The 60261-nt window shown below is 52.1% G+C and overlaps 3 protein-coding genes across 3 annotated transcripts; all 3 read right to left on the bottom strand.

Moving 5' to 3' along the window:
• Positions 1–11213: 11213 nt before the first annotated feature.
• Positions 11214–16377, bottom strand: LOC308350970 (interstitial collagenase-like; the record flags this gene model as incomplete). The annotated part of the gene is made up of 8 exons (XM_080816404.1): positions 11214–11449; positions 12002–12135; positions 13606–13723; positions 13885–14040; positions 14807–14932; positions 15365–15513; positions 15605–15849; positions 16270–16377. 8 exons carry the CDS (start codon positions 16375–16377, stop codon positions 11283–11285), a joined length of 1203 nt encoding a protein of 400 aa, XP_080672530.1. The 3' UTR covers positions 11214–11282.
• Positions 16378–27075: 10698 nt separating this feature from the next.
• LOC308350414 (stromelysin-2-like) lies at positions 27076–38256 on the bottom strand (the record flags this gene model as incomplete). The annotated part of the gene is made up of 10 exons (XM_080815646.1): positions 27076–27442; positions 28472–28572; positions 29205–29364; positions 32017–32150; positions 33549–33693; positions 33895–34059; positions 36800–36925; positions 37057–37205; positions 37297–37538; positions 38152–38256. The coding sequence occupies 10 exons, from the start codon at positions 38254–38256 to the stop codon at positions 27342–27344; spliced, it is 1428 nt and encodes a 475-aa protein (XP_080671772.1). The 3' UTR covers positions 27076–27341.
• Positions 38257–39357: 1101 nt separating this feature from the next.
• Positions 39358–51953, bottom strand: LOC308350969 (interstitial collagenase-like; the record flags this gene model as incomplete). The annotated part of the gene is made up of 14 exons (XM_080816403.1): positions 51787–51953; positions 51547–51695; positions 51183–51308; positions 50301–50456; positions 50070–50187; positions 48238–48371; positions 46671–46833; positions 46042–46145; positions 45784–45860; positions 44303–44399; positions 43419–43538; positions 40683–40775; positions 39764–40064; positions 39358–39481 (listed from the first exon to the last, which is right to left on the bottom strand). Exons 1-14 carry the CDS (start codon positions 51936–51938, stop codon positions 39358–39360), a joined length of 1914 nt encoding a protein of 637 aa, XP_080672529.1. The 5' UTR covers positions 51939–51953.
• Between the last annotated feature and the right edge of the window lie 8308 nt (positions 51954–60261).

Genomic DNA, 60261 nt, shown 5'->3' with positions numbered 1-60261 from the left:
TGAGGCCTGCGACCCAGCCGGGGAAGTGGGGTGCGCCAAGCCCGGGAGCATCCCCAGGGATGACCCCCAGCAGCGAAGGAAAAACGTCCCATGCGTCGTGCATGCTTGAACTCAGCCCATCAGGACGGGGGCTCCCCTGTGATCGAGTCGACAGGATCATTACTGGGGTCGGTTGTGCGGAAGGGTTAAGAATACTGCACTTGAAATCATACTACCTGGGCTCAAGTCTTTACTCTGCCACTTCTACTCGTGCAACTTTCAGCGACTCACCTCGGCCCTTCCGAGTCTCCCGTGCCACCCCTGCCGACCCCTGCACGTTGGCGCCTCCCTCGCGGGCATCGGGCCAGGGCTGGTGTGAACCCACCGGTGCGCCGTCCTCTTGGTGGGATGGAGGCGGGGAGGCCGTGTGTCCATTCTGCGGGCCGAGTTAGCACTGCTGAAAGCTCTTCTCTCCCAGAAAGAGAAGTGTTCGTGGGCAGTCCGCACGGCTCCCACCCACTACAGGGACCCAGTGGGAGCTGCTGTGTCATGGGTGGCAGGTGGGGGCGGGTCCGACAGGCAGATGAAGACGATGAGCAGGTGTGGTGTCCCCCGCGCTGGCGGGGATGGGAGGGGGCCCTGCCCTGAGCGGTGACCAGCCTCTCCTGACCTCGTTCATTAGCTTCTGAGTTCCCGTGTCTTCCCCTCCAAGCTGGAGGGGGCTGACGATGGCCCGTCCGCGACTGTCCACCAGCCAGCCTGACCGAGACACCTGAGGACCGAGCGGGAATGACAGTCATCTCCACGCCAAGCTGCTCGGGCTTCTGGAGACAGGAAGCCCCCGTGACTTTGCAGAGTTCCGTCCCGTCCCCAGTCCGTCCCTCCAGCCTGCGCCGCGAGTCTCACTGTTCATGGTTCCTGAGCCGCGAGTTTTCTAAATCTGCCCCGTCTCCACAGTCAAGCCTCAGGCCCGCGGCACGGGGGGACGTCCCCTCTTCCCTTAGGGGACAGTGTGCTGTGGCGTCCGTCCTCCCGGAGCCCCCGTGAGCGCCCTGTGGTGGGTCCAGGCACCTCTTGGTATTTCGACGCCGGAGCCCACCCCGTGCACCGCACCCGGTGCTCACGACGCTGCCCTGCCCGCCCCGAGACGTCCTCCGAGGGGTTCGTGCCGCTGCCCCGCACGGTCCCGCCCGGCCCTGCTCTCTTTCGCCTCGCCAGCGCTTCCCAACCGGCTTCTCTTTTTAACCTGAAATACCACAAAAACAGGCCGCGCACCCTGTGGCCGGCCAGCCCAGGGCCCGAGCCTCCCGTGGCTGCCGGGAGGAGGCGGTGCGGCTCTCGGTTCCGCAGGCGGACGTCTGGTATGGGTCTCCCCGGGCGGAAGTCGAGGTACCAGCCGGCTGGGCGCCCGCGCCAGGCTCCGGGGGAGAGCCCAGCTTCCAGGGGGCCGGCGTGCCTGGGCGGCGGCCCCCTCCTCTAGCTGCAAAGCCAGCGAGGGTGTCTCCCTGCGGGTCTCCCGCCGTCTCCCCGCCTCCCGCCCTGCGTTGAGTGCCGTCAGCGGGCGGCCTGCGCGTGCCAGGACTCGTGCGATTGCATTGGGCGCACCTGCTTCATCCCTTCTGCTCTCAGCGTCCGTCACCTCCATCGCACTCGTCAAGGCTCCTTTGCCCCATGAAGTAACTATGCACAGGCCGCGGGGAGTAGGACAAGGTCTCTCGGGGTCCTTACTCTGCCTACGACGGGCAGAGACGGGTCATTCTCAGTGGGAAGGGGGGGGTGGTCCAGACATGTGCGGAGGGTCTGCGGTCTGCCTGTCCCAGAATCCCTGGGCGACCTGCACGTGCTGTGGTCCCCATTCTGACTTTCAGCACCAGGAAGGTATCGCTCTACTATTTACTCAACACCCGGTGTAAGTCCGGTGGGGTCCCAAGTGCCTTTGTGAAGTCCCTTTCAGGAAGTCTCCCGAGTCTGAAGCAGGAACAGGATCCGAGAGGTCAAGTGAATGATCCAAGGTCACACAGCCAACAGGTGTGTCCTGTACGGGGATAGGGGGACCCATAGCGTAACTCCAACCCGAAGCTGTCTCCGTTAAAGCTCAACAAGGTCACAGCCTGGGGTTGACCTTTCACCCCAGGAACTGCTGCTGGCGCTGAGCTGGTGCTGGGCTGGGCCATGCGAGGCCAGGAGGGGGCGCTCGGGGTCCACAGGGCAGCTGCGTGGCCGGTGGCCGCCTGAACAGAAACCACACTGGCCGCCAGCCAGGAGGGAACGAGGCAGCTTCGAGGGACCCCGGGCATCACCACCCGGCCAGCGCTCCTCGGCTTGCTGCCGGCGAGAACACAGACAGAGAAAGCTCCCCAAAGGGCCGGAGTCCCTCCGCACCAGGGTCGTCCTCCATGCGCTTAAAAGCACCTTCTTAATGTCCCATCGTGGGTCATGGTTTTAGAAGGTGACGGACAGGCCACGTGTGGTCGAATGGGCTCCATGCATGGCGTGTCCTACCGTGGCTCGGACCCGTCCGGAGGCCACAGGACCACAGGTCAAGGGCCTTGACCTTGTCCAAGGTCAAGGGAGCTTTGTCCCTGCCGAGCAGCTTCTCAGGGAGTTCAGGAGATGAAGGAGGGCAGCTGGACCACCTATGGGAGCGGGGGGATGCACCCCAAAGTCCGGACGCTTCGCCGTTTGCTGTGGAAATGGTAGAAGGAAAAGCGTCCTCCAAGGACAGTTGAAGCCTTGCTGACCACCTGCCGTCCTCAGGAAGGAGGCCTCGTGGCCCCTGCAGGAGGCTGGTGTCCGCGCAGAGAAGGGAAGGACGGCGGTGCCGAGTCCCCAGTGTCTGCGGCCTTCCTGCCCGTCCGTCTTCCCGCTCCTCAGCACTGAGCATATCGGGACAATGGCCTCGGGGAACTTTCTGCTCAGGCCCCTCTGTCTGTCCGTTCCTGAGCTTGGCGCCCCCCCCCCCCACCAACGCAGCGGGAGCCACACTGTCCCCCGCTTTTCCTCGCCCCGGCGGTGCATGCCCGATCTGGGGGCCTGCGCCCTGGCTGGCTACCCCTGCTGCAGCCCTCCTCCCCGGCCGTCCAGGTGCCCTGCCCCTGCTCCTCCCCCAGGCGTCCCAGCCAGGAGCCCCTTGTCCGTGAGTGTCAACCCGACAGCTGGGGTCACTGGAGACAGGCTTCACTCCCCTCACCCTGGGTGCGTCCCCGGAATGTCGCCGTCTTCCCGCATGCTCTGTTTCTAGATTGTATTTACTCTTTGTCTGTCTTCCCCGAGCAGAAATCCCCACGAACACAGCTCTCGCCATTTTGCCGATGAATCCAAAATGCCTAAAACAGAGCGTCACGTACGTGGTGGTCAAAAAGTACTTTTTCTCTTATTACAAGAGAGAGACTACTTAATATGACATTTGCTCCATAGAAAATCCGGGCTATAAAAACGTGTGTACAATATATTTTCATATTTAGAGAGAAAAACATAAGCATTCAAGTATCAGAGGTGTATGACCCACAATATTAACGGTGTTTATTGTTGGGGGCTGAGATTACACATGACTTCTCCTGTTTTTGGAATGTTTAGGGTTTTTGAGGCAAGTGAACGTTTTAGCCCAGAAGAGCCCCACATCACTTGCACTCACAACTCACTGTCCGTAACTACCGATCCGACCCCAAACCGTTGCACTGGGCTAGAGTGCGACCCTTGCATGTGTCCAGCAAGACCTGGAAACGTGGGAAAGAGTAGAAATCACGAAAACATGGTGAGAGCTAGAACCCGTCTCTGTTTGCCCACATAGCACGCAGGTGTTCTCCAGGACATCAATCTGATCATCCATGTACTTCCTTCTAACTTGTGATGCCACCTCTGTCCTCCCCAGGGCATGTTTCTGGACTCGTACTTGGTTCGAGTAGCTTCTGTCTCCCCTTCTGTATCGGCCCACACCCTGATGTCACAGTGGCTCAGTGACGTGTCTTCATGTCTGCTGGGATTCCCTCTGTCTTTGTTCTTTGTCAAAACTCTTAGCTCCTCGTGTGTATTTGTTCCTTCATAAAAACTTCAAAATCAGGGTTTCAAGTTTCCTAAGTAATCTCATTGGGATTTAATTGAAGTTTCATTACATTTATAAATTAATTTGGGGGAAATTGTCATCTTTGGAGTGTTTGTTCACTCCATACACTATATGGTGTTCAGATTTTCTCCTTTACTAGGATCTGAAAATGTATTTATTGGGGCCTCATTCCGTTTTCACTAGATTATTTCCTACATAGATGGTAGATTTTGCTGTAGCTGTTAGTACTTTATTTTCTATATTTTATCAACTCGTTTATTGTGAGAGTATAGGAACATAAAGGATTTTGATATGTTGATGTTATGTTTGGAAACCCTGAAATGTCTGTCCTGTCCAAAGACTTTTGATTCTTTTGGGCTCTTCGTGGTCAGCGACCGAACGGTCTTCAGATGACGGTAATCTGGGCCCTTCCCTCTTGACCCTTCACCTGATGTGACTCTTGCCTTCTTTGCCATTGTTATTCCTCTCGTCCTGATTCTTGGCCAGACTTCAGTACTGTGTGGACCAAGTGCCAGTGATGTAGGCAGCCTTGTTGTCTCTGCCGTGTCAACGGGACGGTGACTCGGCTTCTCCACATGCACGGGAGGAACGCGCTCTCTCTGGAAGAGTTCGCACGAGATCGGAACGATCGATTCCTTGAAAGGGACTTCTGACAAAACAGACGGACAGAACTGTCTAGGCCAGTGTTTGTGGGAAGATTTGCAAACCACTGTTTTTATTATTTTTTATTTTTTTTATTTTAATAAACATATAATGTATTTTTATCCCCAGGGGTACAGGTCTGTGAATCGCCAGGTTTACACATTTCACAGCACTCATCATAGCACATACCCTCCCCAATGTCCATTTCCCCACCACCCTCTCCTGTCCCCCCTCCCCCCTGCAACCCTCAGTCTGTTTTTTGAGATTGAGTCTTTTATGGTTTGTCTCCCTCCCAATCCCGTCTTTTCATTTTTTCTTTTCCTACCTCCCCTCAACCCCCCCGCATTGCATCTCCACTTCCTCATATCAAAGAGATCATATGATAGTTGTCTTTCTCCGATTGACTTATTTCGCTAAGCATGATACCCTCTAGCTCCATCCACGTCGTCGCAAATGGCAAGATTTCATGTCTTTTGATGGCTGCATAGTATTCCATTGTGTATATATACCACATCTTCTTTATCCATTCATCTGTTGATGGACATCTAGGCTCTTTCCACAGTTTGGCTATTGTGGACATTGCTGCTATAAACATTCGGGTGCACGTGCCCCTTAAGAGCACCACGTTTGTATCTTTAGGATATATACCCAGTAGTGCAATTGCTGGGTCGTAGGGTAGCTCTATTTTCAGTTTTTTGAGGAACCTCCACACTGTTTTCCAGAGTGGTTGCACCAGCTTGCATTCCCACCAGCAGTGTAGGAGGGTTCCCCTCTCTCCGCATCCTCGCCAGCATCTGTCATTTCTTGACTTGTTCATTTTAGCCATTCTGACTGGTGTGAGGTGGTATCTCATTGTGGTTTTGATTTGTATTTGCCTGATGCCGAGTGATGTGGAGCATTTTTTCATGGGTCTGTTGGCCATCTGGATGTCTTCTTGGCAGAAATGTCTGTTCATGTCCTCTGCCCATTTCTTGACTGGATTATTTGTTCTTTGGGTATTGAGTTTGCTAAGCTCTTTATAGATTTTGGATACTAGCCCTTTATCTGATAGGTCGTTTGCAAATATCTTCTCCCATTCCGTCAGTTGTCTTTTGGTTTTGTTAACTGTTTCCTTTGCTGTGCAAAAGCTTTTGATCTTGATGAAATCCCAATAGTTCATTTTTGCCCTTGCTTCTGTTGCCTTTGGCGATGTTCCTAGGAAGAAGTTGCTGCGGTTGAGGTCAAAGAGATTGCTGCCTGCATTCTCCTCAAGGATTTTGATAGATTCCTTTCGCACATTGAGGTCCTTCAACCATTTTGAATCTATTTTCGTGTGTGGTGTAAGGAAATAGTCCAATTTCATTTTTCTGCATGTGGCTGTCCAATTTTCCCAACACCATTTGTTGAAGAGGCTGTCTTTTTTCCATTGGATATTCTTTCCTGCTTTGTCGAAGATTAGTTGACCATAGAGTTGAGGGTCTATTTCTGGGCTCTCTATTCTGTTCCATTGATCTATATGTCTGTTTTTATGCCAGTACCATACTGTCTTGATGATGACAGCTTTGTGATACAGCTTGAAGTCTGGAATTGTGATGCCACCGACTTTGGCTTTCTTTTTCAATATTCCTTTGGCTATTCGAGGTCTTTTCTGGTTCCATATGAATTTTAGGATTATTTGTTCTATTTCTTTAAAAAAATGGATGGGATTTTGATAGGCATTGCATTAAATGTGTAGATTGCTTTAGGTAGAATAGACATTTTCACAATATTTGTTTTTCCAATCCATGAGCATGGAATATTTTTCCATTTCTTTGTGTCTTCCTCAATTTCTTTCATGAGGACTTTATAGTTTTCTGAGTATAGATTCTTTGCCTCTTTGGTTAGATTTATTCCTAGGTATCTTACGGTTTTGGGTGCGATGGTAAATGGGACTGACTCCTCAATTTCTCTTTCTTCTGTCTTGTTTTTAGTGTAAAGAAATGCGACTGATTTCTGTGCATTGACTTTATATCCTGACACTTTACTGAATTCCTGTATAAGTTCTAGCAGTTTTGGAGTGGAGGCTTTTGGGTTTTCCACATATAGTATCATATGATCTGCAAAGAGTGATAGTTTGACTTCTTCTTTGCCAATTTGGATGCCTTTAATTTCTTTTTGTTGTCTGATTGCTGAGGCTAGGACTTCTAGTACTATGTTGAACAGCAGTGGTGATAACGGACATCCCTGCTGTGTTCCTGACCTTAGCGGAAAAGCTTTCAGTGCAAACCACTGTTTTTAATTATTTAAATTAAATAAGTTTAATTTAAATTAATTAAATTTAATGTAACTATTTTAGTAGTTATACAATGATTAAAACCTCCTTTTTCTGTTAGTTTCTATATTTTTGAGATACTGAATACAGTGCAGTGTACGCGTGTTAAGGGCACACAATTTAGTGAATCTCACAGATGCACAGGTTCATGTGACCCACAACCCATGAAGAACCAGAGCGTTTCCACCACCTTAGCAAGTTCTCCGGGCCCCTTCTCACCCAATCCCAATCCTCCCTCAGAGCCAACCACTGCCCTGATTTCTTTCCCTACCGATCACTTTTCCTAATCATGAAGTTCATATACATGGAATCAGGAGAATGGACTCTTGTGTGGAAGATGGTTTTTAGATTAATCTATGCTGTTGTGTGTCCTAGTAAACCACTCACTTCCATTTGTCTATAATACTAAATTGTATGAATGTGTCATTTCCAGATTTGAGCTCATGTATCAAGCTATGAACCTTCTTAAACAAGTTTCTTACATGTTTTTCACTTATTCCAGGAGAATAGGCAGAGGAGGTCATAGGGTAGGTAAATATTTAACTCTGGGCAACTTCCCTATCATATGAGAGGTACAAATATTCCAGCTCCTCATTTGGTGGTCAGTCATTAATAGGAATACGTTTAGTGGTTTTGTAATAATACGTTATAGGAATTTTACTTTCTTGATAACTAATGATATGAAGTACTTTTTTCATGTGTTTACTGGCCATTTTTATCTTTCTTTATGACTAGTTTGATTTGATTACGGCTTCTATGCATTTTTAATTGGATTATTTGTCATGTTATTATTGATTAGCAGGGACTTTTTATATATGCTGGGTCAAAGTCCTTTGTGAGATATGTGTATTACAATTGTTCCCATGGAACTATCAGGTTCCCTGGCCTCTGCAGGTGGGTTAAGGCCTGGGTCCTGGCTTGGTCTCTGTGAGCTGGACCAAGATAGACTCAAGGCCACTTGGGGCAGTGTGTTTGGTGAGGAAGTCAGCACAAACCGTTCTCATTTCCTATCCTCACCAGCAGGTCCTCCCCCACAGGGACCACTCAAACATTCTGTCTCAGGCTCTGGGCATTTCTGGAGGCTGCTGCTATGTCTGACCTTCTGTGGTTAAGAGAGGACGGAAGGCTGGGGAGGACGGAAGGCTGCGTCCTCTAGCCGCCGGTCAAGCTGGTGACACACCTTGTTACCGGCCTCCCAGCTCTGCTGCCATCCTGCATCCATCCTGTCTTACTGTATTAATTTTTTGAGCCTTCACTTGGTTCTTGAATTATGTCGGTAAGTCAGACAAACACCACAAAACAACAACAAAGTTGAACCTGAACGATGGCCCTTGTTCTCATGGACCCTCTGCTGAGGGGGGCTGTGGGGCGGTGAACACCAGACGGGATGGGGGGTCACCGACCGTGTTAAAAGGCGTTAGGGGCTACGGGATAACGGCAGAGTTGTGCAGGACAGTTGAGAATGTTTATGAATGTGTGGCAGGGAGGCGTTTGCGGTCATATTGAAAGAGGAAGCCAGCAAAGGTCTCACCGGGGAGGACATCTGAGCAAAGCTGGCGGGGAGGAGCCCGACGGAACCAGGCAAACCTCTGAAGGAAGCCCAGTGAGCAGGCGCTGAGGTCCGAACACCCCTCACGTGCTGGAAAACAGCGAAGGAGCCAGCGCACCTGGGATGAAGCCAACAAGGGGGACAAAGGTGACAGAGCTTGTAGGACCTCATGGGGACCCGCGCTTCTGCTGTGTGTGACATTGGGTCACTGCCCTGGACTTATCCCTTGTCCCTTGGGGTCCTGATGTTTCCAGGCCTGCCGTATAGACACCAGTGATACAGCAACGGGGGGAGAGAAGGGACCGCAGCAGAGCGTGCTTCCCAGAGCCCGCCCCAACTTTGGGGGCCACTGGGCCTCCCGCATACAGGATGCCTTTCCTCCCCGTGCCAGCTGGGTCTGTCTGCCCACTCACGTTTTCTCCGTTTGTGTCTGGTTCTAGACTGCGCCTACCCACCTCCTCTCACTTCTGCGCCTTTGGTTCAAGGGGAGCAGCTCGCGCACCTGGCGCCTTGCCCGGGCTTCTCAGCCTGCGTGTGTTCTCACGGCAAACCGAGAAGCAGCAGTCGTCCACGCCGCACCGAACACAAACCGCTCGCGCTACAGCGAAGGGACTCTTAGCCGCGGGGCTCCACCAGAAAACCCACGACAAGGGGTAAGTGGGAGCCAAAGAGGCGATTTGCGTCGTCGTCACTCCCTCTCCGCAGCGTGCGGCGGCTCTGCGACCCTCCACCCGCACGACGCAGCCCAAGCCCCGGGGTCCTGGGGGGACGCTCCGGGGACGCGCCCGCCGGGCGATCTCCAGGGACGAGCTGCCAACCTGACGGCGCCAGGAGAGGAGCCGAGAAGCCCTCACCCCGCGCCCCCGCGCGACCCCCGGCCGGACCTCGGTCAGGCGCTTCCATGATCGTCGTCGTTTTTTTTTTAAGCGGCTCATTTTTATTGTTTTCTTTTCCTTTTTTAAAGTAGCTCTGGGCCCCACACGGGGCTCGCACTCGCAGCCCGACGCCCCAGCGTCGTGCGCTGCCCCCACGGACGCGCCAGGCGCCCCCGCCCCTCCCCCTCTTGGACGGAGAGGCCTGGTGCGAACTGGCCGGAGGAGCAGGTCGGGAACGCGCCGCTGCCCGGAGACCCCGGAGACCCCGGAGACCCCGGAGACCCCGCCGCCCCCGCCGCCCCCGCCGTCCCGCCGCCCCCGCCGCCCCCGCCGCCCCCGCCGTCCCGCGCACTCGCCTCGCGGCTCCCCCGACTCCGAGACGGGGCGCTCGAGAAGGTGGTGACGAGACGCCTCAGCCCCTCACACGGGCCCGCGGCGGAAGCCCGAGGACGGACGCGCACCTCGGCGCTCCCTTAACGCGCGGGCGGGCGAGGCGGGCGGCGAGGCGGGCGCAGGAGCGCAGGGGCGGCCCGGCCGAGCCTGAACAAGATGGCGCCGGGGCGGCCTCGGCGTCGCCCGGAGACGAGCGCCACGCGCGGAAGGAGGCAGCGGCCCGAGCGCGGGGGGAGAACTTCGTCGTCTTTTCCCCGTGGGCACGTCCGTCCTCATGGATTCCCGCAGTCGAACCAGCGGCGGCTGTTCGGGGGCGTCCACATCCGCCTTGGGTGAGGATCCCCTTTGCACTGTCGTCTTCCAGGAAAGAAATAGAAAAATCCTGGAAATGAAATGAAAATCGTGAACGTATCTGACAGAGAGACAGGTCCGCGCGTGAACCCGTGAAAACAACCTGCGCGTCCCACACGCCGTTGGCTTTCCTGTGTGAGGCACAGCTCGGGGGTCGTTTCTGGGGCAGGAGGGTGGAGGGACCGGACGGGCTCGGCCGCCCTCTCGGGAGACGGCGGCCGCTTCTCGGCCGACTCCGGGAAGCCCGTATCCGCAGACCGCGTGTTTTCATCATACCTGGTTAAAAAAAAAATTAGAAAAATAAGAACATGTGATTAATGTAACAAAAATAAAAAACACCGGGTGTGGTGCAAAAACAGTGAATTCTGTTACGCTGAGAAGAAATAAAAAACCACTCCCTGTTCAGCGGTGCCTCACTGTTCCGTGGGGTTCGAGCGCGTGGATTCACTGACTCTTCCTACAAATCCGAGAGGTGGGGGCCGCCTTCACTGACATCTGCTCTAAAGAGTTCTGAGCGGGCACATCACCCGCGGGAAAATAACAGGAGCCTTTAACTGGAAAGGGTCCCGGTTCCACAGGGTTGTGGGAGCCTGGAGGCAACAAGACCCCTCCCAGAGTAGCATCAAGTAAAAATCTGATTCAGATTTCATCTTGGACTCCACTCCCCGCCCTATCAAGGGGAAATACTGTGGGCAAGAAGGTTCCTTTCCGGCGCTCTCCTTTTATTCTCCTTTCTAAACGCCATCCTACAAGTCCCTTGCCTTCCAAGGACAGATGCGGTGAGATGACACCAGGCAGGGGGCTGACACCAGGTAGGGGACTCACAGACGCTCGGTCTGGCTGCGTCCATTCACCACGAGAGGATGGAGGTTCGGCACCGTCTGAGAACAATTTTATAGATTTTATTTATTTGAGAGAGAGAGAGAGAATGAGTGAGGTCAGGGAGGAGCAGAGACAGAGGGAGAAGCAGGCTCCCCGCTGAGCAGGGAGCCCGACGTGGGACTCGAACCCAGGACCCTGAGATTATGAGCTGAAGGCAGATGTTTCACCGACAGAGCCCCCCAGGCACCCTGAAAACAATTGTAAAAGGCAACTCTCCTTCCACAGATGGATTTGACCCTGACTTCCAAGGGTCCGTCGTTACCTCCAATACTTGCTGGCGACAAAGAAGTACGTCTTCCCAGTTTCCTCCTCGTGGACAGCAGCATCGATGCTCTTCACTGTCTGCGGGAAGCCCAGGGAGTGGTAGATGTCCTTGGGGTAGCCTCGCCTCATCTTAGCTGCATTGAAGGCCCAGAATTTACTATCTGTCAACCAAAAAATTGACCATGAATACTTGCCTGGGACTCTGGAGGACAGTCGGCAGGGTTCCCATGCTGGGAACGAACAGAGCAGGGAGAGTTCGATTCCCCATTGAGGTATCCCTGGGCTGGGCCTCTCTGCAGCATGGTGGGCCCCCTTCCCCCGGGCACAGTGCTGGGGCCACACGAGGTTGGGTGGCCGGGCCACATGGACTCCTGTGGGTTAGCGTGCCTCCCTGGATGGCACGCTCGGCTCTTGGCTGGTCTGGGTCCTGACGGAGGACTTCGTATGTGTTCGTGGACCTCCTCCGGCATGGGAGCTTGTCTTTCCCTCACGAAGCTGGGGTTTATCTGCACCACCGTATGCCACCCCCCGGGCCCCCGCAGAAAGGCCGTGGGACACTTCCCAGGTGCATAAATCCTCGAAAGCTCACAGCACGTGTGTTAGATCTGCTTCAAGAGTCTTGACTTATCTAAATGGTCCCCTTCACGTTCAGCCAAAGCACCTGATGAAAACGGAACTCAGAAACACTGACCCCCAAACCCCAGAAGCGTTACCTTTAAAAAAGAAGACTTCGTCTCTGCTGGCAACCTCGTAAGCAGCGTCAACTCCCCGTAACAGCGGGACCCAGAAGTCAGCGATGGCCCCGAGCTCCCCTGTTTCGTAGAAGGATCTCGTGCGTAGGAAGAACCTGGTTTAAAAGGAAGGGCCCGGTCCAGCCGGCAGCACGTCTCGGGCCCATCTCCAGCCTGTCTTCTCCGGGACACGCATCGCACACGCCCCCGGGGCCACAGCGACAAGCCGGGCCCTTCCCCCACGTGGTGGCTCGTCTCACAGAAGTCCCCATGGGAGCAGACAAGAACTGAGGTTAATGGAGGGGTCAGCGCTGCTCCGAGCAGCCGGGGGAACGGACGGCACACACGGGCAGACGGACGGTCGCCAGGACCGCGGAGCCCAGACACAAGCACACCGCGAGCCCCCAGCCTTGGGAAGGACCGGAGGCCACCGCAGGGGGCAGGGTCCTCCTCGTCGGCCCCTCAGCAGCCCTGCCCATGCTCGCATCCCACGCAAAGTCGCCTGCAGCGTCGGCCCCGGGCCCCGGAGATACAGCCCCGGGAGCCTGCTGGGCCGGCCCTTCCCTCCTGGGCTCCAGGCTACACTGCCCAGGCCTGGTGTAGACACTGAGTAGTGGTGTTCAGAGGAACTGGTTTGTTCTAACTCACTGACGTTTCTCATCCTGGACATGAGATGCGAAAGGGACTGGAAGACCACGTCTTGCTGCATCACTGACGGGCCTGCGACCTCAACAAGGGGAATTCTGTCCATCTGCCTGACTGCACAGATCTGCATGTGTGTTAGTCGTAGAGGGGGGCTTCACTATGCCTTTTATTCCACCAAGTTTCTGGTAATTGAATGGCTTATCTGTGATAAAAATATTCTTACTCTTTTTTAATAGTAATTTCTGCACCCAACGTGGGGCTTGAGCTCATGACCCTGAGACTGAGAGTCACAAGCTCTTTCCACGGGGCTGGTCAGGCCCCTGCTCTGTGATTAAAAAGTTTTGAAGGATCAATCATTTCATGTAAATGCATGATTATTGAAATTACAAATTACAAATATATTACTAAAGAAACATATAGAACATTCAACAAAATATCAGAACACCTTAAAAACATGTCAGTGTTCATGGTAATTTTTAAAATCTTTTTATCTATGTATCTATTTATTTATTTTTAAAGATTTTATTTATTTATTTATCAGGGAGAGAGAGAGAGAGAGAGAGGGAGACAGCACACACAAGCAGACGGAGAGGCAGGCAGAGGCGGAGAGGGGAAGCAAGCTCCCTGCTGAACAAGGAACCTGATGTGGGAGTCGATCCCAGGACCCTGAGACCATGACCTGAGCCGAAAGCAATGGCTTAACTGACAGCCACCAGGTGTCCTGCTTTTTTTTTTTTTTTAAAGATTTTATTTATTTATTTGAAAGAGAGAGAAAGAGCACAAGCAGAGGGAGCAGCAGGCAGAGGGAGAGGGGGAAGCAGGCTCCCCGCTGAGCAGAGAGCCCGATGTGGGGCTCGATCCCAGGACCCTGAGACCATGACCTGAGCCGAAGGCAGATGCTTAACCCACTGAGCCACTCAGGTGCCCACAACTGTTTTCACCTGTTTTTAAAGAAGTACAGTTCTCCACGAATTTTGGTAATAGCATCAAATGTTAATTTGCTATCACAGGCTTGTGGTACTTGACGTTCTCTTGGCTGGATGGGATTTTTGGAAGGTCCTAAAACATAAACACAGGTTCTGGAGTGTTGGCTTATTATAGTAACACAAAATCACTTACAGTGAAGGCTCTTTCTTAAAGGACACAGCTAAAACCTCTTTATTTCAACCCCACATATAGAGCCCCGATCGCCGGTCCAAGGTGCTCCCCTTTGTGCTCACCGTAGAGAGCCTGGATGGCATCGATGTCCCTCTGAGTCAGCAGGTTATCCCCATAGAAGTTGTAGTTGGAGAACATCAGGGACTCGATGTCGCCGTCGTGCAACAGTCCGAGGGAATGGCCCACTTCATGTGCTGCGACGTGGTACAAGTTGAAATCTAAAGACAGCAGTAAGACGTGTTTGCGGGTCCTGGAACGCACTTCCGAGGAACCCCAGCAGAAAACAAAAGTTTCCAGATGACCACAGCGTTGCTGTTGGCTTTCTGCAACATTGCTGTGTTTCTGGTGGTCCAGGTCTACGTGGGGTAGCGATGTGTACGTAGTTTAATCAGAGAAAGGAGAGGGCTTTAATAATTCCAGATACCTTGGTTAAAGTTTGAATTTCTGAGATGAGGGCTAGTCTGATTCTTGGATGAAGTCTGCCAACACAGAAAAATCCCATTGGTCAACAAATATCACAAAATGAGGTAGAAAGTGTTACACCCCAGAGGCATCATAGTATCCTATTAACATTTATTATTTTTTTCTTGCTCACAAATATTACATTATGCCCGATTTGAAAATTTAGGTAATATAGGAAAGCACCAAGAAGAATTCCCCAAAATCACTTTACCAAAAATAACAATTTTAAAATTTTGGTATGGGATTGTATATGGGACAATGTGATTTAAAACATCCCATCTTCCGAGTAACATATTTTGTTGGTAAAAACTACTTGCAGAAATAATACTCCCCTACATTTTTAAATATACGGACACAAGGGAGTTACCATTACCTTTCTACGCCATTATAGTTTTAATAAAAGCTTGAGTTTATTAACGTATTTAAGGCTGATCACACGGCTGACTCGCTTTACTGAAGGGATTCTTTCAGATACAATATTGAGCTGTGAAAGCGACGCATGGGACGCGTTGGTGCACTCACCTCTGAAATCCTTAGTCCATGTTTTGTCCTCATCAAAATGAACATCTCCTCCAATGCCTCCTCCCGGGGGGAAGGCGTGAGCAAGAATGTTTCCAGGCCCTCCGAAGGGGGAGTTGTCGCCGTGATCTGTGAGAAACAGGGTGGCAAAGACAGATCCCCCGGGGCACCTGGGTGGCTCTGTGGGTTAAGCCTCTGCCTTCGGCTCAGGTCATGGTCCCAGGGTCCTGGGATTGAGCCCCACATCAGGCTCTCTGCTCAGCGGAGAGCCTGCTTCCCCCTCTCTCTCTGCCTCCTCTCTGCCTACTTGTGATTTCTGTCTCTCTCTGTCAAATAAATAAATAAAATCTTTAAAAAAAAAAAAAAAAAGACAGATCCCCGTTTCTACCCGGCTTCCCCCAACGGAGGGGAGAGGACAGGGACGAGGAGCCCAGAGGCCTTCTTCCCGTTTCGACTGGTAAAACCGACAGCCCGTTAGGAACAGGAACGCTCCTTCCTCGGCACAGTGGAGCCAGGGGGAGGCCAAGTTCAGGGTGGTTTTGGGAGACCAGAAGAGCTTACCTCTCCTGACAAAGGATATCATTATGTCCGCTTGGCCCTCAAAGAGCCTGGTGAAGGTCAGGGCAGAGGCATTACTCCAGAGCTGAAAGGCTCTGTCAATGGCCCTGTCCACGTCTGCTCTTGGCAAATCTGGTGTGTAATTTTCAAGCCTTAGAACGGAATGAAACAGACACGTAAGAACTCATGGCTCACGGCTCTGCTGGGACACAGCGCCCTCGCTCTGGTGCCCGGTCTGCTTACCTGTAGGTCAGGTGGGTGTGCTCCCATCGGAGGGTCCTCTCACCGAGGGCGTACGGAGCCACGTCGGGCACCCCACATCGGGGCTGCCTCATCAGAGTCAGGGTGTCGGCGTCCGCCTTCCCCGTCACCTTCAGCCCGAAGAACGCCTGCATCTGCCTCAGCTTCTCGGTCACCAGACTGCTGCTCCTCTGCCTGCCGGGCTTGCTGGTTCCAGTCCTCAGGTTGTGGTATTTCCGCAGGTAGTTCTGACCAAGAGAAAAAAACACGGAACACGGGATGTGAAATCTTCGTTATTTCTCCCAGTGAATCTTCAGGATTTTGCTGTGGTGGCAGAGAATTCTTTTGTCTTGAAGATTCAGTGCAAAGAGGGGAAAACACCTGTCTGCCAGCGCCCTGACCCCACAGGCTGACCGCTGGCGTGGTGGCCGAGTCTGGCTTCCCCGGGAGCTCGGTGTGCAGGCAGCCACGGCTCTCGCTCTCTCTCTGGACCCCTCTATCTCTGTCTTCTAAAGGAAAGTCTGTGGGTGGGGAAGTCGATCTTTGCTTTGGCCATGTTCTAGTCACCCTAGAAGGAATCCCACCCTTGCTTGAGCTTCTCCTCTTGACCTTGGAAAAATGAGAATGTAAGTTTCCTGCCTTTGTGGCATGTGGCCTTCAGCATTTACCTGGACCAACTCCGCATCCCGCTCCTGTGCTCCCGAGGTCGCGGTGGGGAAGCCGTGGGACCCCACGCCCCAGAGCAGCAGCGGCAGCAGCAGAGGGAGGCCGGGCATGCTGGCCCTCGTGCTCCGGCCCTGCCCGCAGCGTCGGTGGCTCCTGACCTCCTGAGGCAGGTTTCGGGTGCAGCCTCTGCCTTACGTAGGGCCCTGACATCCCCAGAAAAACAAAGGCTCTCTGACTCACCTCTGACTAGAGGGGCTGCACCCCCTTTTTTGCAACGTGTGGTCTCAACTTTCAAAACTTGGGACATAAAGTAGATTAATCTTGAATCTTCTCTTGTCTTGACAATCTTATGATTATGATCAAGCAGGACATCCACAAAGGGACACACCTCATCCCACACGGTTGTAGTTTACTCCTGTGCGGTCTTAAGAGTGAGCCTTACTATCTACACTAGAATGTACAGCTTGGAGGGCAGTCCGTGCACTTCTAAACAATTGGGTGTTGCTGCTGGTTCCGCCGGTCCTGCCCCGCTCCTGGGTGAGGGAGAAACGGCTGTCCGTGTGTCTCCTCCTCCTCCTCCGCTTCTACCCTCCACCACTGGCTCTAGGAATCACTGGCTTCTCCATTTTCAAAGAATTTCCTCCTGATTATTTTTTTAAGATTTTATTTATTTATTTGAAAGAGAGAGAGAAGGAGCGGGGTGCCGAGGCAGAGGGACAAGCAGACTCCTCCCTGTATGCAGAGCCCGACGTGGGGCTCGATCCCAGGACCCTGAGATCGTGGCCTGAGCGGAGACCAGCAGGCGGAGGCTTCACGGACTGAGCCCCCAGGAGCCCCTCCTCCTGCCTTTTTCAGCTTCTCGATATAATTTGTTTTTTTAGTGACCACGCACTGTCTAAATCACCAATCAGCCTGAAGGGCCGTGGTTGAGGAGAAAGTTGTGGCGTCCACAGGGCGGGTGTTTTAACTTGTTGCTCAGTTTCAATCCTGCTTTGTCTGGCTCCTGGGACGCGGGAGGGTGGCTGTGCACAGGCCCCAGGTAGAGACGTGGCTGAGAGACCCGAGGCTGAGGGTCATCTTCTGCCGGAGGCTGCTGCTGGGTGCGTGGGACCGGAACGTTACTCATTCTCTCAACGCCCTTTCTCCGTGCCACGGAGCTTGCGCAACACCTTCTTTGCCTCAGCTTCTAGGAGCACAGAGGAGGAACGGGTCAGTGAAGGTTTGTTCCGTAAGAGACGGGGACCAAGAGCCACAGGCGCAGAGAGACGGAGACGTTGATCTCCCGGGAGACGCCGGGTGCCTGGGCTCTCTGACCTTCACTAACCCCGTTATCGCTCAGTGTCTCATCGCCTGGTCCGCGCTCGGCAAGAATCCTGCCAGTTTGTTCCAGCCAGAATCCCCCCTGAACCTTGACACTTCCTGTAGCATCTTGCGCCCTCCTCCCCTCCCCCCCCCACTCTTGGGCCACACACGGCCACTCTCCCACACCAAATTCGGAAGTGACCTCCTGCCGGACTTGGCCTCTCTCCTAGCCGCAACAGCTCTGGGGTACACTCGGATTCTAGTGCTTGAGCCAGCGCTCGGCTCCGGTTTTGCTGAGCGAGGGGGTGCCGGACACTGGGGCCCCCGAGCGGGCTCCCATGCACCCCCCGCGGCTCCACTGGTGGACGACTCGGGGAGCCGACCAAGCGCTGATCCGCTGAACAAAAGCAACGGCTCCAACCAGTCGGCCTTATTACAAACGAGGGCGGAGGAGGAGTAACCTAGAAGACTGAGAACACGATGCAGAAGAACGGCGTGGGTCTGGCATCATGAAGGCTCCTCTTTGTCCGAAGCAGAGATAAATCCAGCAAAACAGAACACAATCTGTTTCATAATTGGAACCTGAGTCACAGAAAAAGGATCTAAGGCAGAAAATAGACACACTTTAGAGACACACAAGCAAGTCATCCTCTGGGTTGCGGCGTGGCTGGGATCGCCCTGAGCACCCGCACGCACCTTGACCCCTTGCAGGGGTGGGGGCTGGGGGCTGGGTTCTCGCTGGTCTCCGCTGAGCCACAGCATTTTGGTTCAAGCTCCTTCGGGAGGAGCCACCTGGAGAGCAGGTTGGTTCCCAGGAGAGCTGCCTTCTCTGCGACTGATGAGCAATGCTGCGGAACAGCTCACCGACTATCCGGTAAACTACACCGGACGCGAGACGTTCCCGGAGTGCCGACAAATGCAGTGTGGCGTCAAAGCCGAAAGGAAAGGGCCTTGGTGGGGTGTACCCACCCTCAAGTACCAGCGTTGCACTCGAAACATTCCCTCAACACTCACTCCTCCTCTCTCTGGGATATTTTTTTAAAATTTTTTAAACTTTTTTTAAAAAAGATTTTATTTATTCATTTGACAGAGAGAGAGAGAGAGAGAGAGAGAGAGAGCAGGAGCACGGGGAGTGGGAAAGAGAGAGCTGAGCAGGAAGCCCGATGCGGGGCTCGATCCCAGGACCCCAGGATCACGACCCGAGCCGAAGGCAGATGCTTAACCACTGAGCCACACATGCACCCCTCCCTCTAGGATATTTTAAGTAATATGTCACCCCAAAGAGAGCAAAATAAACTGGATCTAATCAGACAGTCAAGTATTTTTGCAAATTGAACCTGGACGTGTTCCTGCAGTTGGTCAGCCCCCATGGATCTTGTCCTGAGGGTCCGCTGGGCCACAGCCGGAGTGACCGTATGCTCTCCTTGAAAAAAAAAAAGTGACAAAGGGAAGAGAGACAGAGCCGTAACTTGTGAAGGGGGAGGCTGAGCCCAGAACGTTGTTTCTCTTAGGATGAAGGGCAGGAAGGAGGCAGGGAAGAAAGAGAAGAAAGTACATTAAGAAGAGATTGGTTGATTTTTCTTGGATGAGTCAGCTTTTGTATGAAAAGAACAATACTTAGCATCTGTAGGGCTTTTACAAAATGAGCTTAAACTTGTCTGTGCAGCAGTCCAGTAGAGGACTGGAGAGACAAGGAAGCCAGCTCCTCACGGGAGCAGGGGTCATGCCCGAGATTGCACAGACACCACACAGTGCGCCCTGAACAGGCCACCAAGCTCTAAGTGCGGATCAGGGAACAGCGCACTCATCTTGGCTGTTGAATGAGCTGCGCAGCAGAGAGAGAGGGGGATGGTGGATTCCGGACCTACCAGTAGGCTGCAGGAACTCCCGTGGAGACTGGTTCCGTTGCTGGAGAACAGGGACAATGAGCATAGTAATATCTCCCAGAAATGTATTTTGGGAGAATTAAGAGGAATCATGTGTATTTATCAACGCTTATCACGCTGAAACGCATCGCTCAGAGAGAGGTGATTTTTTCTAGACTTGAGAGAGCTCTGCTGGGAAATAACTTACTGAAATGCTCTCACATGACTGAAGGGGAAACATATCCAGAAAGGCTCAGTTGGCTTTCTTGGAAGAAAATAGCTGGAAAGTGATTGAGGGATGGGTGAGATCACTCAGAGTAGATTTCAACGCCTTAAAGGAAATGTGACTTACATTGTTTCGGCAATGAGACAAAACAAAGTATTTTTAGTTGAATCCACATTGCAAACGACACTTTGAATCGTGTCTTCTACAAATTTAGGGGCCTTGTCCAAGAAGGAGCCCGGTGGCCAGGGGTTCCTGACTGTGACCGTCACCACGGTGAACTGAATACAATTCAAAGAATGATTGCTACACGGGCATGTTACTAAGAACGATAAACTGTGCCCCAAATCATGAATCTTGCATAATCAAACTTGTGGTTTCGCTAATGACAGTGCAATACCAACCCTGTAATCTCAGTAGGAAAGCTTACCCATACATTTACCAATCAGCTTCAGCCGTAACTGACCTATTACTTATCAAGTCCAAGGACTCTCCCCCAAACAGCGGTGTTTCCTGCTGACTCTGCAGGGACCAAGTTTGCGGGAGTCCTTAGGTATCAATGTGACAGATAAGCAAACCCATTCCAGCCCTGCCTCCCCGTCTCCAGCCTGGGTGAGATCGGGTCTCTGTCCCCAGCCCCAGGCATCATCTGAGCACAGGCAGGGCTGAACAAGACCCGGGGAGCTGTAAGTCGTCAGCCCACCGGACCACGAGGGACTGTGGTTTTAAGCCCTTAGGCTGCAGAGTGTTTTTTCGTTATACAGCAATAGGTAACAGAAAATCTCCCTGGATTACATCTTTTGGAGGCTGGGTCGTTCCTTCCCCCGCACACGCACGGACATAACGTGTGTCCCCTGGGCTGCTGAAGACGCGTGATGGGCACACAGCAGAGGGGACGCTGGCGTGCTTCCCAGCTGACGGCCTTCTCTTCCGATGCACATTCTGCTGGTCAAAGAATGCACTTGATGCTGTGATCGAATGATTGTCGAACAAATGCATGAAAGAATTTGGCAAATGAATCATGACAAAGATAAGGTCAGGTGTGACGTGAGCTTTGTGGAGAGTTTGGGCTCAACTGTTTCATATCCTGAACAAAGTTTCCCGCTCTTCATGACGGGTTCACAAGGGGAGGCGGCAGACGGCCACCTCCAAAATGGGCACCAAAGGGGCCTCTTCTCGAGCCTCTCCAGACATCTTCGGAGATCCCAAGCATCACATGTCCTCTAGCCCCTCTGTGCCGCTGCGCACACTGTCCCCTGCCCTGGGGATGCCCTCCCTCCCCTGCCCTGAGGCCAGCGACCCCCACTCTCTGCTCTAAGATCCAACGTCCTTTCCTCCCCAGGAGCACGGACCCGCTTCTGCTTCGCTCAGCGATCCTTTCTTGGCCACCCGCTTCATGCCCATCGTGGCGCCCTTGAGGAGGTGAGAACGGTAAACGGTGCGGGAAGCCTGCAGCGTGACATGGGGTAAACGGGACAGGCATTACAGTCCAGTGTGACAAGTGTTGGGAGTGTGATGTGCTTTTCCCTACTGGATGTTGGGACCGAGCCCCTTGTAGGCGACCCCACAGCTCCGTGAGCTTCCCCATTATGGCCACAGCGCTGGGTACCCAGTCAGCCAGGCCGCTCACTTCTCCATCCCCGTGTGGGGCATGTAAAGTCTGGAGAGCAGAGCGGTGTCCGCAACGTCCCCAGCCCAGTGCCCACACTGCGGCAGACCTCACAGGGCCTGTGAGTGCATTGGGGGTGCAGGAGCGAGAAGCTGGACCCCCACCCAGCCTCGGGAGGCCGCTCGGCCAAGCCCTCGGCTCCCACGAGGAGAGCGACACGGCTTCTTCCTGGACCAGCTTGCCGCTCCTGTCCCTCGTGTCTGAGACATAAACACCTCCCGCCTGGTGTTGTGTCTCACGCCAGGCTTGGGATGAAACGGCTCCGAGGCTCCTCTCCCCTCTCTGGTCCCCCAGTGACTTCTCAGGTCACTTTCCACTGCGGCCCTGCATGGTGTCCCCTTGGTCCCCCACCGAGCCAGACCTCTCCTCGCTGGTCGGCGCCGGACCGGGGCGTCTCTGTGCGTCCCCAGCACGGCTCATGGGTTCTAGGCCACACCTGCTCCTACCATCGTCGTGCCTCCTCTTCCCTCTCCCCATCCCTCCCTCTGTCCCTCTCTCCCTGACCCCCTCCTCTGTCTCACTGTCTCTCACCTCTCTCCTCCTTCTCTCCCTGTCTGGCTCCGACTCTCCCACATCTCCTGATTTTTCTGCACAGGCATAGTTGACACGTGGACCTAACGACTGTGAGAACTCAAACACGCCGGACATGTTATCACTCAATTTCCTCAGCTCCTCGGAGCGCTGTGTGATAGTGCTGCGTGGTGCCCGGTAAGGAGCCTGGGAGACGCAGGAAGAGAAAGGACGATACCCCAAACCACCTATGGGCTTCCCTGACCAATTTTCCCTACTTCAAAAATGTGCCTTAAGGCTCACGCTGGACACAGTCGCATATCTGTCCGTGTCGAGGGGTCACTGACAAACGGAGCTCCTGCGGGGGTGGGACGGTTCTGCCTCCAAACCTTTAGCAGAACTGGATTTTGACCCGAATTATCTGGATCCTTGTTACCTGCCCGTGACCCCACCTAACATCGCTCTCTGTGTTACATAACCGTTGCTGACATAACCGTTGCTGATTTTAAAATTACTATAAACTTAGGGGTTAATACATTACTTATTTTAGTTTCTGGGGCACGAGAGTCTGAATACAGCTCAGCAGGGTTCACGCAGACAATCCCAAGGCCCTGGCTGGCGGCATGCCCATCTGGGGCAGGGGTGCGGGGACTCTACTTCCAAACTCGGTCTGTACTCACTTGATTCCTTCCCGCCTTGTTCCCACCATCCTACGGCAACTTACTGACGAGCTCTGGCCTGTTTGCAACCTCAGCAGTCCTCTGTCTCCCCAAAGCCAGAGTCACTCGATCCGTCCTCTAGGGGAAGGTGTTTTTCTTCCAGATCCCTGAGCCACAGCTGACCAGAGGCAGGGGTCCCCAGAGCATCTGCTGCAGCCCCACTGGGAGCCCTCATCCACCGACCCCAGGGCTGGTCTTGTCCTGCTGTGGGGTCCAAATCCGTCTCCCCACCTGGATGGCCCAGTGTCACCGAGTTCCTCCCCGCTGCGGGGCTCTCCACGGACCCATCCTCAAACCTCACTGGCCTGACTCCGTTACGGCCGGCCTCGGCTTTGTGCCCCTCTGGACGTGTTTGCCCCCTGGGCTGAGTCTCATCGGCGCTTGCATCTGGAACCATTTCTTACTCTAAGAAATTGGTTATGCTTAAACGAATCACAAGACTTACAGATCCCTGTCGGGAGACGCTTCTGTGCGGGAGGCTCTCACGGACAAGGTGGACAACGACCCAGGCGTGGCGGGGTGACTGGTCTTCTGCAGACCAGGCAGGTGGGAGGACTGCGAGGTGGGGAACGTGAGCACCAGCGTGTGGGCAGACGATGGTGAGGACGGTCCCCTCTGCCACTCTCCAGCCGAAGCCCTTACTGCCCTGTCTCTATGCACACGGCACGGGCAGAGTTCAGAGGACACGGCCAACGAGAGGATGTGCCTGTGAGCCAAACAGCAAGTCAAAGTGGACGGAGATTTCAAGATGAAGATTAAGAAGAAGGGGTACTGCTGCCTGAACCAGGGAGGGGAAGACGGGACGGAAAGTCCAGCGAGGCTACATACACTAAGGGAATGACGGAACGCTAGAGTCAGGGCTCTCCTACCTCCAGGAGCCTGGAGGAGGCCACTGAGCGTTGCTGAGCCGGAGTCTCGAAGTGCACACTGTGTCATGCGCCCAGCACTTGGCCGTGGGCCCCGAGGGTGAGCAGAATCGATTTTGTCTTGGTGCCAAGGGTCTGACCGTTTGGATAGGCTGAGGTCTGCAGAATCCGGAAGGGCTGCGAGGTCGTGCGGCTATCTCGGGGAACCACGAGCTCAGCGAACCTGTGCGGCTGGGAGAGCAGTGACATTAACTAGTGCCTAATGGGGACAAAGTGAAACAAGACTGAGTTGACCCACGAATGGTCTATTGATCTAGCGTCAGGAAGCAAGATGTTGGGAGCCGGAGAGTTCTGGAGCGGAGTCCTGGTTGACCGTGTGCCCGTTGCTGACCCCAGGAAAGGCGGTCCTTCTGAGCCTCTGTTTCTGCAGCAGGTAGACCGCACTGTTCACTACAGCTCTGGTGAGGACCAGCCAGTGCTGCACATGTAAAGCACCTTGTACAGAGCTGATAGATGGAGAGTCCACATTCTCCTTATCCCTCAGCCAAATGAAGGCGTTCAGGAGCCCGGACACATAAGGGAACCATGTCTGGAAGCGTTTTCCTTGCCAACATCTCCCCAAGACTGTGCACACTTTGCCCTTTCCACCTCCCATCATTCGAGGTAGAAAACGCCGACGCTGCGGTCTCTCCGTCCCTTCTGCACCCGCCCTCCAGCCACGGCAGGGTGTGAGGGTGGGGTTAGCCGCCTCCCACCTTCACGGGTCTCAGCCAGTCGTGGAGGTCCTCGCTCCTCCCCACGGCACCTGACTCCGTGCGTGCGGCCCAGGAACGTGGGCGGCTCCACCAGAGGGGAGCGGAGCCCTATTTGGTGGACGGAGACAATGTACTGAGGAGCGGTGAAGGCTGAAGCTTCTGGCCCTGGCGGACACCCAGCCTGAAGGCTACAGCATCATTCTCAGTGCGGAGCCGGACTGCAGAGAGGAAGCCCTTGGGGACGGTCCTCGGACGTTTCCCGTTAGTCGGCGAGCCACTCGGCCCATCCACACCCAGATCACCCGGGACGGGTGGCCAGATTTCATTCCTTCCTTCCCTCCCTCCTTCATTCATTCTGATTTGTTGTGTCATGTTAGTCACCGACCAGTACGTCACCCGTTTGATGTCGTGTTCCACGATTCATCGCTTGCGGGGAACACCCAGGGCTCTGTGCGGTCCGCGCCCTCCTGACACCCGCCACGGGATTTCTGCTGCGTGGCCTGGTCAGGAAGCCGCTTTTCCAGCCCTGCCCCTCCCCCCGCCCCCGTCCGCGCTGCAGCTTTTTCACGGGGGCCCTCGCACCGCTCGCACTGAAACGGCAGATGAGAGGTGACGCTCGTTACATTATTGTTTTCAAAATCAAAATACTGGTTACAGTTGGGGGTAAAACGAGGCTCAGGGACACGCTCCCGAGTGCACAGCATAGATGGACAGACTCGTGGGGGTTGGCAGTCGTGCTCACCTCCGGGAAAGACGGCAGGGAACTGGGAGGGAAACACTTTTCAGTGAATAATGTTTTCCCTCTTTGGACTTTGGGCTGTTCGTGTGGACTCCACCTCAAGAATCTCACGTAAAATATTTGAAGGAAAATTTTAAATATTACATATTTTTGCACAAGAAAATCCTCTATGGTTATGTTGGTGGTTATGACAAGGATTTCTGACTCCGCTTGGGCTCCCGACAGGATGGCGCGGCTGCGTCCTGGCGTTAGATGAGGCAGAGCACGTCTCCTTTGGCCGATGACGTGTGCACAGAAGCCTGTTTGTTCCAGCCCGGTGGGGTCTTGGGAGCCGGGGAGGAACGTAGCAACAACCCTTTCCCTCCACGCAGTGTCCTTCTGGGGTGGCTCTTCCGTCCCCTGGGTCTCGAACGGGGACAGCCTGGAGTAGAAATCCCACCGGGGCCCGTGATGGGCTCTCAGTCTTACCCAGAGAGACCGGGGAGCCGGGGGTTCCCGCGGCACGGCGCGGCCCAGGATGAGCGACACTTGCGTCGGAGGACCCGGTCCCTCGCAGTCTGCCCCCCGCAGCCTCTCCGCGCACCCTCACCTATTCCCACGACTTCACAAACGTCCCCCACTTCCCACCTCCCACAGCTTCATGTCCCATGTGCTGGGCTCCTCCTTCCGATGGCCCGACGACGCCTTCCCTCGGTCACCTCACAGGAATCGCTAAATTAGGAAAACAAGTCGCTTCTTCCTCACTCTTACCCATGTCCCCCAAAACTGCTCCTCCCCCAGGCCCCCCTCGACGACCCTAGAGCCGCGGCTCCTGCAGGTGCTCAGGCTAGAAACCCACTCGTTCTCGTTCTGAACCCCATCCTTGCCCTCTGGACCAGCCTGCTGCTGAGTCCGAATGACGCTAAGATGACATCTCAAGTCCACGGTGTGTCCCAATCTCTGTCACCTGTGAGCATCCTTTGACCTGTCCTCCAAGGTCCAACACCACTTCCCTCCAGTTCTTTCTAGCTAGAGAGCTCGTTCCACCTACGCCCTGGATCGTGTCACTTTTCCGCTTAGAAACTCCTCCAGCAAACCCGTGATGCTCTTGAAGTAAGACCCGACTCGTTAATACACAGGACACAGCGGAGTCCTCCTACCTCCTCACGCCACACCCTCCCCCGACACACAATCAGGCACCACCTCCTCAGACCCTGGAACACGCCAAGAATTTCCACCTCTTAGCCTGGACGTTATTCTGCATTTTCTCCTCCCAGAGTGGGGAATCTCCTCCCACCCACCCCGCCGGCTGACGGAAGATGCTCTTCTCGCCTTGCGTTACTGTCCCAGGAAGGTGTTTGTGAGCAGCTGGACTTTAGCGGGCAGCTCTCTCCCGCCCCAGCACCACTCTCCCCTGTCACTGTGTCATTTCTTTAATAACATCCTCATAATTATCTATCGGTTTGTGTTGGTTGTGCTTGATTTCTTACTCCCACCAGACGGAACTCGAAGAGGTTGGGCTCCGTGAGTCTCCCTCACTGCCCGACTCCTCGTCCTCGAGACCGTGTCTGTCCTCTGAGTGAATCGGGAGGAGAGGGAGCAAGTCCCCGGAGGCCCCCGGTGGGGTGGGAGGCGCACGACTCAGTGGCCGCGAGCCTGTCCCAGGTCGGCAAGTGCTCAAGAGTCTGTGACTACTCGGGCGCCACCGCCAAGAAAATGGGAAGCAGAGAACATTCTACTGATGAGCGAGGACGATGGGAGAAAGTGGGTTTCCAGGGCAGTCAAGAGGCACCACTGAGAGAACATTTGGGTTTAAAAAAAAAAAGAAAGCTGGATTTCAGACTAGTTTTGTTTCATGTAAGAGAGAACGCACACTGCACGATTTGCTCCTTAAACCCAAACATTCTAGAACTCTGTTTCCCGACTTTGTCCAGACCCAGTCCTACAGGATGACTGTTGACCAAGCTCTTTCTTGCTCAGGTGTGTAAGGAATGCGTAAAGGTGCGGAGGTGGGAAGAACGTCCTGCGGGCGGGGGGACAGAGAACGGGGAGGGCACACGGCCGCCCCCGCCAGTGCCACGGAAGGTGCCCCCTTCCGCACCACCGACAGGACATCAGGGAAGGGCCCAACCCGCGCCGTGGTCATTGTATCAGAAGTGAATTATTCTAGGAAGAAGGAATGGGTCAAAACTAAAAATCTTTATTAAGTATCAAATGAAATGCCCATGGAGATACATTCTCTGACTGGTGCCCGCCATTGCCTCCCACTGCCATTCAGTGTGATCCGCAGCAAGTAAAGGGGCCCAGATCAATGCTCTAGGACCACGAACGTATCTACGGAGCTCACGCTCTTTGGCCACTAAACAGAGGGGGCAACTCATCATTTGACTTATAATAAAGTAGGTGAATAATTATTATATTCATTTGAATCGATCTCCTTTTCTCATCTAACAGTACAACCAGCTGTTACTCTTCAATGTGTGTGTTATCGTCCTGGCATTGGGGTCAAACGCAAACTGTAATGGTCCTCTGAAGAAATAGAAAAATCCTGGAAATACAGATGAGGGAAATAATGAGAGATCTTCGAGTGAATCCATTCTGCACCACACATAACTCAGAACAAGAGTGAGCTAGTGCTGAACGGCACTGACGAGTGGCTGCACGCGCGTGCCACGGTGCTATGTGTTTACATGCTTCGTGGCATCTCTCCTTCCCGGAAAAATGGGAGAGGTCACTAATGAGAACAAAGTGAGAATTAGGGAGAGATTGTGCCTTCCCTAAGGTATCACCTCTAAGGAAAGACGGATGGAGAGTTCCGTCTCCTCAGACTTCAAAGCCAGAGCTCTTAAAACACTAGATTATGCAGTCTTCAAAGTAATAAAATTCTATGGTATTTTAAATGCTCCCGCTTAACCCACTAGGTCCTAAAATGCAGCGTGGGGGCAGCTGGATCCAAGAGAATCAGGCCAACCGTACAAAGCCCCGGAGGTCCACTGCCCACTCCATACGCACCAAAGTCAAGTTGTCTTAGTGACCGGATCACGAGCCTCATGCATGTTAGGATCATCAAACCCTCGCATCTCCCTGCAAATTCCCTCAGAACGAGCACAGCTGTTACCTTCTCATCTGCCCGTTACCAGGGATCAAATTTTGTCTATCTCGAGGACCCGGGAAGAGTACTGTATTTTTTAACAAATGAATTATTTAATGTAGGCGATTCGGGACTGCCGCCGAAGCCCAGGCAGGTCTGGATGGGATGGGAGAGAGCAGGCCAGAGGCCGGGAGAGCAGAAGGACAACCTGCCGTCCGTAAGCCTAGCTCACACCTGGTTGCATGTTTAGACCAACGTAGTGACCTGAGTCACACGGTGTGAGAAAGCAGAGACTTGGACATTATTCAGGAAAAACAAAATTTAAACTCCAATTACAGAAATTAGAAAGTTAAAATGTTCAGGAGTTTAGAATAAAAAGGGCATAAGATTGAGTGATTTGAAAATTGTTCGGATTCTCCACGTGACTTTGATTCCATGAAATGCCCCCGAGCGTCCCCACCGGCAACGAAAGGAGCGCCTCCTTACCAAAGTGCTGAAACGCGGCGTCAACCTCCGCAACCCCAGGAAAGTCATCGGCCGTCAGTCTGGGGAAGCCTCGCTCCATGGACCGGCTGTTTTCATCAAAGCTGTACCGAGTGAAGGAAACACAGCTCCACATCACGCACGCCGTAGTGTTACTGCCCCGGTGTGGGATCCCAGATCGCTCTCAAGTCAGGGGAAACAAGTGTCAACCATTTTTAGGGCTACAACAATTTATCACTTTCCCGGACGATAAGCTTAGCACAGAAACCAACATTTTCTCCAGGGACCAGAGTATCAGTCTGTGCCATGGGGGTTCTCTCTACATATGTCTGAGGTCAAGTTTCCAAGCCTCGACCCAGAGCCCTGATGCCTTCCTGCCAGAAATGCACGAGGACCGCATGGGAAGTGAGTTCATCATTTGGCTGAAGAGCTCCTGTTTTGCTCTCGCATCTGCCCTGTAGACCCTGTCTCTACAGCCTGACACACCTGCACTTCCCACGGGGGCCTGGTGTCTGGACGACCGCAGGTGGCCTCTAATGATGTCTTCTGGTGTCGGGATCTATGACCAGTGCCCAGCCATTCTGAGAGCCCTTTGTTATATGGGAGAAGCCGAATAACTGTAACTTGTCTTCTTCACGATCAGCAACGTAGAGGGTGGGAGTGGGGGAGTTCCTTCAAGAAAGAGGGTAATTTCCCTAACGAGGCTTCATACAAAGTCATCCCAACCCTGTCTTACCGCCAGTATTTGTCCCCTACGAAGAAATACGTTTTCTTCTTTTCTTTGTCAGAAAAGGCCGCATCAATTTTCCCCACAGATGCAGGAAAACCCAGGGCGCGGATGTCTTTCGGATAACCTGCTTGGGCCTCCGCTCCTCTCACGGCCCAGAACTGACTTCCTGTTGAAAAAGGAAAGCCAAGGAAGTTTAGTGAAGACTTGTGGTTTTAGAAAAGGTTTTAGTACATTCTTGTGCAAAACCGGAAGCCTCGGTTTTAATTCTAACCGCTAACCCGAAGCCCAGGCGGTAGCTAGTATTTCACCAATATTCCCCGAGTGAGCGAGTGAGTCAATGAGCCATTAACTCTGGTCCCTGCCCTTTCTGGGTTGTATGTTTTTTAGCTCTAAATATGAGAGTTTATTACAGTTTATAATTACGGTGACTGGTCCTGGTCACCGGTGACTTCTTAACCTAAGTGTCTAACGTGGAGCTGTTTGTGTGTCTGTGTCACTAAGTCGGTTGCTTATGGGACACTTTCCCTGGGATCTCGTCTTCACTGGTCCGGACTGTGCTTCTTCTGACACCTTAGGAAGCCACCTGGAGTTCAGTGACTTAGGGCAGCAGGACCCCCCAGCGTCTCTGCTTCTCCCCCTCACACCTCCCCTCCAGGCCAACCCCGAACCCCCGCCTCGCATCCCTGCCGGGCTGACTCGTCTGAAACGCCCATCGCAGTGCAGCCCTCGGGCCTCACCCACGTGAGGCTGTTCCCGTCCGATCGGCTCTGGCTCGGTCTCCCCCGGGGGTAGACGGCACCTTCTGCCCTGAAGACCTTTTCTACCCTCTACACGCTCCGCCCCTGTCCACACGGCAAAGTTCTCCTTCAACGCGCATCCTAAACGGCACCTCCTCCTCCGCTCCACCTCCTGGGTGTGGGGCCGGGACTGGCCCCTCCACCCGGGCTCTGCCCGCTTGTCATACTCCCAGCTTCATCTCTGCCGCCTTCTCTAGAACAGGAGCCTCGCTCGGGCCCGCCGTCCACCAACGAGCACCGGGTGAACTAACGGACGAGCGCCACGCTTCAGAGCTACAGAACCCGTTGCGACATCCAGCACAATGTCACAACGTTTCGTTGACTCCTCATAGAGGCGAGATGGTCAGAAATACCTAACTTTGAAAAATCCCCACACAGGTTGAGGTTTAACCATTTTCCCCAAAACTTAAGAGTCAAGGGAAAAAATTAAAAATGGAAATTGAAAAAAAATCCTGAAAAATGAACAAAATTATAAACACTACATATCAAACCTTGTAGGAATGAAGCAAAAGCAGAGGAGAAGGGGGTATTTGCAAGTGTATAAGTTTACACCAGAAAAGAAGAAAGGGCTGCAAGTTAAGGACCAAGCTTAAGCTGTAAAACATAACGGAATAAGTTCAAAGACAGCACAGACGGGGCAACAATGCTACAGACAGAAACACCTGAAATAGACCATCAAAACACAATAGAGAGGATTAGCAAAGCTGAAAGTTCGTTCTCTGGATGAATAAAATCATTACACATCCTGTTGTCCCAGAGATGGGTAAAGAGAGAAGCACGAAGATTCAGTATTAGGAAGGACAAAGGGAACAAAACTTCAGCAATAATGAAAATAAGAAAATAACACTCAGAAAGTTCCTTACCAGTTGACTTGAAAACAGAAGTTAATACATTTTTAGAAAAATATGTTAGCAAAACTGATTCAAGAAGTAATAGCAGCTCAAAGAGGAGATTAACTGTGCGGCAAGTGGAAACAGCAGTTTACAAATCTGATACAGGAGCAGAGAGGCCCTGTCAGTCCCATTAGTTCCTGCACCCATCCTTGCACTGACACTGCATTATTTCATCTGCCCAAGCGCTACGATGCAGGACATTCCTCCTCATCTCCTTCTTCTCCAGGAGCATCCCGCCTATTCTTTTTTATTATTTTTTTAAAAAATTTATTTATTTATTTGGCAGAGAGAGAGAGAGAGCAGAAGTAGGCAGAGCAGCAGGCAGAGGGAGAGGGAGAAGCAGGCTCTCCGCTGAGCAAGGAGCCTGATGCAGGGCTTGATCCTAGGACCCAGGACCCAAAGGCAGCTGCTTAATTGACTGAGCCACCCAGGGCCCCCATCCTGCCTATTCTTGGCCTTTGCTCTCCCACACAAGTTATGGAACTAATTTGTCAATTTCTGTGAAAAATATTTTGGCATTTGAAAAAAAAATATTTTGGCATTTGAATGGAAAATTCCTTGTGTATCTAGATGTGTCTATCATTTGTGTCTATCATTTCTATATTAGTTATTACTATTATTATACTATACTACTATATTACATTATTATTGTTACATTTCTATATTAGTTATTACTATTTTTTCTATTCATGAACATGGGATAGCATCTATTACTTAGGTCTCATTGGATATTTCATTTTTTTTTTAATTTTTTAAGAGATTTTATTTATTTATTTGACAGAGAGAGACAGTGAGAGAGTGAACATGAGCAGGAGGAGTGGGAGTGGGAGAAGCAGGCTCCCTGCTAAGCAGGGAGCCCGATTCGGGGCTCGATCCAGGACCCTGGGATCATGACCTGAGCCGAAGGCAGACGCTTAACCCATTGAGCCATCCAGACACCTTCTCACTGGATATTTAAAATAGAACTTATAGTGTTGTTTGTACACATCCTATTTAAGCATCAACATTAGGCCTTACACTAATAAACCAAATAAAATAAATTTAATTTAATGGAGAAAATTCATGTCTTGGTGAAATTGTTGCAATGGAAGTTATTTCATCAAATTAAAATTCTTGCACAGCACTTACCTTTAAACACAAAAAGGGTATCTTTGCTTATAACTTCATATGCAGCATCCAAGCCTGAGGGTAGATAGGGCCAAAATGTAGAAATCAAATGAAATTCAGGTTCAAGGCTCCAGTGAGATCTGCGCCAGAAATATCTGGAACACACAGAAATTAATTACAATTGTTTTTCTCCTTTAGATATGTGTATAAAGGAACATATTCTCTATCTTTCAAACAATGGCAACTCAGAAGTCGGTATGGGACCGTATTCCTTCCTGTGATCCCAGGGTGATGAAATCCATGACCATGTAATTGTTACGCTTTAGCAGTGTTCAAAGGGAAGGAAAAATTCCTCCTGACCTTCAAGATCTTCCAGCTGGACAAAGAAGTAAATTTACATGACACAAATTAACAGGAGAAAAAAACCCCAAAGTTTATTACGTGCACACAGAGCCCCGTTACGAGACTGAGACCTGAAGACGTGACCCGGGCGGGCAGCTGTTACACTCTCGAGGCAGAGAGCGACGGAGCCGTGAGGCACCGGCCGGACAAAGGAAACGTAACTCTGGGATCTTCGGTCGCTAAGGAATTGTAAATAGACTTGGGCTGGCAGAGCCCAGTAGTAGCAGGTCACAAGGGCTGTGGACACGGCCTTCTCAGCTCTAAATGCCCCATCTCTGGTGATGAGGACGTATCTTTACCTCCTGGCACAGGGAGGGCCCCTTTCACCTGAACGTTCACCCCCTGCTTTCAGGGAGAGAGAGGACGGTCTCGGTGTCCCTCCTGCCCAGGCTGTCTCCTGAGTGACTTTCATTTAAAATATTCGAGATGCCCAAGTGACACATTTTGGGGCGGCTGTCACTTGGCCCCAACAGCATTCTAAAAGCCCATCCATGGTAGGTATATTATGCACTCATTAACATTTTTGAAAAAAGTAGCAGGAAAAAATACATCTATTTATGTTTGTACGGGAATAGAGTATCTTTGTAAAGGGACGAAGGGTGGGTGGAGGTGGTCGCCCGTACGGGGAGAATGAGGCTCTGCAGAGGTCAGACGTGGGAGAGAGATTTTTCTTTTCACTCTGTCTTTTGGTGCTATTTTAATATTGTGCCAGAAACACTTTTTCTGAAATTAATTTAAATAGTAGCATTTGTCAGCAAAGGTAAAGATACACTCCGACTTCTAAAGACGCACCCGTGCCTTCTCAAACAGGATGGGGCTGATGGGATTTAAATGTAGCAATTACTCGTTCGCTAATTCAACTCACTCACCACGTGCGCCAGGCCTGTTCCCGGCCCTGGGGCCCTAAAAGTGAACAACACACATAAAACCCCATGCCTTCATCCAGCTTGCGTTCTAGGGACCCAGAATCATCCTTAACATGATCCGCATTATTCTAAGGAGATGATAAAATGCAGCAAGAGCGAGATCTGAATGATCTGTTAAATGTAGAGGGAATATTTTCTCAAAACGTTTCTGTCAAGTCTCCGTTCTCCTTTCTAAACTTTGAACGTCAGAAGGAGAGAGAGGGAAGTGGAATCTTCTGGTCTTACCTGTCCTTAAAGAAGAGGATTTCTCCCCTCAGAGTGCTGACCGCATCGAAGGACAAAGCGGGGTCGCACGCGGCTGGGGTCCCTGGTTCTGAAGGCACAGATTCCGTGGGCGCCACGGGATCACCTGGGGACACAGGGGGAGATCCTGAAGGGAACAGATGTGGGGAGGAAACCAGAGGGACTGTGACACTATTGTCCACGTGAGTGCTTTCCCAGCACTCTCGGGGGCTTTGAGAGGAACTGCAAATGCGTCGTGCCGCGTTTTCAAGCTCTCCCGAAGACCACCATTGGAACACTTTCCTAAAAACATCAGGAAGGAGTAGGCATTGTTTCCAGCCTCGCTCACCGTACAGGAACTGGATGCCGTCCACGTCGTCTTGAGAAAGGCGGAAGCGGGCCAGGTCTGTTTCTGCGCTGTAGACTGGGTACATCAGAGCGCGGGGGTCGGCCGAGTGAAAGAGACCCAGGGAGTGGCCAAGTTCATGAGCAGCGACCAGGAATAAGTTGGTTCCTATGTGAAGAACTATAAATGTTCAGACCTCACAGCTGTTTGTTCCGTAAACATACATGTAAGAACACATGCCAGTCATACAGGCTACCCTCAGAATACCGGGCATCTCCTTATTTGGGGACAGGCTCGTTGATGGGCATAGTCCCTACTTAATCACTCTTCAAGGTTGACTTGAAGTCAGTATAATGAGAGCTAGTCACCATATTCCTCCTCCCAGGTCTCTCTTTGGTCAGGGAAAGCTGGTCACTTCACCTATAGTGACAATAATAAACACTGGTTCCAAAAGATTTTTTTTTTGGAGGGACCAAAACTACCGTGTCATCATGTGTGAATCTTCATTGTCTCTACAAATACAAAGTCGGTTATTGTTCAAATTTAGTAACATGTGCTAAGTTTTTTTTTTTCTTATACACAGTAAGGATTTATTAGAAAAACAAATATTGAATAATTTATGATGTAAAATGGTTCAAATAAAGTTCAGGGGGAATATAAGCAAATCATTTCTCAAACAATTTTAAATATAGGAGGCTTAGACCTTCTCTATTTTTGTCAAAATAAGAATTATCTATAGGAGACAGATGCTGCTCCCTACTTAATGGAGGGTCTCAAATTTTACTCTGCATCTCATTGGGAAGGAAATATAAATTTTTAAAATAGAATTAACTTGGGGAAAGGCATCAGTGCTGCAACTCTTAGCACCAAATGTTTTTTCTTGGAGCACCAAATGCTTTAAGGAAAACATTCCAAGTATCAAAGTTTTCAGATAGATAAATATTTATGGATCAAATCCATAAAGAACAGACATTGTTATGAAATATATATAGATGCCTTCAAAACTTTCTTTCCAGGCAGAATAGACACATAAGTTAGGAATCATTTCCCACTTAATTGTTGTCGCAACCTTATGCAACACAAATGGATTATGGATAAAGACTTCCTCGTTTACACACAGAAAGTAGATCTCGACTGACATTATGTCCGGAAAATTAAACGGGAACTATTTCTCCCTATAAAAAATTTAAAATGTTATGAAACTTATAGAAATGGCTTTATTCTAACCTTTTATTTTCCTGTTTAAAGGGCATGGAGGTTTTTTATTTAGTTCTTTGGTGAGTAAACAGCACTCTTTCAAAGCAAATTCTTCTACATGTTAGATGGCAAAATGAGAGAAAGTAGCATAGATCTGGTTCATCTTTTTAAGTGCAATGAAATTCCATCTGTCTTTGAACTTTATGAATGGTGCTTTCTTAGTCTACATATAGACCATTGCCTCTCTCTCGTCACTGAGAGCTCTTCCTGGTAGCATTACAATTGGAAACCTATTTACGTTACGATCCACGGAAAGCTGTTTTGTCCTTTGAGGACAGAGGTCTACTCACAATTGCTCATGCAGCAAAATCAAAATGCCACACAAATGCCATATGATAGTAGACAAATTCCAGGGGACAAATCCCAAGAAACAGCCGTAGCTTCTGCAGAATCTTTGGTGCTCTTAAATACCGTTTATGGGTGTGCATGGATCAGAAATGAAGCGCCAATTTAGGAAAACAGCATTACATGCTGTCTCAGATGCAAATGTTGAGCAAAGGCCTACGGGAACTCCCCGGGCGTGCATCAGGCGTCCAAGGGGCACCTGCACGCATGGACAACCGAATGGCAACAGTACCATTTGTGACCGTAAGCAACATCTTGGAACTGAATATAATTCTATCCTGAAACTTAGTAAATGTAACCTCATTTGAAATTAATCAAAGAGGATTTATGTTATTCCTCAAACTTTTATGCAACAAAAACTGGTCATTTCCTGTGGGGATTTAACCAGAGTTGTTCTTCCTCCTTTTCAAAATAATCCAAATAATTTTTGATGGTTAAAAACCTTTCCAGGAGAAGGTGCCAAAAAGGATAGACACAATCTTTAGTTTAAAACAAAACAAAACAAAAATATGTCCAATAACAGTTTTCTGCAGCCCAGGGACAGCTGAATTCAGCTTTTCTTCATATGATAAACATTTTTTGTTGAAATTAATAGTAGAAATAATTGAACCAAACCTCCTAGTAATTATGCAGAAAAGAATAGTTGTTTGAATAAAACAAGAACATTTCTTGCAGCACAAGTTTTTTACTCTCAGTGAAGATGCTCTTTGCATTTGCATTAAAAATTCAAACAATCTTGAAAACAGCAATTTTCTCAGCAGTGTGTGAACTTCAGGAGCCACTTGAAAAAAACCAACTAAGATGTCGTTAGCGTCAGTCATTGTGGTTAAACCTAGTAAAAGCTTTCAGAATTAACTTAGGAAGAAAAAAAAAAAGCTCCTAAGCTAAAGATAGTTATAGGTTTACTTAAATAGAGGACTTAACAATTTCCTTTATTTTCTGACATGTTCGCTGATATTTTGAGAGAAAGAGTCCAATGGAAAGACAAGAAGAAACCCAAGGGCACATTTTAGGTTGGAAGTGATTCAATACAATTCGTTCTACCTTTATCATTTCCAGTTAAAACCATCAAAAGCATTGTGAAAATGCCCATTCTAAAACCTCCTTGGGATCCTAAGTTGTGGAAGTAAGATGGAATGGTGCCTCCAGGTTTGTGCTTGCTGGGAGCAAAGAAGGAAATGCAGACCTAATTACACATCGTGGTCATTAGCATGTTACATTTTACTGCTCATTCTGAATGATCAAGGTATTCTCGGATAGTGGTAGACATTGCTCCTGAAGCCATCCAGAGAGGTAGGTGACCCACCTGACTGATCCTCCACCCAGAGTTCATCGTCGTCAAAGTGAACGTCTCCATAAATGCCGGGGCCGGGCCGGTAGGCATGAGCCAAAACGTGTCCCGATCCATCGAAAGGGCTAAAGTCTCCATGATCTAACAGAGAAAGTGTTTTTATTGGAGAGATAGGTAATTTGGATCTCTTTGGAACACCAACCCCCCAACAGCAACTAGATAAATGGATGCATTTCATGGTTTTTGTGGGGTTTTTCGTTTCTTTGTTTTACCTCTAACTGCGAAGGAGATCTCTATGTCAGCCTCTCCGTCATCAGCCCTGGAGAAGGTCAGTGGGGTCACCTCCTGCCAGAGGCTCAGGGCTTTCTCAACGGCAGAATCAACAGCATCTCTTGGCAGATCCAGTGTATAAGTCATAACCCTTTAAGAGAAAAATCGAAGATGTTATTTTCTCCTGCGATAGTCATTAGTAAAATCTGGGTAGTGTGTGAAAACCTCCTTGGACCCATTACCTGTAGGTAAGGTGGGTTTTCCCCCACTTGGGCGCGCCAGGGAAGGTGGTGAAGTCGCCGACGTCGGGAACGCCACACCTGGGCTTGCGCATCATCTCCAGAGTGTCCGCGTCCAGCTTCCCCGTCACCTCCAACCCGAGGAACTTCTGCATTTCTCGGATTTTCTCAACGACGGGACCACGGTCCCTTCTAAGAGATGGTTTCACATCTTTTGCGAGGTTATAGTACTTTTCCAGGTATTGCTAATGGGGTAGTAAACAACAGAAACTCAACATAATACTATAAAAGATCAAATTGGCCTTATTAACTGGTTCACGAGTTGTCAGCAACCCATCTAAGACGAGTAAAGGAGTTCCAACCAGCTATAGAACAGGAGAGGTTTTTAAAGGCAGAAAGGGGGTCGAAATTTATACTGTTAATATAGACCTTGTTCAAGACTGATGTGGGATAAATTCTTTTGCCTACACATGACAAGTAATGGTATGAAAATTATTACCTAAAATTATTTGAAAATCAAAATGAGTATGTCTGTCCTCCCTATTGCAACCAAAGAAATTCTAAAGCCAGAGACGTTTCATGCATTCTTCCTTTGCTCGCCTTATTTGGCCCCAAAGCAGCTGCTAGCATCTTCTTACATGAGCTGGAGGAGTTCGATGCCCTCCCTGCCCCTTGCTTCCCTTCTCCGTTCAAAGCTACCGACAACCCATCTCCAGCACTTGCCGGTTTCCCGGGGCTAACTCATTCCAACACAGGGACCACCAGCCCAAGCCTCCTCCGTGTTGCAGGACGAAGCCGGCACATTTGTTCCCGCCCCCGGCACGGGCCGTGGCCGCGGTGGCCGCCGTCACCAAGTACCTTCACAAAATCTGTGTCTGAGTCCTCCTTGCTCGCTGCTCCACTCAGTGGGTGCGCCGAGCAGACGGGCAGACAGAGCAGCACGAGGACGGCGAGAGGTTCCATTCTCACTGCCCTTACTCAAGAGAACACCTGCTGTCAGCTTCTGTGTCTCGGGGGGCTGTCCTTTATAGGGGGACGGGGCTTTATCTGAACAGCAGGATTCACACATGTGTTTTCTTTTTAATCTGAACATCAGGAATACTCATGTATTGTAATGTAAAGCCTTCCCCTTTCACACGTGGATGAAGAAAGGAGGACTGATTTCCAAGAACTGGTCTCTGTGTTTGCACGGAGGAGGAAGGACGGACTCTTCACCTCTCTGTGTGTATTGAGAAATGACCGGGCGACCTGGCAGAATGGTGCCCGAGCAGACATTTCGAAAGCAGGCAATTTCCTTCTAAAAAGACTAGATTTTAAACTCAAGTATAAGCAGGTTAGGAATGCGTAGATGCATGAAAAGAAATGCCAGATATAACTTTGGTCTAACTGTGGACGCTGTTCTCTAGAAGATCCCAGAAGAGAGATTTCGTTTCTTGAGTTCCGGACCTCAGCCCTTACTGGTTTCAGACGGATTTACTGTCCCTGGGGAATGGGGGCACCGAGTGGAGGAAGCAGGTGCTGGAAAGGAGGGTCTGCTGAGGAAGGAAGGAGCACACGGACAGTCCCGCCTTGTCCGCTCATTCTGAGTGGACACCGGGCACTCCAGAAAGGAAGGCTTGCTCACAGTGACCACCCCACAAAGCTCATTACCTCGCAACAAGTCAAATTGCATATTAGAATGAAAAATACATTCTTCTTTGCCTAAAAAAAGATCTTTTCATCCTCATCCTCCCCCCAACCCCCAGCCCCAAGTGCCCAGGAGGGGATGGATGGAGATCGGTCACGGGGAGTGATGTCCAGTCCTCCCCATCACCACTCACCTCTGCACGTCCACCTCACATTCCCGCTCTTTCTTTCCTCAGCCCAGAGCAGTGTTTCTCGCATCCTAAGTCTGCAGTAACTTTTTTTACAAAATTCACTTACTAATATGGAGAACCCTAAAATCTTTGTAGAGTAGCGTTCAGATTTTCTCTCACTAGAGAGAAATTAACTCCACCGTGCCCGAAGGACGTGTCCCGTTGAAGCCACGGGAAGGTCAGTTCCCGAGTGTGCAAGGACAGTCCCTCAGTGCACCCCCGAGCGGAAGCTAGCCGACTGCACGAGGTGGGCTTCTAGGGGGAGGCGGCTCCGCGGCCACAGGGTTAGCTCGGGCAGGGCAGCGAGGATGGCCCTCGGCCTGGGCGGGCAGCTGGACAGGGAGCGAGTATATCATTTTGGGGGGCCATTGTTTCGTCGTCTGTAAAAATGGGGTGGACATGGGCTCCTGGGTGGCTCAGTTGGTTAAGCGACTGCCTTGGGCTCAGGTCATGATCCTGGAGTCTGGGGATCGAGTCCCGCATGGGGCTCCCTGCTCAGCAGGGCGTCTGCTTCTCCCTCTGACCCTCCCCCTCTCATGCTCTCTCTCTCTCTCTCACCTAAAAAAATAAATAAAATCTTTAAACAAAAATGGGGTGGACGCAACCTCACTCACGGGCTGTCATGCAGGTCCTCTGCTGGGGGACGGGTCTTCTCTTCCCGGCTCCTGGATCTTCCCTGGTGAAGCCTGTCGCCGCGGGCAGTGCTGGCCGGCACCCAGCCAGCCAGCTCGGGGACGCCGGTCTCTGAGTCACCGTTCTGTCGGTGTCGGCACGTCCCGCTGATGGCTCTCGCGGTGCGGGGATGACGTGGTGGGACCTCGTGCGGGAAGCGAGGCTGTGGTTGTGACTGATGCGAGGAGCGGGTCTCGAGGGAGCAAAGCCCGTGGGTGCGCCGTCGACACCGACCCGGCGCACCTGCGCACAGTTCAGGACCCAGGGTGGGGGCGTCGGGTTGGCCTGGAGGTTATTCCTCACGTGGAGCACATTAAAGTGTGCACGTGGTCGGGCAAGTATAGAATTGGTCCTTTAAAAAAGCTGAAATGTTTCTAGGTACAAACCCTGGACCCCAGGCCCTCGAATACTTAGAACAACCCAACGGGGTAGACTCGGAGCGGAAAAATTGATTACTGATGCGAGGCCAGCCGGCTGCCAAGTGGGAAAGGATGACCCAGGGTGCTAACCATCCCGTGCCCCCGGGGCCTCCTCCGGTGAAGCGTCTGCCTTCGGCTCGGGTCACGGTCTCAGGGTCGTGGGATCGAGCCCCGCGTCCGGCTCCCTGCTCAGCGGGGAGCCTGCTTCTCCCTTTGCCGGCCGTTCCCCCTGCTTGTGCCTGTCTCTCCCTCTCAAAGGAGCAAATACAATCTTAAAAAGAAATAAAAAGAATCCTAACCATTACCACTTACATTTTTACCCAAAGCCTCTTGGCTTGTGAACCTTGGCTCTCTCCCACGGCTTTTCTCTCATGTGTTTTGACCCTTCTCATTTGTTTTCCTTCATTCTGGAGACTGACGCCTGAAACTGCCTCCAGCTCACCCTTCAGCTGCCGCCGTCCTCTCACCGTCCCGCGGATCCGGGCTCCTCGTCTGGCCCGTGTCTCCCCGCTGCGTCCCTGCAGCTTCTGGCTTGCTGTCAGCGGTGGGGCCGGCCGGCGAACGCAGCCCCCAGACGGGAAGGCACTGTAATGCCCCAAACTAAGCGAGCCCCCCCCCCATGTTTACACAGCTGGATTTGGGTTAACTTATTGCCGGGCAGCCGGCTGGACCCCCTGGGGGCGGTCTGCTGCTCTCCGCAGCCTTGTCTCTGCCCCCACTTCTGCAGCGTTTACGGGTTTACGGAGCGGGGGGGCGCGCTGACCTCGCTAGGTAGGTGAGTAGGTCACCAGGTAGGTGAGGTCACTGGTAGTTATCGAAGGTGGGGACACCTGTGAGCCACGGGCCTCTTTGTTAGTTATCTGAAGGCAGCGCAGGGGAGAACACGCCGGGAGGCCCGCGATGGAGTCCGTGTCGCCAGCCGTGCTGCACCTGCCCTCACAGGTGACCTTCAGATGCGACACAGTCTCTGGTTCAGGGCGTCCTGCAACCAAGCCCGAGAAACACACGGCGCTCTCCGCCTAGAGATGGCCCAATCCGGGACAACTGGTTACCTATCGCTTTTCAACATCCAACGACCTCTGATTCTCAGATTGTAGCCGAGATCCTGGGCCGGCCGGGTCATGACACCCTGATGGTCAACGTGCGACTTCTCCTTTCCTTGGAAATCCCGGTACAGTCAGTGGTCGGGGCTCTTGCCCAAGGTCTCAGACTTCCTCTCCCACGCTTTCATCACCACCTCGACTGCTTCTGGACGGAGGACGACCGACTGCTGAACTTTTACCCACTTTACTTCCCTCCTGGGAACTTAGGGGAAGGTTTTCGGTCACAAGTTTTTGCCATGAAAATGGCTATCCACTAAGGAGACAAAGTGTCGAAGAAGAGGTTAGAGCTATATCAGGATCGTGGCTTCAGAACTTCCCGTAAATATTGGAAAGCGTGATAATCTATGGTGACCCGTAATAGCCGTTATTATTAATGATAATTGGATACACAGAATAATGTTCCTGTATTTTCAGTTTGGATTTGGGTTCATTTGTTGGGTTGGTTCACCAGTATGTGGGCTTTTTTTTTTTTTTTTTTTTTTTTGTGGTAGAAATAAGCCTGTGAGAAAGGAGAGTAACAAAGATGAAAAATTTTGGGTTTAGGAGAATACGGGAAAGAAAAGGCAACAGTCATTTCTTCAATATTTTCCATGGGACAGGTTCTGTGCTGCGTGATGTAGCTTGTCTATCTTCAGGAAGACCCTAGGAGATTCCACCCGTTTTCCTCTACCACAGACGGGAAACGAGGATTCGGAAAAGCCCGGGTCGTTTGCTTGAGACCTTGGAGACCTGCACGGCGGAGCAGATCTCACGCTCTCACGAGTTCGCCGGCCAGCGCGGTGCCCCCTCAAGACATGGACTGGGTCCAGGAAAAAAGGTCTATTTCCGTTTGTTGTAGTGTTGGAGGCTAAATTCTTCCCAAAGCCTCCGACTAGAAAAGCTAGGTCTTTGCTTAAAACCAGAACAAAGCACAAACAAGCGAACACTCTACTTTTCAGAGCGTCTGGGCCATAGAAAGTCAGCGACATCCTCAACCGTTCCTCCTGCGTCACCGCACGCGGAGATTCCGGACGGGTTGTTTTGCTGCAGGAGAGCAACCGTGTCGGACCCCGTCGCCAGGACGCGTGCTACGCTTGGTGAGGTGACAGAGGTCCGCCATCACCCGCCGCGGTTCACTTGGTTTCCGCACGGGCGGGTGCTAAGCTGAATGGGGTCATGACAGGGAGCCCCACCCAGCCCTGTGGCCTTTAAGTCTTCGAGGGTCTGACGGCTCTTTGTAGTCCTTCTGATGTGGTATGGTTTTTGTTGCTTCTAATTTACTGTCTTGACAGAGAATGTAGGGAGGAGCTTTTCCAGAAACTGCTGTAAGCCTCTAACTCCAGCAGTCAGCAAGCCAGGGGGAGAGTCTGGCCGGGGAAACGGCCGCAGGATGGTCCATGGGCCCACTGGACCCGGCGTGAGCTGCAGTCAGAGCCTGACTTATCTCTAACTTTCATAAGACTTCTTGCTTTTTTTTTTTTTTAAGTTTTTATTAAAGTTTTTTATTTAAATTCTAGTTAGTTAACACACAGTGTGAACGGAGTTTCTGGTGAGGAGCTTCTTAATGTCACTCTTGTCTTTTGACTTTCACAGTGTGTCTTCGGTGGATGCTCGGCTGCCTTGAACGAATGACTTTCTTTCCACCAAAGTCCCAGTGCGGTTGACAAGCACACTCCCCACTTCCCACAACCCCAACCCTCTCATGCCATCTACGTGTCCCGGCCAGCTGACGGCCCTTTGCTCCTCGGCCATCTCTACTTCTTCGTGATCAACCGCAGAGAAGAGTCTTGGTAACTGTGATGACACAGTGATACCAAGGGTCCTCTCTACCCCACTCCCAGCAGAAGCAAGCTTAACCCGGCATTTTAGAAAGCGGAGCCTGAGGCATGAGAGCCAGAGAGAGGGCTGGACGGAGGGTTGGGGAAACCAAACCAGGGAAGGGAGGGGAGACAATGCAAAGCTGGATTGCCGGCCAGGCAGAGACGAGAAACATCTTGCTTAGAAGGGGACCAGCTGAGGACACACTTGAACTGCGTCGTAGGAACATTGCTCTGGGGCAAGAGGGGGCAACACATTTATTTCTCTGTGTCTCTCACGTTGGTAAAACGACGGCTCACCCGCGGCCGGTCTTCTCCCTCGCAGGTTGCCCGTGCGTGAGTTCTGAGTGAGGTCGACGGCAGCGCCGGACCAGCACCAGCAGAAGAGGCCCATGAACCCTGGAGCGGAAAGCGTGGGCCCAGTGAGCGCAGCCGGAAGGCTAGAAGCTGGTGTCAAGGCTGGAGAGAGCCAGTCCGTGCTGCTGTGGCTGGAAGGACCGGAGGCCGAGGGAAGGTCTGCCAAAGTCACGGTCACGCACGGCTGTGGCTCAGCAAGGACCCTCTCAGGTACGTGACCAACCGACACGCCTGCGAAAGTGCAGCATTACTTATGAAAAACCCCAAATGTAAGAAGCCAAAGTGCATCGCCCGTGAACAAAGTGCAGAAACGTGATGCTGAACGCAGCAAGGTAGACGCAGGAGAATATAAATTTAATCTCGTTTAGTTCAAAAATACACAGGTTTCATCTCAGAGGTTCAAAGTCAGCGTGCTGGTTGTCCCTGGGGGACAGAGAACGGGTAGAGGACGTGGCTGGCTGTGTCTCCAGCCCCCGTTAGCACCAGCACACGCACGCTCCTGGCTACTCTGGGGGCTGTGGCGTTGGTTGCTGTTCCCACTTGTCCCGTTTCTTTGTCCAGTGGGAGCCAGGTTGCCTGGGAGCTTTGCCCCTCTCCCAGACCGGACCTCAGTGAGGACTGATTGACCCTGGGGTACAGACGCCTGGCCCCATGCTTCATGGTGGGGCGGACCATGCTCAGGCTTCACTCCAGAGCCCTTGCTCATGAGATCGGAGCCGTCTGAGACCACATTCTGTAGCTGCGGAATGCTCTAGAACGCTTTGCCAATCTTCTCCCGAGAACCCCCCCGCCCCCAATGGCCCCACTGAAGTACTCCTGTTTCGGGCTCTGAGTCTGGTGGGCCAAGCGGACACAGTGCTGGGCGGCGGGCGGGATCTCGAGGCGATGCTCCGTTTCTTCATCCTGGGTGAGAGTTACATGGGTTGTTCACGTCGTCATAACTCAGTGATGGGAACTCAGTGATTGATGGCTGCACATTTCTCTGTATTCATGTGACATGTACTTCAATATCAAAATGTTCATTAGAAGAGGGGAGACTTGGCCAAAGGAGAGGTGACACTTCTTTCCAAATTCTTGAGTCAAGAGCTGCTTGCCTCGGAACCGTGAGTACCTTAAAATATTTGTATTAGGAAATTCCGCCCACACCATGAACACCCCCCAACCCCCACCCCATGGGCTGAGCTACTACTGGGGACCCCGCTGACATTAACATCCCCCCAGACGAGGCATGAAAACCTCCATAAAGAAAAACTAGCTTGTGCGGCCTTAACAAAATCCAGATTCTTAGTGGTCTGGAACCACCACAGTTTACTTCTTAAGCAAACTCTACTGAGGTTCGGAGTAATTGTCTTGAGTGGTGGCCAGAGAATTCCGGTTCCTTCCATCGCGTGCAAGCTCCCGCTGGGCTTCCACGATCCCCATGGCAAGGTGGGGCCGCCGGAGAAGTTTGCACCAGCGGTCGCGTGTTTCCATCTGGGGCGATACGGGTCCCCCACCACGCCCAGCCCCCTCTCCTCCACAATGGCAGGGAGTGGGACCCCGGGACAGCGGAGCCCCCGACGTGCTCAGAGGGAGGAGTCTCTACCAATAGCCAATTTTGGATTTTTACACGGGACCCGGGAAGTAGGTTTTAACCTCTTCTACAGGGTGTAAATTCCATGGAAATGGGGGAATCGTCCAACGTTTTGCATATCCTAGCTTCCCACGTGAATATTCTACGTATTTGTCTATTCCCACTTCAAATTTGAAAGCTAATCTCTGGAAGTATGACTTTATCATCAGGAAATAATCGTGTAATAAATGTACTAGAAAGTATATTAAACAGTAACGACACGGAAGGCTTTATTTGAAACACACAGCACTTTATTTTCTGTAATCAAAGCCGTTCCTTGCATATGAGGACAGTCTAGTGGCTGCTTCTATGTTTGGGAACTGTTTCTGCTCTGGTCTGCCGTCTTGAAGAGCTGCACTCCAGGGTCAATGTCAGGGTCCTATACTTCGGAAAAGCTTTTTTTTCTTTGCAAAACTGGCCCATTTGAATCCACAAGCCATTAAGCTCGACCTTTCTTAGCTCAGCTGTGGGGCTGAATTACAGGAGTGCATGTCACGTCGCACTCCCAGGCGTAAAGAGTAAGTGCAGAAGGAGGTATCGGGATAGAAACATTTAATAGCTCTGATTTTATGTAAGCAAATGGCTCTTCAGGAAGACGCCTCCTTGGGCTCTTGACGTGTATTTCTCTGGGGCGACAGTCGGTCATCTCCGTTAGCAGTTGAACCAACTATTAACTCTGTCGATACTCAGAATCCTCTGGGACCGAAGATCGAATTGGTACTGCGTCGTCCCGTGCACGATGTAGAGGAACCCTAGAAACAAGCAGACGAGACTCACTACTCTACACACATAATTTCTGGGTTTAACCTGCATTCTGGAAAAATCCTGCCATTTGTGAGAACAAATATTTTGGGCACTCGCTGTTCCAAATAACAGCATTGACACTATTCTGTGACAGCGAGATGGAGGAAATAAACATACACATTCACTTACCATATTTCTGGAAAGCAGCATCAACTTTATGGCCAATGCCAGGAAAGTCAGCTGCTATCGTTCGGGGGTAACCTGCGTCCATGGAACGCTTATACTCATCATACCTGGTCAAAACAGTGATTTTAAGTGTCAGAACATGCTAAATACGTAGACTTCTCAAAGGCATTACGGGGACTTTGGTAGCAGGACACTTATAGGAACTTTCAACCCCATAGATCTTGTCTAGCATGGGGGAGGGGGAGGTAGAATGCTGGGTGAAGAGGAGATTTTTAAGGTCCGTGTCAATGCCAACAACTAATTCTAATTCTCCAGGAGGCGCTGCCCTTTGTCCTGATAAGGTAAACTGCAATGAAAGATACATTCCTATTGGCAGAAGGGGCTCCGTGAAGGTAGATGCCCCCCCCCGGCCATCCTTTTCCAAATCAGCCCCACGTGTTCACTGCATCCCACTGCGGGGGCTGCGTGATGGTCGCCAGCCACAGACTTGGCGGCTAGACTGCTGGCAGCCGTTCACAGAGACGGCAGCCGGCCAAGGCTGTCTGAGACTCATTGGGCTACGGTTCGCTCTAGAAGCTTCTCTCTAACGAGAGGGAGGTGCTGTGCGAGCCTGCTCTCTGTTCCGTCTTTACCTCCAGTATTTGTTAGCAACGAAGAAGTAGGTTTTCCCAGTTTCTTCATCAGAAACAGCAGCATCGATGTTCTTCACGGTTTGGGGGAAGCCGAAGGATCGGTGGATGTCCTTGGGGTATCCGTACAGCATTTCCTGCCCCTGAACGGCCCAGTACTGATCACCTGCCAAAAAAAAAAAAAAAAAAAAAAAGATAGAAACACTTGTCCTGGACACCAGAAGACAGTGAGCCGACCCCAGCGTCCCGGCCCCACATGAGAACCGTCTAGGGGGATTCTTAAAGACACCGAAGCCCGTATCGTATCCCAGATCACTTAAATTTATACACACTTTAAGGTTTCCTACATCATTTGAATCTGCAGTGAGCTTGGAGGGCGACTGGCTTGTGGGGCGGAGGGTGTGTTCCCAAAGCCAGTTGCGGCACCGACCGAAGACTTGCCAGAGCTACGCACGCGGCGGTACCGGGCTCCCTGCTCTAGCCGCCTGTGGGCTGTGCCGGGCCGCGGCAGTGGTTTCCCAAAGGCCAGGGGGTCGTGATGACTCACAGGCCGTAACGACTTGCAACCTCTGTAAATAAGAACCACCGCGTCTCGCTAGAATACAGCGCCAGATAGCCAGAGGATGCTGGCTCCATATCCGTGTGTTCATCCTCCGTAAACCCACATCACATAAAACGGGGCTGAGATCTGAAGCCAGGATGATTCTCACGGCACAAATACACTCATTTGCCCCTTATGAGAAAGCGGCTTGAAATTTTGTGCATCTAAAATCCTGTTTAACTTTGTGATAGAAGGGCCAGAAAGCCTGTGTCAACGTTTTCTGCCCATCCAAACCGCATTCAGTCCTTCGGCGGGGTCAAGCACTTGAATGCTCGTGTGTACGAGGCCAGACATCTGTTTGCAGAAGTACCGGCGTTTGGCACAGTGTCTTCCAAGCCAAGAGCCCATCGTTGGATTACGTCTCATTCTGACGGAATAAGAAAAATCTGTCCCACTTGATTCGTGGTAGGGCTCGTCGTATTTTAACGTACAAATTGCCTGGGAATCGTGTTAGAATTCTAGAAGGTTTGGAGTGGGAGCCGATCTCGCGGATGGCCCTTGAGCAGACTGTGCTAAGTGAGAGTCTCGGTCTCTAACAGACCCCCCGGGGTCTGAGGTCTGGTCTGCTGGTCTGAGGACCCTACTTTGACAGCTGGCTCCCAGGGCGGCCTCTCCCTCCCTCAGGAGACCCATTGGTATTAAAATAGACTCCAGGAAATCTGGACACTCCAATGCTTCTGTGTCATCTGCTCTATTCTGTGGGCCCCAGGGTGGGTATGTAAGTAGAGAAAACACTTTCCCAAGCCAGATTCGTGGCCCCGCAGAGCACCCACAGATACACTTTCTATCTAAAATGACTCAGAAATGCACGAGGCAATGCTTAGGTAAGCGGCTGGACTCCCATCGGTGTGTTAAGTGAGAGCGTCCGATTTCCCAAAGGCCACCGAGAGAAAGCGGCCGGAGCTCACTCGTATCTCAGCTCCAAAGCAGGAGAATCCACAGAACCGGGACCCGAGGGGGAAGCGTTACCTTTGAAAAAACGGATCTCATCTCTCTCAGAGAATTCGTAAGCGGCTTGAAGCCCACTGGGCAGCTCTGGCCAGAAAGTAGAAATGAAATTGAGCTCAACTTCTGGGTAGAAGGGATTTTGGCGCATGTAGAACCTGATGTAGACAAAAAAATGGCAAAGGTTTTGATTTCCTGGATGCAAGGGTGGGCTGACCTTTAACGAGCACATCAGCCCTGCCAACCTCGAGAACATCAACAGTCACATGTAGCAAAATCGTTACAAAGGGATGGGCTGCGCATGATCCCACATCGAACCGCTGCCTTTGGCGATACCATCTGGAGCCAGTGGCCGGACACCCGCGCCGGAGCCCACCGCTGGTCGCCAACACCCCGTGCGGATGGGGCAGCAGGGCCTCTCCCCTGCACCTTACAAACCACCCCCCACCCCGAGAGCCTGGCACTCTCACCTCACGGATGAGAGATGGAAGGTGGCGAGGGGAAGGGGGCTGTTTACGGCCACATACGTGATAAGAGAGAGGCAAAGGTTAATTTTAGACCCAGAGTTGGCAGCCGCTCCGCTCCTCCTCCTCCTCGGGTTGGATCTACAGTCCATGGGGGAAACTGAGGCCCCCGCCGTCAGAACCTGCTGGGCAGCTCCGATCCCACCTCGGCTGCTGGGAGGCCCCGGGCAAGGCTGTTCCTCTCTCTGGCCTCCCACGGCTCCAGGACTCGGTCACGCGTCAGTGAGCTCCGTGTTCTTTCAGTTCCTGCGGACCCTAGGCCTGTGTCTGTTCCTCGGAGAAATCTCTCGAATCCTTGTTTTGAGAGGCATGTCCTGCCCTACCAAGAGCTTTCCTTTCAGACCCACTGTTTCCGTAGCACCTGCCCAGCTCTGAGCCACACCTGCTAGGGTTTGCACCCAGCCTTATCCTTAGTAGGGGAAGGACGGAAGCATCTGGAACCAATGCCCTCTATTCTCGCGTGGATCCGACCACAGACAGCGACAAAACCACGCAGACCAGACTCTGGGAATAGCAGCTAAGGCGTGAGCCCGTCCGAGCCCCTCCTTTGTGCTGACGCCCCTGCCCAGCCTCAGTCCCCATCCCGGGGACAGCAACTTCCAGAAAAGGACCTACTATTCTTGTGCATGGTCCTTTAGGAACCAGGGTGGTACAGACAGCGGGCCCGGGCCTTGCATGTGAGGCGACCCTGGCATCTTTGAGCCCACACACTGCGGAGGGGGCGCCCGAACCCTCCTGTGGGGAGAGAAGCCTGTGGGGACCACCCGTATCTGCTCACAGGACGGTCCTCGTGAACTCCTGGAGGTTTTCCCCACGGTGGCTCCTCCCCTTCTCTAGGTCTCTACAGGTCACGGGCTTGGGCTGGGGGCATCTTCACTGGGACAGAGCGGCGGCACAGCCCTGCTGGGCAGCACGGGCTGTTTCTCCTGAGAAGGACGCTCCTTCATTCACGGTTCATCGTGAAGCGCGGCATGGACGAGAAGAGCTCGGGAGCGGGAGTCAGAACGGCCACTGCTCCGTCGCCAGAGAACTCCGTGCCCTGGAAGGCTCTCTTTCCTTCTCCCTGCTTTACTTTGCTGATCTGTAAAATGGGATTCTATCCACTGAATTTTCTACTTCAATGGTATTTTTGTCTGAGAACCGAACAACAGAGTACATGCGGGGAAGGGCTGTTAACAAGCTTATCGCATCGTGCTGGTGTGTGTAACTGCTTGCAGTTCCTTGTAATTCTGTGCGTGCAAGAAAGTGCAGGATAAAAACTGTGCGTGTGCCCACGGCCGTGAGAGCCGTGTTCTCACAAACACAAGGCACAGAGAGGGACTGATGTCCTACCTGTCCTTAAAGAACATCAGTTCTCCCCGAACGGTAGAGATGGCATCGAAGACTAGGTTACTGTCGCACACTTGTGGTGTCTGGGGGCCTGTTGGCTGGATGGGGTTGGGAGAAGGTCCTAAAAGAAAAAGAGATCTCAGGTTAGTTCTGCTTGGTCTCGCGCAGCTTCTTAAAGGAGGCAGCTAACGGCTGTTCTAACGGCCCCTCGTCCCTAGTTTTCTGTCCACTCACCGTATATGGCCTGGATGGCATTGATGTCATCCTGAGACAGCTGGACATGGCCATCGTACATGTAGTTGGGGTACATCAGAGCCCCAATGTCAGTAGAATGAGAAAGTCCAAGGGAATGACCCAACTCATGAGCGGCCACGCGATAGAGGTTGTAATCTAAAAGGTCCAATAAAGCCATTAATGAATGTTTGCAGTGTTCTCCGTTGAGAGACCCGGCGCGAAAGAGCAGTCTAGAACTCTCCGAGGGCCAGGGCTCGTCCTTCGTTGGTAGCTCTTTGAAAGAGCTAGGAAGCCTTTTCCCAAAGGGGGGAGGACGGGAGGCTGTTATTAACAGGGAAGACACAGGCTAAAACCCAAGCTCTGTGTTTGCACTGATACAATGAGAAAGGAAGCTCGGCCGATTCTGCCTCACGTGCAGGCCGGTCTTATATGAGTTCCTGAGTATCAGTTCACGGAGACGCAGTGGAGTTCTGGTAATGATTTTTTTCTTCCTATCTACAAACTCATACATGCCTATGCTGGAAATTTCGGAAAATACCATCTCTCCTCCCTTAATTTTCACATACTCTTACTAAAATTGTTAAATTTTGGTGCGTCCTTCTAATAAAAAAATAATTCTACGTACATGCCCACAAGAAAAACATCAAGATTTTCAACATTGTCTTAACAGAAGTTTTGGAGTTTGGCTGTTCGTAGCCAACAAGATGTTGTTACTAACAGAAATAGCCTTCTCTTCCAGTTGTCTAAATGTACCATCGGTTTTGTAAGCGGTAGTAGAAAATGCCTCCTTCTACAAATGCGTTCTTTCCGTTAAGCCAGACAGGATCCCAGTGGCGCAAGAAGGGACGGGGAAACGGGGAGAGGCCGGATGAGTTGACTCACTTCTGTAATCGTTGGTCCAGGTTTCATCTTCATCAAAGTGAGCATCTCCTCCAAGATTCGGGCCTGGTGGAAAAGCGTGAGCGAGGTTTCCGTCGGGTCCGTCAAAGGGAGAATTGTCATAGTGATCTGCCAGAAACAGAATGCAAGAAATGTGCCTCTTGGTTCCCATTTAGGCTAACCCAGGAGAGAAAGCATTGCTTTGCTGAGAGGACAATAGACTTCCATCAGATGGGATCTAGTTCCCCTCCTTAGCCTATGAAGTGAGCACCGCTTTTGAACCAGCTCCTCTAGCTGCAAAGATGAAGGGGTTTGGGGCAAGTGGGACTTAGGGTGACAGTGCTGCTGTGGGACCAGAAGAGCTTACCTCCCCTGACAAAGGATATCATTATGTCCGCTTGGCCCTCAAAGAGCCTGGTGAAGGTCAGGGGCGAGACATTACTCCAGAGCTGAAAGGCTTTCTCAATGGCACTGTCCACGTCTGCTCTTGGCAAATCTGGTGTGTAATTTTCAATCCTTAAAATGGAATGAAACAGACACGTAAGAACTCATGGCTCACGGCTCTGCTGGGACACAGCGCCCTCGCTCTGGTGCCCGGTCTGCTTACCTGTAGGTCAGGTGGGTGTGCTCCCATCGGAGGGTCCTCTCACCGAGGGTGTACGGAGCCACGTCGGGCACCCCACATCGGGGCTGCCTCATCAGAGTCAGGGTGTCGGCGTCCACCTTCCCCGTCACCTTCAGCCCGAAGAACGCCTGCATCTGCTTCAGCTTCTCAACCACCAGACTGCTGTTCCTCTGCCTTGGGATTTGCTTTGCGTCACTCTTCAGGTTGTAGTAGTTTTCCAGGTATTTCTGATGAAAGATAAAATTATTGAAATGCTGGATGGGAACTCTTTCTCGTTTCTCAAGATTGGCAGTAAGAAGTTCTAGCTACAGCGGAGAACTACTTCTAAAGATGGTGTTTCGATTTCACGGTGGAAATCGTGACGGGTGGAGATGAGTCCCCGGTAGAAATCTCCCCGGCACTAGCGAGCACGCAGTCTGAATGACGATTCACGGAGACATCTGCGTACGTCCCTTCGCTCCCACTCACCTCCAGCTGGAAAGGGAAGAGGAGACCCTGTGCATGGCTGGACAGAGTTTTGGGGAAAGAGCCCTTTCTACCAAAAATTTCTCTTTGGAAGAAATCCACCCTTCCGCAAAATCCTTGACACTACGACTGCTACTCAGTGCTGCTGAGCAAAAATGCAAATAAAGGCTCCTGCCTTTGTGGCATATGAAATTCTGCTTTTACCTGGACCAACTCCGTGTCCTGCTTTTGTGCTCCCGAGGTCGCGGCGGGGAAGCCGTGGGACCCCACGCCCCAGAGCAGCAGCAGCAGCAGAGGGAGGCTGGGCATGCTGGCCTTCATGCTCCTGCCTGGCTGAAGGACTGTGAGGCTCCCCACCTGCCGTTCCAGCGCCTCGGGGAGGAAGCTCCCTCTTTATATACAGCTCGGAGCTTCCAGAAAGCCCGAGGCCGGCTGACTCACGCTCCATAATATCCTCTTTGATTAGCGATGAATAGCTCCGGCGATTATCAGAAACGGTGAGGCCTGCAGATTATTTAGATTCTCTTGGTGTTGCAATCTTATGATTAATAGCAAACAGGATGTGTGGGAAGGAGGCACAAGACAGTTGTTTTCTCCAGTCCCTTTCTACCCTGTTGGCGCAGCGTGTAGAGGGCCCCATGAGCACTTGGAAATGGAGGCTTTGCTCCTTGATCCTGCTGGCCGTGAGGTGCGCCGGGTGGCACCCACCTCCTGATCCCCAGGCAGAGGGCAGAGGGGCTGACCTGTGGCTGTGCTGTGTGGTTGTTCAGGGCCCGCACTGCCCAAGTCCGCAGCCCTGCAGGTGCTTGCCATGGGGCGGTGATCCGGCCTCCTCTGCTAAGTCTCCTGGAACACATTCTCCAGGGGCCCACAGTTCCTCTCTACCTTTATTCAGGCCTGGGGGTGAGAACCTTGGCTGAGAAACCCCTGCCCACAGGTGGGGCATGTGGTAACCCACACCCTGTGTAGACCCTGCACACTGGTATCATGGGACACACAGGATCCTTCTCTGAAACCCATCAGAACGTACCAGGGGAGGCTGGGGCTGGTGGCACACCAAGTCTTATTGTCTTATTGGGAGTCTGCTGTCTTATTTTTCTTAAAGATTCTATTTATTTATCTGACAGAGAGAGAGACAAGCAGGGAGAGCAGCAGAGGGAGAGGGAGAAGCAGGTTCCCCACTGAACAGGGAGCCCTAGTCGGGGCTCGATCCCAGGACCCCGGGATCATGACCGGAGCCGAAGGCAGACGCTTAATGACGGAGCCACCTGGGTGCCCCAGTTTTGCCTTGTTAGAGGCTCCCCTATCTGTAAAAATCAGGGTTTAATGGCTTATTATTTTTCTATGCATGTTAAAATAAACCCACGGCTATGAAATGAAAACTGTGCATGTATGTATCCCTGTGTCATATTAGAGTGTTTTGGGGGGTGACCTTTCTACCGGTGGTGAGAAAAGATGATTGAAATCTGTGGCTTCCTCGACTCATGCCCCACCCCCTGCCTGGAAAGTGTTGAACGAGACGTGAAGTCCGGACCGCTTGCCTCCCCCGCCGGCAGCTGCCAGCCCCTGCCTTCCCACCTGTCAAGCGGGCCTTCTCACCCGGCCAGCTTCCGACTCCGTTCTCCTTGCCACACAAAGCACAACATCTTGTCCATAAATATTGCTTCAGTGTATTTTGGATTGGTGTGGAAGGGCTCATTTCCTCCCTAATTATCTGACCGCAACTTCCTCATCTAAGCGGAGCACTCATGAGTTTGAGACGGTAAGAGGAATTGGAAGAAATTCTCAGGAGGCCGGCGTCCTCTCCCTGCCCCCGGCATCCACGGGAGCCAGTGGGGCGGTGGGGCGGGGGCCTCAGGGCACCAGCGACTGAAGCCACGGAAATCCTGCCTGAGCCCCTCCATGCTAGAGCTCGCGGTTAAAGTCAAGGGGTAGCAGACGCACCCTGACTCTTGGGGAGTCTGGCCGGGGCGAGGAGGCTGCACCCCGCTCCAGGGGGCGGTGGAAAGCCAGGTGCCCGCGGTAGCTCGAGGGCACGTGAGCGTCCGGGGCTGGGCCCGGGATTACAAGGGAACCCCGGGGAGAGTCTCTCCCGATGTCCCACGCGGTAGGGCTCTGCACAGACTGTGGTCAGCGCATTCTCCAACGTTTGCGGACTCCCGTGTCCTTTAAACAAAATCCCTTTTGGAAAGCCACCCGTAAGCTGATGAGAGCAGAAGTGCCCTCTGGAAAGTGGGAAATGGGGCCTAAGCACCCTGCCTCCCTCCCGCCCACGGGGTCCCCCGTCCCCTGTCCTCCAGCGAGGCCCCCGATGTCCATGCGGTGAAACACGGAAACCTGGCGTCCGGCCCAGCGGCCCTACTTCCCAGGTGAAGAGACCCAAACAGAGAGAGGTCGCCCACGGGCCGGGGGTCACAGCTCTGCAGGGACGGGGTGTCGCGGCCCGGAGAGAGCGTGAGGAGCTTGGCTCTCGCCTTCTGCTCCGGGTCTGGGGGCACAGCTCTGGCCTGAGAACCGCACGCATTTCCTCGCAACTTCAGGAATGCGGCCGCGGGTGCAGACTGGTCACCGAAACAGCTGTTTGTGCGATTTCCTCCCAAAAGGACAAAGGATTTTTTCAATTAAGCTCTGGGTAGGCAGCCGGCCTCAAAGAGTCACGGGGCCCTGAGTCTTGAACTGCCCAGGGAGGTGCTCACGAGACTCCGCGATTACCGCCGGCGTGTGCTGCGGCCCGAGTGGAAGGAAGACAGAACCGTCTCGAGCGGAAAGCTGGGGGTCAAGTCCTGCCGGAGTCCTGGCACCGCCTGAGCTTCCCGGGCTCCCGAGACGCTCCAGACAGAGTGGCGTCGCTGCCCTTCAGCTTCGGAAGCTTCCTCCCCGCGGGCTCCGTCTGCCCCTCCGGCCCCCGTTGGCCTGCAGTCACTCCTCTGTCGTGCTCCCCGGGAGGACGGCGGACTCAAGAGAACTCCGACTCGAGAGTGCGGTGGCCTCCGCGGGCTCCTCACTATCTCCAAACAGGCGACGTGTTTCCAAGGTCCTCTCGGTCACGCCTGCTGCTCCGGGGAGGGACGCAGACGTGCTTGTGTTTTTCCATATTAAGTTCAGTCGTGGAAGAGCCATCTGGCCTCACGTTTTTCCTACACTTGGAAATTCAGCCTTTTCATTTGATAATTCAACGGGAGTGTCAGATTTTTTTTCCTGCTAGTTTTTTGGTCCTAAAAGTCTTGAAACGACCTTCAGCAGAACCTTTAAATATTTAGTGCTGTTGTGCTTGGGGAGTAACGTGAAGGACGGCTTTGCCCCATGCGGTATGTTCTCCTCGCGAATGGCCAACCATGGCAGCCAGCGTGTGTGTGCGCGCGTGTGTGTGCATGCGTGCGCGTGTGTGTGCGTGCGTGCGCGTGTGTGTGCGTGCGTGCGTGTGCACGCATCGGAGCGCGCCTGTCGTGCCTTCCGTCGTCATGGCTACCTTCCAGGCCGAGATGCCTGATAGCGTCCCACACGGTCGCATGTGTGTGTACCTCCAGTCCACAGCCTTCACGGTGCCCTGTCACCAGATGCCACACACAGGCTCTGGGTAAGGGACTTTGCCCCCCTACCAGAGAAGGCGTCATGGGACACGAGGCTGGTTCTGCGGGCTCTGTCATGCCATAGTGGCGTCTCCAGGCCACCACCCAGACCTTCGAGTCTGGGAGGATCTTCCTGAACCCTGATGTCCCTGTGTGCCTGACGCTGGAAAACGTCTCTTCATTCTAATGGGAGGTCAGCACGGAAAAGGCAGTGAGGTGGCTCAGCGCCTCTGTGTGCAGGCTGACGCCCTGCCCTGTGATGGCCACCTTCCTCGCTTTCCTGCCAGAGCTCCTTGGGTGTAAATGTCTTCCCTCACGCTGAGAACTTGTCTACCCTGTGGACCAGATCGATGACCACAGCTCCCCAAACACCTCTCTGCTCTTCACCGTCCACCTTATTGTTGAAGCTCGACCTTGACTTTGATGCCTGGCCCCGGGCTCTCAGCGGTGACCACAAACATCCACTGTGGGGTCAAATGGCTTCCTCGGTCCACGGTGCCCCGACCCTCTCTGCATTGTCTTGGACAGACCCTCCTCTCCTTGGCTCGGGCATCTCCACACTTTGCTTTCTCTCCCTGTACTTTTTGATCGCGTCCTCTTCTCGGCTCGGTCTCTCCCTTTCCCCTTCCGGAATCTCTCCGTTCGCTCAGGCCCTGCGGGGAGCCCTCGTCTCCCACCTCTGGCCACTTACCACCCCGGGGCAGGGCTCTCGCCTGCAAGCTCGGCCCGCAGCCTCACGACCGCTCCTCCCCGAACACGGGCCCCAGCCCCTTCCGGGCTCCACCTGCCGCCGGGATCGCTCCTCCTGGAGGTGGTGTCACTTCCTTCCGGAGCCGGACTCACTCCTCACTGCTTAACTTCTTTTCTTTTTTTTAAATTTTCAGCGTAACAGTATTCATTGTTTTTTCACCACACCCAGTGCTCCATGCAATCCGTGCCCTCCCTAATACACTCCTTAACTTCTTTCCTGGAGCAGAGCTTCCTAAACCACAGATGGGAGGTCAGACTGTGCCCCAATACAGAGCCTGTTACTTGGTCTTTCTGGGTCTTTTCTTTTTTTTTTTTTTAATTGGTTTCAGATGTAGAGGTCAGTGATTCATCAGCTGCACACCCGCTGCTCATTCCATCACGTGCCTCCGTCATGCCAATCCCCCAGCCACCCCGTCCCCCCTCCCCGTCCCCTCCAGCAACCCTCAGTGTGTTTCCTGTGATTAAGAGTCACTCATGGTTTGTCTCTGTCTCTGTTTTCATCTAAGCAGTCTTTTTATGTCTTGATTTTCTCACCTAAAAACTGGAAAGAACACCAGCCCGTGTCAGGCAGGTTTCTGAGATGAGACACAGGTAGGATGTACTGAGTCCAGTGGCTGGGACATGGTGTGCGGAAACTACATCAGCCCAGTAATTCTTTTTTTGAATAAAATCCTTCCCTGGTTTCCTTTATTAACCACAGCGGATGGCATGTGGAGAACGTGCCGTGCTCAGGCCCAGAGTGATGTCCCAGTTCTGCTTCCCTCTCTCCCATGCCGACCGACTTACACTGTTCCCCACACGTGCGCCGTACCCATTCTCCGCCCTGTCTGGGGTCATGGCCCCTCTGTTCTGACGTCACAGAGTTCTGCTGTCCCTCCCGGTCCCGGTCAAGGGCCACTTCATCTACAACGTTTCCTCTCTCCTCCGCACTCTGAGTTTTCACAAAACATTCCTCTTTCTTAAAGCAGTTTTCATAGTTTCCTTACCTTGACTTGACTCCCCTAACGGAATGCAATTTGCGGGAAAGGGGGCTGGCATTCTGTGTGTGCATTTCCATGCACTTTCCAGGGCACACCAGATTTGGATACAAACTTCCTTGATATGGAAAATGTTAGGCTAAATTCAACGGGATAGAAAAAGGGACACATTCATACTTTGGAGGGCATCTCTTCTTTCGGAGAGATTTCTCTCACTTTGGGACGGCTGGGAGGAGCCATCACCACTCTGGGGGCTGAAATGGTTAAATCCAAGGACCAGAGTGAACTCCGGAAGAGATGGGAACGCTCAGGTCACCGCAGCGCATGTGGGTAAGAACACACCCTATTCCCTGAATTTTCTATAAAAAATTGACCGCATATCGACTGAACTCAGTCTCGTTTACTAAATCAGTATGATAGGTGCACGGTGCAGGCCCCCTGCTAGGAACTGCAAAACTAATCAGATTCCAGTTTTGCTTTCAGAAGGGAGTTCTCGTGAAGGGGTTACAGCTTGGTTGCTGTGAAATCATTTCTCGAAGTAGCTGTTAAAAATTGTAGGTATAATTTATATTATATCAGTGAATATTTATGTAGGCGTAGATCTCCAAAAATTTTATGGGAGATAATAGGAAAAATAAGATTTGAAGCACAAGGATGTACTTTTCAGCCAATGTACCCAGAAATCCACTAATGACCAAAACAAATCCAATCACGGTCTCTTTTTGCCACTCACGTCAGCACCCCTCTCCTGGTTCTGGTGCTCAGTTCTGAGAAACCAGCACTGGTAACACATCTTGTCGTGTTGGTGCTAGCGGCTTCAGGTGGGTGTGCTTGGAGAGACAGGTGGAGGGGGGCACACAGGGGCTGCGTGCTTAGACATGTGTCCGGACTACCCTTCAGTAAGCCCCCCTAGAGGATGTTCTGCTGGGTCCCGGGCAGCTGATGAGAGTGAAGGGCTCCCCAGCCATTCTGCACACTAAACCTCGAATACGGGTCGGCTGGGATTCGGTGCGGCAGGAAGGACATGCAACCGGTCGGTTCCAGGCTCCTCTTGCATCACACGGCAGAGAATTTCTGAGATTCACTCTGTTCCAGGAAGGCGGGCCGTTTGCCAAGTCCTTGAATTGCCACATGAAATAATTTAATCTCAGAGATCAGTTGAAAAGGTCGTCAACTTCTTCTTCCCTATTTTAGCTTAGGTGACAACATAACAGACGTTGTGCTGGGGAAGCATCAGACTATTTTCTAAACGAATTACGTGCGATCAGGACGGTACCCGGAACTGTGTGACTGGCTGAGCGCTAGAGAGGAGTTAGCCTCACTGTTTCCAGGTGCGATTGTCCCTAACCAGCTTATTTTGACGTAAGGCACCGAGGTACCTGTAGCTGACTCCTTTCAGCCCGAGTCTGCGGCAGCCTGAGCCTGACCTGGGCTCTGTACAGAAGCTCTCCTTAGGCGCGTGTCCCAGGACACACAGCTTTCGAAAGGAGCAGGAGGATGTGTACACATATGGTGGAGAGGGCATAAGGGTTTTTAGAGAAATCAACCCCAAAGGAAGAGCCAGAAGCCCTTAGAAGCTTCTATCCTAAAAGCTACACAGCTAGAACATTGGAGTGCTTTCTTCCCCGGCCTTGAGCTCAGCCTGAGGTCACAGATCCCCATCATATCCCCAGAGTCCTCTGTTCTCCTCCCTCCCAGGGCCCTGCTATCCAGGTTGTAAGAACAAATCTGCGTCATCATTTATACGGAGGGTTAGCCCAGGCTCCGTATAAAGGCGGACCAGTGTGGACTGTATATTTTATAGGTAGATCTATACGGACCTTCGTGACAAGGAATCTATAAACATGCATATGTGATTAACTTTACATGCATAGACACACTTAGCACAGTGCCTGCAGAAGAGTGCACACACGCAGTTCTACGGGGACATATGTCATCGGATGATACATCGGATGGGACGTAAAATGGTATTTTGTCCCATAATTCCCCGTGAACTGGCCAAGAACAGTGTGTTCCCGGTTCAGAGCTGTCTTTAGGGCTGCAATCAAAAGCGACTTGATTAAAGGCCGTCTCTCTTCCCAGCCTCTGGGAAACCTGAGATCATTCTGGGCGGCTACGTGACGTGTCTTCAACCAAGAAAGGAAAGGAAAGCGTTTGGAGGGGCGCCTGAGGGACAGAAGCACTTTCCTTAAACTGGAAAACGGAACACTGGGGCAGTCCCCCCAGGCCTAAAGACCAGCACTCCCCACCCTGCTCCTTGGAAGCTCCCGGGGGCGCCTTTCGGGTGCGGTGAAGAGGCTCGGTTCCTTTGGCCTGGATGCACCCAAAATCTGGGGGAGCAAAAATGGAAACACACACTGTCTTCTCCAAGGCGCCGGTAGGTGGCGCAGCGGAGGCTTAAACCCGTCCGCTTCCAAGGTCAACGTGCGTTCGGACACCGACCTTTAGTCACAGAACGGTGGCTTCCTAATTGCAGCGAGCGAGGATGGTTACCTTCCTCGTACCTGGGGAGGGCACGTGTAAGAGAATTTTCTGCCACCTCCAAAAGGTGTGGTAGGAAAAGTACAGAATTTTGAGTCAAGTGACGTGGGTTTGAATCACAGCTGAACCATCTTGGCTGTTACCACTTGCAAAAAGGAAACGTATAGAACGCCTAGCCCACGTGGTTCTGATGGGATTGAACTGGTCGGTACCTC

Source organism: Martes martes (genome assembly GCF_963455335.1).
Source record: "Martes martes genome assembly, chromosome: 10".
Taxonomy (NCBI): Eukaryota; Metazoa; Chordata; class Mammalia; order Carnivora; family Mustelidae; genus Martes; species Martes martes.
Note: the sequence above shows the minus strand (reverse complement) of the source record. Positions and strands in the feature narration are given on the sequence as shown.